Source organism: Rhinoderma darwinii, chromosome 4, assembly GCF_050947455.1.
Source record: "Rhinoderma darwinii isolate aRhiDar2 chromosome 4, aRhiDar2.hap1, whole genome shotgun sequence".
NCBI lineage: Eukaryota > Metazoa > Chordata > Amphibia > Anura > Rhinodermatidae > Rhinoderma > Rhinoderma darwinii.
Genome location: NC_134690.1, coordinates 18,088,113 through 18,147,764, shown reverse-complemented (window position 1 = coordinate 18,147,764; position 59,652 = coordinate 18,088,113). Strand labels below are relative to the sequence as shown.

General features: G+C 43.7%; 1 protein-coding gene across 1 annotated transcript; it reads right to left on the bottom strand.

Moving 5' to 3' along the window:
- Positions 1-5,305: 5,305 nt before the first annotated feature.
- MTMR9 (myotubularin related protein 9) lies at positions 5,306-33,378 on the bottom strand. The gene is made up of 10 exons (XM_075860874.1): positions 33,074-33,378; positions 32,494-32,602; positions 28,760-28,885; positions 18,963-19,136; positions 14,892-15,109; positions 13,298-13,459; positions 11,992-12,133; positions 10,417-10,637; positions 9,327-9,478; positions 5,306-6,582 (listed from the first exon to the last, which is right to left on the bottom strand). Exons 1-10 carry the CDS (start codon positions 33,253-33,255, stop codon positions 6,419-6,421), a joined length of 1,650 nt encoding a protein of 549 aa, XP_075716989.1. The 5' UTR covers positions 33,256-33,378; the 3' UTR covers positions 5,306-6,418.
- Between the last annotated feature and the right edge of the window lie 26,274 nt (positions 33,379-59,652).

The following is a 59,652-nucleotide window of genomic DNA, read 5'->3' as shown; positions in this document are numbered from 1 at the left end:
TTATACAGACCCCAGACCAGACTATCCCCTTATACAGACCCCAGACCACAGTGTCCCCTTATACAGACCCGACTGGAATATCCCCTTAATAGAGACCCCAGACCAGATTATCCCATTAATACAGACCCTAGACCAGACTATTCCCTCAATACAGACCCAAGACAAAACTGCCCCTTAATACAGACCGCATACTAAACCCCCCCCCCCCCCCCGCCCTTATACAGACCCCAGACTATACTATCCCCTTAAAGGGATTATCTGCGTTTTTAAAACTGATGGCCTATCCTTAGAAAAGGGTGGTCACCCAGCCAGGAAACTAATATATACTACAGAATACATTAAGGAAGAGCTACAAGAAGAAAGATAAACAGATTCTGCCAAATGTATATACTGCTACTACTTATACTGTGTGTATGCAGTTACTGCAGTGGGGTGAGGCTTTAATTTGGGGTGAAGAGAAACCGAGTGCTCTTATAAGCAACAAGACAACAACTATGTCATTATCCGGATATCAGGGACCAAATACCGGGAAGTCGGATGTCACACATTTAACATTGCACAGACGTTTGCCACATATCGACCTCTTGGACCCGGAGGACATTGAGGGAAATATATTTGTTGTTCTCAAGCCAAGTTGATTGCAAAAAGAAAAACGAATATTTCGTAAATAAAAAAAAAAACCCCAGGACATGTCACGACTGGGTGACGATAACAATGGCCGCTATTACAGCTCCCACAGGAGGTGGTCACCCAGTGATATGGGGAAGGGGATTTATCACTACATAACCGGGCGTCACATAACTAATGTCAGTGTGGACTGCGGCGCTGTCGTCCGTGTTTAGCCGTACACAATACTGTAACCCATGCTGATTATTGTATCAGGCACATAGCGCACAAAGCGCTGGCGGGACAGACCCCGATTTCACACTTCATGGAGCACTTTGAACGTTGTGCGTATGTTTGAGTCCGTGGATTAATGTATTAGAGCCGGTCTACTGCACAGCACTGAGTAGACAGGGAGCAAGATATAGGATAGCCATTAACGCATGTACCAAGTGGTGGCAATTATAGTATTAGGTATTTGTACATGGGACACAACCCATGACTAGTGATTCAAAGAACTGAAGTATTCAAGGCCGCCATCACGGCAGTATGCTTAGTACTGCCTTCAGGGGCTCGGCTGAAATTTAAAAAATAAATGGGATTAGGGGACTGTGACATTATGAGCAGAGTCATCTCATCATTTAAGGGCAGGGTCAGCAGAGTCATTTCATTATCATTCAAGGACAGGTTCAGCAGTCATCTTATTATCATTTAAGGGCAGGGTCAGCAGAGTCATCTCATTATCATTAAAGGCCAGGGTCAGCAGAGTCATCTCATTATCATTAGAGGACAGGATCAGTAGAGTCATCTTATTATCATTTAAGGGCAGGGTCAGCAGAGTCATCTCATTATCATTAAAGGCCAGGGTCAGCAGAGTCATCTCATTATCATTAGAGGACAGGGTCAGTAGAGTCATCTTATTATCATTTAAGGGCAGGGTCAGCAGAGTCATCTCATTATCATTAGAAGGTGGGAAAGTTAATGACAGCTCCCTTGTACTGCTGGAGGTCTAGATAAGGCAGGATAGTAACACTATATACACATATAAAAAATCTCTGTATGCAGCTCCCGTCACTCCTTGGTTTCTGTGGAGGGGCTGTACGCTATTACTCCTTGGAGACTGTAATAATCGATTGATATTCTTCAAGGGTAACTAAACATTCAACAAACTTCTGACATGTCATAGTGACATGTCAGAAGTTTTGATCAGTGGGGGTCCGAACACTCAGACCCCCACCAATCGCTAAAACGAAGTGGCAGAAACACTCGTGTGAGCGCCGAGCTGCTTAGTTTCTGTTTGGCTTTTTCCGGAAAGCCGTTGTAGCTTTGTACGGGCTCATTGACTTTCTATTGAGTCCGTACACCGCTACATCGATTTCCGTAAAAAGCCAAACAGAAACTAAGCGGCTGAGCGCTCACACAGGCATTTCTGCCGCTTCGTTTTAGCGATTGGTGGGGGTCTCAGTGCTCGGACCCCCACTGATCAAAACTTCTGACATGTCACTATGACATGTCAGAAGTTTGTTGAACGTTTAGTTACAATTTCAGCCCATTAACTCCCATACATTGCAGCAGTCATAAAGCACGCACACACCGTTGCAGCAGTTCAACCTTCATGATATTCATACTAATGGTGGAGCCTATGGGATTCCAGCCCTCGTAGCCCACACAACACCACACAGCTCTTGTCGATTTGAGGATGTTGGGTTCAACTAGAGCGCAATCCAGGAAACCACCGGCAGATTGTGTATTTGATGAGGTCCGAGCATGGACCCGCCAAGTAGAGTCACACCGGTCGATAGTGATGTCCGGAGATTGGCACTGGAGAAGAGCGATCAGGAAAGTGGCATTTTCTTCACGTCGCCAGTAGCCTGTAGATTAACCCCCTCAATCCAGCCATGAAAATGGATCCAAATTATACAGTCTAGACCCAACAACTACATCTTATACACATCTACTACTGCCCAAGCGGAACTGTGATTTTTCCATTGTAACAATGGGTATGATTTATAGGGGTTTTCCAGGTATACACATTGATGGGCTATCTATAGGATAGGCCATTAATGTATCACTGATGGTGGTCCGATCCCCAGGACCCCCACAATCAGCAGAGTGATGCGGCTCCTAGGGTATTGGACTTCCACCAGTCACACATTGATGACCCAACCTAGGATAGACCATCAATGTGTATTCCAAGAAAATGTGCCACCGCCGTGGATCCCACTCTTTGTATCACAAACCAGTGACATTTCTGCACAAGAACGAGTATGGCGCAGATACTCCACAGCATGCCCATTTTTACATGGATTTTTTGTTACGCTATGTGAGGACAGGGTTTTGAGATTATCCACATGAATTATACTTTACATCTGAACGTGCCCTTACTGCATGCGATGACTGCGGTTTCTGCGCTTGGTATATAAATATATACATATCCTGTAATGATGGAAGAGATCCAGGGGAGGCGACGTTATAGTGATCCCTCCAGGCGACGTTATAGTGATCCCTCCAGGCGACGTTATAGTGATCCCTCCAGGCGACGTTATAGTGATCCCTCCAGGCGACGTTATAGTGATCCCTCCAGGCGACGTTATAGTGATCCCTCCAGGCCATTATATGGTTTTCAAATTGTACTCATTGTATGGACCTGTCATAAAGTATCTATCTCTCATATCTACTGTAATCTATCTATCTATCTATCTATCTCATATCTATCTATCTATCTATCTATCTCTCATATCTACTGTAATCTATCTATCTATCTATCTATCTATCTGTCTATCTATCTATCTATCTCATATCTATCTATCTATCTTATATCTATCTATCTCATATCTACTGTAATCTATCTCCTATCTATCTATCTATCTATCTGATATCTATCTATCATATATCTATCTCTCATATCTACTGTAATCTATCTCCTATCTATCTCATATCTGTCTTTCTATCTATCTATCTATCTATCTCCTATCTATCTCCTATCTATCTATCTGATATCTATCTATCTATCTATCTCCTATCTATCTGATATCTATCTATCTATCTCATATCTGTCTTTCTATCTATCTATCTCCTATCTATCTATCTATCTCCTATCTATCTCCTATCTATCTATCTGATATCTATCTATCTATCTCCTATCTATCTGATATCTATCTATCTCCTATCTATCTATCTGATATCTATCTATCTATCATCTATATATCTCTCATATCTACTGTAATCTATCTCCTATCTATCTATCTGATATCTATCTATCTATCTATCTATCTATCTATCTATCTCATATTTGTCTTTCTATCTATCTCATATCTGTCTATCTATCTCCTATCTATCTATCTATCTATCTATCTATCTCATATCTGTCTATCTATCTGATATCTCCTATCTATCTATCTATCTATCTATCTCTCTCATATCTATCTATCTATCTCATATCTATCTATCTATCTATCTCATATCTATCTAATATCTTATATCCCATATCTAATCTATCTATCTCATATCTATCTATCTCTCATATCTATCTATCTAATATCTTATATCCCATATCTAATCTTTCTATCTATCTCATATCTATCTATCTATCTAATATCCCATATCTAATCTTTCTATCTATCTCATATCTATCTATCTCTCTCTCATATCTATCTATCTATCTATCTATCTATCTATCTATCATCCCATATCTAATCTATCTATTGCATATCTATCTAATCATTTCAATCGTGAGCTCTTATGGGTAAGGACCTCTCTACTTTTGGCTCATTGTTTGTTCAGGTTACTCATCGCTTCCGGTTCCTGCGGCTAGTCCCCGGTGGTTTCTGCGATGTCCTGAGCCGCGGTCCTGCTGGAGGTAACCGGCCTCTGAAGATGGCATCAGGCCCTGGCGTCCTATCTGAAGGGGACCTCAGCTGCAGCCCGACGCCTGATGATTAAGTTGCAATCCTTCCTGGCTCAGGTCCCGATTATTTGCTTCTGTACGTGGTCCTGACTGCGCACCGGCTTTCCCCCTTCTGCCTGGTACTTGTTGTACACCTGGATGTTCCTGACCAGGCTCCTGGTTCATCCTCTGGCCGGATGCATTACTATTGATCTCCTGGCTCTGTTCCTGACCACGCTTCTGCCTCTCCAGCGCTTGTTGACTGTAACAGTTCATTTGTTTCGCCTATTTTCATTTTACTTCCCCAATACGTCGGCGCTGTATAAATATTATTTCTTAATTTATCAGAAACGGAGCTGATTTCTCAGACAATAGAGTGCATCACCCTCGTGCTTCGTGACTAGAATTTCATGCATTCACAACCACAGCGCGCACCGTGTAAAAGCACCGAGGTCACGACCTGCCGCGACCTGCGGGGTGAAGTGCTCCGGAATAAGGCATTTCTTACCCGACGCTCAAAAAAAACGCTGTGTAAACGTGTCAAAAACGCTAGCGTTTTTTGTAAAGCGCTTTTTAAAGTACAGGCGTTTTTGTTGCGTTTGACGCGACTTGTGCACGTTTTGTCGTCGCGTAATTAGGATTCCCATTGACTATGGGAATGAGGCGCATTTTGGCACGTTTTACGTGCCATTGAATTGACCTGACGTTTTTATAAACACGTGCGTGTAAAAAAAACGCGTTTTGCTATTGGTGTCAATGGGAAGCTTAAATCAAGCGTTTTTGACGCGTTTTGGGACACAGAAGAACGCCTCCACCTTGGAATGTAGTAGTCTTTTAATGTCATCATATTCAGATCATACGTCTAATTTCAATTTCACTTTACACTGGAGATTCACTCACCGCGGGAGACGACAGCTTGACACTTGAAGGTCGGGAAGAACAGTCGTCTCCTGGGTGCGCACCACGGCTGTATACACACTTCACATTTCCACGTATAGAAAAACAAGAACCAGCGAGAAACTGAACGCAAACTTAGTGCAAAATAACAATTTTCGGCCAGGAGCGGGACAGAGAACTAAAGTGAATGAGCCATGTCATAGCGCCACCTGGTGGTAGATTCAATGCCAAGCAAGGGACACATTATAGAGGAGAGTTCAAGGGTTATTATATCGATAAAGCTTAATCATTGCGTTATAAAAAGTTCTGAAACTTTCCAATAAACTTTGTGCTTTCATTCCTTACCATTTCAAAGATCTCTGCTTGCTTTCCGTGAATGGAGGCATCCTCATTTACTTCTAGATGCTGAAAACATGTCCTGATCATGTACAACTGGCACGCAGCTGTTAGGCCCCATGCACACGACCGTGTTCGGTCCGTGATATACGGTCCGCATGTCAGCCTCTGCATGTAAATGAGAATGCATCCATTCACAGACAGCAAGCATACACATGGAAAATGTTCCATAATTAAAATACAAAGTATATTAGAAAGTTGTTGAACTTGTCAATTAAGATTTATTTACAGGAAATAAGGGACCCCTTTAAAAAGTACAGATCAGGAAGGTGGAGCCAAAATGCTCTGCAAATGTAACAAACCTGCAGCTGTGACGAGACCCTGGCAGCCGTCGTGTGGGGCCTGAAGCAGAACTGTAGCGAGCACAGATCATCAATCCACTGGGATGTACTAACATAACCAAGGCATAAAGTGCTTAGGCAGGGCGTACACATGAAGGGTTAACCCCGATAGAAAGTTTGGCTACCATGCCGCACGCTCATTGGTCCCTCGTCACCAGGCTTCTCAGAACCGAGTTATATACGGATTGCACCAGAGAAAATTGTAGTGCATGCATGACAGATAGTGTAAACGTGTAGCCCAGTCCGGGGGGGGCGGCGGAGGATGCACTACGGTGGGGGAGGGGGGATATCCACATTAAGGGGTCTCCAGCATCCCGTCTTCTGTCTCCAGTTCGGCAAGCTGCCTCCTTAACGCGTTGACTCGGACTTGCAGCTCCTTGTTGTATTCTATGATGTGGATCATCTCCTCGTAGGCGTCCTCCAGGTACTTAGAAGATCTATTCCAGCGCAGGAACACCCCTGAGGATTACACATTACAGCACCAGAGCCAGTCAGACGGCGGTGAAGATCACAACAACCACTACAGCTTCCATATTTATCATACGGGGGTCCTAAGATGATAATGGCAGCTCACACGGCGGATTCCGCCGCAAAATCCACCGCATTATTCCTTCTCCCATTGACTTCAATGGGACGTTCGAGCGAAGATCGGGCAGGATGCTTCTTTTTCCCGCTAGCTGAAAAAAATGACGTCCAATTCCCATGGAAATGAATTTTGCGGCGGAATGTAAAAATCTATGGGACCGTATTGTACCTCCGTCAGAATCCATAAGAAAAATTCTATCACATGACAAAAATATTTGGTATACAGCGCCTCACGGTGGCACGGACCTGTAGGGTGTCCATGCATGAAGGTGGTCCAATGAAGGATGGATGAGCGACGGGCACAGATGGTCAAATGCAGCACGAAAAGCCAACAGAGAAAGCTGGGACTCTGCTGGACAGATGAGTGGGAGAATGGGCATAGGGTGAAGAGCGTTTAACCCCTTCCCGATATCGGCCGTGTATATATACGGCAGAGGCCAGGAGGGAAAGTATAGAGCAGGCTCGCGGGCAAGGTTCAAGTCCCCTATAATATAGAGTTAAACAAAGTTTTTATGAAAATGTTAAAAAGAAAAAAAACTTTATCCATTTACCCCCAAAAGTAATGTCAAAAAATGTAAGTAAAAAAATAAAATAACTGAACTGGTATCGCCAGGTTTGTAAAAGTCCGAACTTTTAGAATATAACGTTATTGGTGAACGCAGTAAAAAAAATAAAAAAATAAAAATCAAAAAATTTACTTAATCCCCCACAAAAAAAATGAATAAACAGGGATTCAAAAAGTTTCATGTGTCCCAAAACGTTACCAATAAAACGACAGCAACCCCGCAAGAAATACGCGCTCGCACCGCTGAATCAACGGAAAAACTATAAAGTTACGGGCCTGAGAATTGGGCGACAAAAAACGAATTTTATTTTAACAATCAAGTTTTTTTCTTGTAAAAGTAGTAAAATATAAAACAAACGATATCAATTTGGTGTCGCCGTAATCGTGTTGACCGGCAGAATAAAGTTAACATGTCGTTTTTACTGCACGGTGAACGCTGTAAAAACTAAACCCCCCCCCCCCCCCCCAAAAAAAAATTGAGGTATTGTTATTTTTTTCCTATTCCACCCCCACAAAGATTTTTATTGTAGTTTCCCAGTACATTATATGGTACAATAAATGGCGCCGTAAGAAACTACAACTCGTCCCACAAAAAACAAGCCCTTCATAGGACTATTCCGACACAAAAAAAAAAAAAAAAGTTATGGCTTTTGGAAGGTAAGAAAAAAAAACAAAAAGGAAAAAACAAAAAAATGGCTGCAGTGGGAATGGGTTAAATAAATAGGGAATATGAAGGACAGATGAGGAGGCAGTGGAATATGGGCATATGAATCAGATGAGGTTTGATACATGTAGATAGCAGGTGAGGTAGCCCTGGCGCATGACATGTAGATCCCCGGTGAGGTAGCCCTGGCGCATAACATGTAGATACCCCGTGGGGTAGCCCTTGCCCAGGACATGTAGATCCCTGGTCAGATAGCTCTGGTGCAGGACATGTAGATACCCGGTGAGGTAGCTCTCGCCCAGGACATGTAGATCCCTGGTGAGGTAGCCCTGGTGCAGGACATGTAGATCCCTGGTGAGGTAGCCCTGGTGCAGGACATGTAGATACCCGGTGAGGTAGCCTTCGCCCAGGACATGTAGATGCCCGGTGACGTAGCCCTCGTCCAGGACATGTAGATGCCCGGTGACATAGCCCTCGTCCAGGACATGTAGATGCCCGGTGACATAGCCCTCGTCCAGGACATGTAGATCTCCGGTGAGGTAGTCCTCACCCAGGACATGTAGATCCCCGGTGAGGTAGCCCTTGCCCAGGACATGTAGATACCCGGTGAGGTAGCCCTTGCCCAGGACATGTAGATACCCGGTGAGGTAGCCCTTGCCCAGGACATGTAGATACCCGGTGAGGTAGCCCTTGCCCAGGACATGTAGATACCCGGTGAGGTAGCCCTTGCCCAGGACATGTAGATACCCGGTGAGGTAGCCCTGGCGCATAACATGTAGATACCCCGTGGGGTAGCCCTTGCCCAGGACATGTAGATCCCCGGTGAGGTAGCCCTGGCGCATAACATGTAGATACCCCGTGGGGTAGCCCTTGCCCAGGACATGTAGATCCCTGTGAGGTAGCCCTGGGGCAGGACATGTAGATACCCGGTGAGGTAGCCCTCGCCCAGGACATGTAGATCCCTGGTCAGATAGCTCTGGTGCAGGACATGTAGATACCCGGTGAGGTAGCTCTCGCCCAGGACATGTAGATCCCCGGTGAGGTAGCCCTGGGGCAGGACATGTAGATCCCTGGTGAGGTAGCCCTGGTGCAGGACATGTAGATCCCTGGTGAGGTAGCCCTTGCCCAGGACATGTAGATACCCGGTGAGGTAGCCCTTGCCCAGGACATGTAGATACGCGGTGAGGTAGCCCTTGCCCAGGACATGTAGATACCCGGTGAGGTAGCCCTTGCCCAGGACATGTAGATACCCGGTGAGGTAGCCCTTGCCCAGGACATGTAGATCCCCGGCAAGGAAGCCCTGGAGCACAACATGCATCAACGAACGTGTCTGGTGATTTTCCAGTCTGTCCATAATAATCACAGTACAGGAGCGAATGCTACAATTACCTTCCCACAGCAGCAGACTCTGGGGGGCCACCGAGGGCCAGATGACCAACCCATTGGCTTCATACAGAGGATTAGTGAATTTGTGGAGTTCGTTGGGTTGGTTCACCCAGGACCAGAGGGACAGCGTCTTCTGCTTCAGCTTCAGCTTATTCCTAGAAAGGGAAAAACAGAGGTAATTTGAACAATACAGCGAGGGATGGTGATACATGACAGACTCCTACACTGAACGCTGCTGGACTACACAATACTCACACAGAATCAATTACTGGATACACAGTCTGCTTATGTATGTAAATAAATGGAATAGAGCGCCCCCCCCCCAAAGACCAGGGAGTAGAAGGGGAGCTTCATACAGAGCACTGTCTGTGTGTATAATGAATGATGTTGCTATCCTGCCTGATCTAGGCCTCCAGCAGTACAGTAGAGCCGTCATATCACTTGCCCTCTAATGAGGAGGTGACTGCTGGCCCTGCCATTTAATAAAAATGAGATAACTCTGATCACTCTATCCCAGTCTACACAGCAAAGCGGAAAAGTTTGCTGCAGAAAACAGGAAATGTCAGTTTATTGTATGCACTCCACTGGCCAGTGTAAGAGATGGAATATTTCAGGATTTCTTCTAGTTACTTAGAATATTTTCCTTTTATATTTTACGTAATAATTATAATAAAAACCCGGTTTATAATCCGGCCAATTAATAATGGACTTCTAAGGGTGTATTCACACGGTATGGTTTTGCCGTGCGGTCGAAAAATCACTTTAAAGAAACGTAAGCTAATCGCTAATTGATAATCACAGTAAAAAAACGTGCCTTTTTCTGTGTGGTTTCCGGCTACACGGTAAAAACCGTGGAAAAACAGCACCGTGTGAATACACCCAAACAATTTCGGAGGAGTCCACTGATATTTTAGTGCGTTTGAGAACAGTCCGAGGATCGGACAGGTTGGATTTCAGTGTTTCCTGTCCATAATTCCCCCGGAGATAAGCGGCATCAGATGTTCATGGTCGTCCTGATCACCACTCCTTATTGAAATAAACATGTGGGATGCAAAATCCTCTGGTGGGCCACACAGTCTAATACTGCACCAACCTCTCAAACTCATTGTTGCCCAGGAAGGTGCCGAACTGCGAGGCGTAAGCGTGCTCAAACAGCGTAACCAGGAATCTCTCATTAAACTCAAACGAGCAGGGGAACTGGCGGAGGATCTGCCACACACAGTCCAGGAAGAGCAGGAATGTTGGGGCCTCCCATCTCTGCTTGCTGTTGGAGTAGGCAGACTGGGCGCAGCGCTGCTGAAACGGATGGCCAGCCTGAAAAGAGACCACAGATTAACAAAAAAATAAAAATGAACATATATCCCTTAAAATGCTTCTCTACTTTGGACAATTCCTCGTTAGAAGGGGTCTCTTGACTATATGCTGATCACAATTTGCCTCCCCTCCTGCTGGAACCCCCCACCGATCAGCTGTGATCTGTGGTGAAACCTGGCGGTAAGTGTTCAACTTCCCTGCAGCACCACCACAGGTGAAGTGAAGCATTACACGGTGCCCATTCATATCAATGCGTTGTCTGTGTAATACAGGACAGGACAGGTCCCTCAGAGACACAGACGCTCTATGTAACCGCTCTCCACTCTGACCATTAGATGAATGGAAATTGGTTTTCTAAACTAGACAACGCCTTTTAGACCAGTCTGCCATGGCTTGTGATGGCAAAGACAGAAGGTAGGAATCCTGATCCAAAAAAAAAAAAGGGTGTCTTTGTTTTCTAAGTATTCAAATTTAGCCGCCAAACGATGTTTTCTACCTTCAGCCTCCACTACGGGGAGTGTAGGTGTTCACTGCATTCAGTTATACACTGAACTCAATAATAATACGGTATACAGCTCCCATGCTCCCTCTAGTGGTCACTGTAGGAAGCCAGAATGTTACACCTTATAGTCAGCAGGGCACCAGGCTAAAAACAGAAAAAAATTGGGGGCCTTTGGCTTCTAAGTTTAAAACTTCAGGAGCCAAATTATATATTTTGGACCCTTAAAATTTGCCATCTGGAGTTCCACATGAGGACTGTCACCCAATGCTGTACAGATCAGCTGGATCGGAGAACAGTCATGTATACGGCCAACTAAAAGTCTACCAATAGAAATCGGTCCAAAATGATCTATTATATCTGTAAGAAAATTTGTTTTACTGATGGAGCTCCAGATCTCCTGCAAACAGCCATATCATACAGGATACAATTCTGGCTGGCTGCAGCTACCACTAGGGGGAGCTCACTGCACACAGACTTATACAGCTCCCATTCATCTCAATAAGAAATCCATCTTCACAAAGCCCCAAAGCTCCCCCAGTCTAAACAGTAACGTGACTTCTTAAAGGGGTTGTCCAGTTTTATATCAATAAAGCTTAAAGTTATCATACTAATTGAAATATTATTTCTCATATTCCCCATTACTGACCAGCAGAGGGCAGTAAAAGAGTATTCTGAAGAGACTGCCTCCAAAACTGGAAAGCTATTGCAAGTTAAGACCCGCCCGAGTCTTACACTTTCCTCTTTCCTAAAGTTTGGGGTTTCTGAGGTGTAGACATTTGGCCAGGTATGAACCACGGCGGCGGTGGAGAGGATACAATGGTGTGTGTAGGTATATACAGTACATATACTCACTTGTAGCCACTCCTTCTCAACCAGGGCCTCAAACCCACGGATGCTTCTGGACTTGGGTTCTAGAATGATTTGAGCCAATGAAGTCACTTGTAACGTGGAATCCATGCCCTCCGATCCGTGCACCAAGACAGACGCCCCCTCCCTATTTAAGAACCACCTGCATTAATACAGCGTAATGTCATACTGCCACATACCGGCCCTACTACCCAAATCGGGGTCTCCAAGTTTACATTTCACTCTGAAGAATCAGGACCGCAACATTATATCATTTTTCTTTCAAGAAACCCCAACTGCCCCCTGGTGGAAAGTCATATTTATCCTAGAGCAGCACCGGCTGGACTCTTTACCGCCCACTTCTGGTCAATCAGGGAGCTGCATTGTGGATACATGTGGCCTGCAATCTACAGGTTGGCACCACTGCAGTAAATGTTACATACTGGTGACTATCTTGACAATGCCTGTCTATCACAATAAATACTCAAGCTTAAATTTTGATTTGTGGCGCCCCCTGCTGGTAGACTGCTGCAATAATGTAGGTGCCAGTACAAGGATAGAACTGATAACCGGGCTCCTCGTGAGCGGACTGCAGACATTTACAGTTCACTATTCGGAGGACTGCAAATCTGCATAAATATGCGTTTTTTTTTAATGAATTTCCACTTTGCTGCTACTGTAAATGCTGCGGAATTTACGCACACAATTCCGTTGCGGAAATTCCGCAGTGTTTACGTTACGTGGGAACCCGCCCTTAACGAGTTGTATAGGACTTTTTGAAACCGGCAGCAGGTCAGGGGATGGTGTAAAGTAATAAACTATTCGATCCACACCCCCTGAGGCGTCCTCCGCTCCAACGCTGAGGTCCCGTTCTCCACGGCACTGGAAGCTCCTGCGGCGGTCCATTGCTGGTATCCGTGTAAATGCTGCCGTGAACAGCACGTGCAATAGTCTGCAGCAGCATGTGACCGATACGTGGCGGCTGCAGGAGCTCCCGAGACTAAAGCGGCAGAGAACGGGGTCTCAGCGCTGGAGCGGGAAGCACTTCAGGGGGTGAATATCTGCCGGTTTATAATTTTACACCACCCTCTGCACTCTTCCCCAAATTGACAGTCCCATTGGGCTCTGCTAAGCGTGCATGTCTTTTTTTTTTTAGTAAAGGAAGATAAGCGGCCAATACACAATCCTTGAGATGCTTATCTTGTGGGAAATAAAGGATCAGACAAGTTAATATTCCTGATGGGAGACATTGTGGATAAGCAGCCAGGCTACAGACGTCTAGTGGGTAGTTTCGGCCCCTCATGGTCCTCACCGGTCGATGCACTGGGCTGCGAGGCAGGCCGTGGTCATGATCTCCTTGATGTGACTCAACCAGTTGGAGGCCTCCAGTTTGCTGAGCCAGCGGTCCATGTTGTGGGACTGATCATTACAGGCCTCCACCAGTTTAATCACACTCTCCTGCAGAATGTGAAATCTGGAAAACAATGACTAAAATGTGAAGACGAAGGCCCAAATAAAATACTAATACAATGTACGGATCATCACTAGACATGGAAGGTCGGGCGCTAAAGGTTGGCATGCTGTGGTGATGTCATGTAGGTCACAAATCCAAACGCAAACCCATCACTTATCTGCCAATCAATCACAGTGAGATATGTTCGCTTGAAGTTACAGGCCCAAAGCCTGAGGCTGCACTACTGAGAGATTCTGATGACAACTGTGTTGTCAGGGAGACCTTATGTGGATTGGAATCACCAGTCACATCAATATGTACATCCAAACAGGAAAATACGGGCCTCGTTTATTAAAATGGTCCTTGTTGCTCATAGCAACCAATCAGAACTCTGCTTTCATTTCATAAACTGCTCTGGAAAAATGAAAGCTGAACTCTGATTGGTTGCTATGGGCAACAAGGAACGTTTTATTGTCAGACAGTATTGATCAATGAGGCCCTGTAGGTGTAGACATTGATGTGGATGGTGATTGGATTTCTATGATCCATATCACCTTCCACATCAATGTTCACATACATGTATTAGGGTGATTTATGAAAACCGGCCATGTTGCCCATAACAACCAATCAAAACCCAGCTTTTATTTCTCTAACTTGTCTGGTAAAAAGAAAGCTGTGGCATGATTGGTTGCTATGGGCAACATGGTTTTCAGAAATTAATCAAATTTTTCTGGTTTGGATGCGGATGGTGAGGAGGTTGGTGATGCGGATATCCCCGGGGACCGAATTTCACCACAATAAATAAGCGAAAATGCTAAAGGGTCTCATTTCCGAGGCATAAGATCTCTCAGGACCCCTCATATAAGAGATACGTATGTTACTAAAAAGTAGGGAACAGATGGAAGGCTATCGTCTAAGGATCTGACTACGCAGAGCTAGTTTGTAGTCTGTTACCATGGAAATGTATAATTCTGCATAGGAGCTATAGAGACAAATCTATAGACGATTTGCAAAATTACGGAACAATACAAAAACGGTTGCACAGGTGGCCCTGGTCTTCAAGAAAGGGCGCCGTTCTGATTGGACAACACCTTCAATAGTTTCGGACCAAGACCATAATTCATGGTTTGTCATAACAACTCCTTGGTCGGCTACGAGCTCTCCCTTCGTTTTCCACCCACCTACGGGGCAAAGGAAGTCACAACCTCATGGGGAACACGAGACAGGACCCCAATATGGCCGATACCTTATATTCCATTGAACTTGGCGACATGAAGGACAGGTAAAAGCTGCACTTCGAGGGACATAAACCTAAAGTTGTAGCGTTAAATGCATCCCATTATTCTCTGTTATCAGCCATTTCAGCGGACAGTAATATCCTCCAATGGGATAAGTGACAGAAGGTCCATATGGTTAATGAAGCGAATGAGACCCTATTACAGGGTTACGTTACCGTTCAATGGGCTTGTGAATCCTCCTCCACTGGGGGTAATACGCCTCCTGCTCAAAGCCGCCCCCCTTGGCCCTGGCCTGCTGGGCCACGTTCAGTGAGCGGGTGTCTATGATGTATCCCCGTTTTCCGGGTCTCAAGGTGGCGTTAATGAGCTTCTCATCCTCCTTACAACGTCGGCCATTGGTGCCGGTGAGCGGCTGACTGCTGCGCATCATCACCTACGAGGAGGAAGAAGCGACAGGTTGTTCTTACCACTTACCTGCGGAGCTTACAATCTAATATACCCGCCCCGGCAACAAGGGCCTATCTGTCAGACAACCCATCTACAGGGATGTTTCTGAGCTGTCCATACACTTTAGAGAGCCGCGGGAAATACAGCTATTCCTCCCGAATACCCCCTATACATGCATACGTGGCCCCTGCATGTATTGGGCAAGGGAATGAAGCCGCTACCAGACCATTAAGTGTTAAATTAATACCATTTTACTGTACATAGGTCCGCTGCAGAGCCCTCCTCTTTTCCGATTTCTTTTACAGTGGCCCTATACTAAGGCTGAGATCTCGTGTCCCAATTTAGATGCAATATTTGCCGCAAATCGCAGCATGTGTATGGGCACTCTTATACTCCGGTCACATCCGAAGCTGCATTTTATGGATTCAGCTACCACTCGGCTAAAAGACAAACAATTTACGGCTGAGATCCCATGGTGCACTTGTCCTGTACATTGTGGGTACAGTATTTTTTCTTCTATACAAGGCTTGCTATCAACACTACATCTCCAACAATGCAACACAGCAATGCACTGATCCCGTAGGGAAGCGACATAGAGATGTGAGATGCAGCTCAGGATGTGACTGGAGTAGAAGACATGATGATCATCAAGGTAAAACTATAAAAACCCTCCAAGTAAATCCTTGAGTCGTCCTTGATAAGTTGTTCGAAGTTCTATTTTCTTGTTTCCATGGTATCTGTTCCCAGGAAAGCTGGATAGCAACCAATATGCAGCCATTGCGGCTCCCACGGGGGTCGTCTGGCGCATCCTTCCTGGGGTCCGGATGGGTAAACGTGCCCTATACGGCTGTATAACTAGGCAAATCTGCCACTCAGGAGCCTGGAAAAGCTGGGTGAGTGTGAAATCTGTACAGTTGTTGCCTCAAAATGTCCCATATAATTCTGAAACAAATTAGTAATACAGAAATTCTCATGAATAGTGCGGCAGATGTGAGGTTTTAAGATCTCAATTATGGAAAAGACGCGTCCACCATGAACGGCCGTCAGCGCAGACGCGGCGAGTCCGGCCATTATCTCGCAGGTAGTGAAGAAGAAAGCAGAAAATGGCCGCGGTGGAGCAGAGCTGACAGAGCGCTGCGGCAGGAGCAATGATTGATGATCTGATTTGCTGTGCGGGGAGAGTTCAGTCCTCAATCAATTCACGTACAATGAGCCTGGCTGATAAATGCTGCGGGGGCGGCGATAGCGGTCAGGCGCCGTACAGAAATACTAAGGGGGGGGGGGTCACATATTTACATATACAGGCAATTATATATGTCGAGAAATGAATTAAACCACCTGACAAGAACATAATAGCGTTAATTATGCCCCATCAACCAAATCGAATAATAAAAAGAACGTTCATGACATCACGAGGGTCAGAACACTAGTCTCCTGAAATACTCTGCGTCGCTGGGGACTTTGCTCCTTCCACTACGTAATGCTCAGTCTGTGACCTCCCACAAGATCAGCACATTCCTCTCCTGAAATACTCTGTGCTGCTGGAGACTCTGCTCCCTCCGCCATGTAACGCTTCGTCTGTGATCTCCCACAAGATCTGCACACTCCTAAAACACCACTATATGACCCTCCAATAATACAGGATACGTTGTATTTATGTAGTAAAATTCCAAAACTCTGTCCATAAATCCCTCAATAATAAAGAACGCAAGAAGAAAAGAAAGATCAACACCAAACCAGCATCCGGGCCCAACGGGACATCCTAAACCATTACAAAACTTTATTATAACTGTGCCGGCCTCGTGTTCACACTACAGAGGAGCCAGTGCCAGACCAACAGGTAATTCCACTGCTAATCCCGTATGGGACGGTGTCAGATTATGATCATTTCCAAACTATCAATTGTTGAACTATGGGAATTTTACTGTACATAAATCTACTGTAGAGGAACTTCACCAGCAGAATAGTGAGTGCAGCTCTGGAATATAATACAGGATGTAACTCAGGATCAGTGCAGAATAAGTAATGTATGTACACAGTGACTCCACCAGCAGAATAGTGAGTGCAGCTCTGGAGTATAATACAGGATGTAACTCAGGATCAGTACAGGATAAGTAATGTAATGTATGTACACAGTGACTCCACCAACAGAATAGTGAGTGCAGCTCTGGAGTATAATACAGGCAGGAAACTCAGGATCAGTACAGGATAAGTAATGTAATGTATGTACACAGTGACTCCACCAGTAGAATAGTGAGTGCAGCTCTGGAGTATAATACAGGATGTAACTCAAGATCAGTACAGGATAAGTAATGTAATATATGTACACAGTCACTGCACCAGCAGAATAGTGAGTGCAGCTCTGGAGTATAATACAGGATGTAACTCAGGATCAGTACAGGATAAGTAATGTATGTACACAGTGACTCCACCAGCGGAATAGTGAGTGCAGCTCTGGAGTATAATACAGGATATAACTCAGGATCAGTACAGGATAAGTAATGTAATGTATGTACACAGTGACTCCACCAGCAGAATAGTGAGTGCAGCTCCGGAGTATAATACAGGATGTAACTCAGGATCAGTACAGGATAAGTAATGTAATGTATGTACACAGTGACTCCACCAGCAGAATAGTGAGTGCAGCTCTGGAGTATAATACAGGCAGGAAACTCAGGATCAGTACAGGATAAGTAATGTAATGTATGTACACAGTGACTCCACCAGCAGAATAGTGAGTGCAGCTCTGGAGTATAATACAGGATGTAACTCAGGATCAGTACAGGATAAGTAATGTATGTACACAGTGACTCCACCAGCGGAATAGTGAGTGCAGCTCTGGAGTATAATACAGCATATAACTCAGGATCAGTAATGTAAGTACACAGTGACTCCACCAGCAGAATAGTGAGTGCAGCTCTGGAATATAATACAGGATGTAACTCAGGATCAGTACAGGATAAGTAATGTAATGTATGTACACAGTGACTCCACCAGCAGAATAGTGAGTGCAGCTCTGGAATATAATACAGGATGTAACTCAGGATCAGTACAGGATAAGTAATGTAATGTATATACACAGTGACTCCACCAGCAGAATAGTGAGTGCAGCTCTGGAGTATAATACAGCATATAACTCAGGATCAGTAATGTAAGTACACAGTGACTCCACCAGCAGAATAGTGAGTGCAGCTCTGGAATATAATACAGGATGTAACTCAGGATCAGTACAGGATAAGTAATGTAATGTAAGTACACAGTGACCCCACCAGCAGAATAGTGAGTGCAGCTCTGGAGTATAATACAGGATGTAACTCAGAATCAGTACAGGATAAAGTAATGTATGTACACAGTGACTCCACCAGCAGAATAGTGAGTGCAGCTCTGGAGTATAATACAGGATGTAACTCAGGATCAGTACAGGATAAGTAATGTAATGTATGTACACAGTGACTCCACCAGCAGAATAGTGAGTGCAGCTCTGGAGTATAATACAGGATGTAACTCAGGACCAGTACAGGATAAGTAATGTAATATGACTCCACCCAGCTTATCTATCTCCATGCAATCGAGGTCTGCTACAGGGGAAAGGTATTACACAATGACATAGGAGCTCTGTGCTTGGCTCATAGAGGGGGGTTACAAGGAGCCCCCCTCTAGGACATTCATACGCCATAATAGGTGTTATCCATTAAGTCTTGGCTTCTATTTACTGGGTAATCATATTAGGAATATCCCATAGGTAAGGGTTACGTTGTATGAGTGGAGGGATAATCGATGCAGTAATTATATAAATGCTGGAGCAGACAGAAGTCAGTATTAACCCCTCATACACTTACCATACCGTTCTTCCTATGATAATAGCTCAGCACTGGGAATCTCCCCCCTTGACGGAACGCGGCCACCTTACGCAGAGACTCGTCATCAATGGACTTGGGCACGATTAGGACTGGGGGGTAGGACTGACAGACGGAGAAGTCTCGGTTCACTTCACTCAGTCTCCAATCTTCAGTCTGGTGGAAAAGGGTTACGTCAGAGCATAGGGAAAAAGAAATACAGGAGACCCACGCGTCCGACAATCACAGAGCACCCCCACCCCCTGGAAATAAATAGGAGCCGTCCTAAATTTAGACTTTTTTTTTTGTTCTATTTTTGGAAAAGCTGGATAAAAATAAAAAAAAAGCTTTCCTCGAGTCCTGAATGTCAAATCTTCCTCATTATGTAATGATCGACACCTGCTTATAAAGATTGTAAGCTCCTATGGTCAGGACTCTTACCCTCCCCCACCTCCTGTATCTCCTCTTATAGATTATAAGGTATATACAGTGCCTTGTAAAAGTATTCACCCCCTTGGTGTTTTCATGTTTTGTTGGATTGCAACCTGGAATTAAAATTGATTTTTTGGGGTTTGTACCATTTGATTTACACATCATGTCTGCGACCGCATTAAGGGCGCAGCATTTTTTACTGTGACACAAAAAGACTAAAAAAAACCTGAGAACTTTAATGTGAGAAGTATTCACCCCTGACAGTGGAGTGACCTTGTCTCTTGGTCTATGTCTCTATTATCTTATCACACGGGGATATGACCCATTCATCCGATTAAAATCGCTCTGACTCCTCCAGGTTAAGGACGGTGCAGCGAGCGCCGATCAACGAGACATCTGCGATCGTTTGCTCCTGTCACACGGAGCAATGGATGGGGACGAGCGGTCGCTACTCCGATCGCTCGTCCCCATCCATTATCATCATGTCGGCAGCGCAACTCCCTGTTTACACACCAAGACGTCCTGCCGACAACGATATTTTACTTTTTTAAAAACTACACGATCAGAAATGATCGAGCGATCTGATCGCTGCCCTGATTACACCGGACAATGATCGCCAACGAGGGTCCTATGAACTCTTGTCTGCCCGACAATCGCCCAGTGTAGAAGGGCCTTTAGATGTTTGTGTTGTGTGCGGCGTCTTCACCTCATGTCACAGATTCTCTATAGGGTTGAGGTCTGGACTGTGACCCCTCCAGTGCAGGTTTATCGGTAGGTTTAGGGTCATCGTCCTGCTGGAAGATGAACCTCCGTCCCATCCTCAAATCTCTGGCCGACTGAAACAGGTTCTCTGGGTTTACTGCCATCCATCTTTCCTTCATTCCTAAAAAAAAGTTTCCCAGTCCCTGCCCCCACAGTATAATGCTGCCCCCACCACGCTTCACTATGGGAATGATGTTCATGGGATGATGAGGTGTTGGGTTTGCGTCACACAGAGTTTCCACGATGGCCAAAAAGTTCCATTTAAGTCTCATCAGAAGCTTCTTCCATGTGTTTGGGGGTCTGCTGCGTGCGGTCTGATGTTTTTTTATGTTTTACTTTAAAGGGTTATTCCTAAGTTGAGTCATTTATTTATTTTTTTATAATGCATCCTAATCGGAAATTGAATTCTAAATCTATTCTTGGGAAGAAATTTTTTAAAAATTCCTTCCCTAGCTCCCTTTTTTTCTAACTTGATAACTCAGCTAGTGCTGGTTATCTTTTATAAAAGTGGGTGTGGAGCGGCTCGATGTCAATCTCTGCAGTGCGCGCGCTCCCGGCGTGGCTAGATAATGCAGTTCTAGCAGCATCGGGAGAACGATCGTCCCAACCAGGCATGGTTATGGTGGTTGAGAGGATTCCTTACATAGTTTTCTAATATACCTGGAGCCGACCACTGGTATATTCACACGAGCGGTGGCCGGGCCGGCATCTAATGCGCGTGCGCCGATATGCGCGTTCCCGATTACAATGTCATCCCCTCCTAAGGACGGAGAGGAGATCATTGCGCATGCGCGGCCACCGCTATCTGAAAACAGCGGTGGCCAGATCCCTAGACAACGAGCAATAAACTAAGAGGGACTGACAGCGACAAGAGGGACTGACAGCGACATGGAGCACGGAGAGCACGAAAGCGACATTGTTTTCATAAAGAAAGGTAATTGCAAAAATTATTAACTTTAACAGATTGAGCTTAATAGCTGCATTTATGAAGAAGGGAATAACATTGGCTTTGATCTGGCCACTTCCATAAAGTCTCTCTGGAGTGAACATCTTAGGCCTAATTCACATGAGCGTGTTCGGTCCGTGATATACAGACCGCATGTCGGCCGCATTTCCTGGACCGAACTCACTGCACGGAGCCGGGCTCCTAGCATCATAGTTATCTATGACGCTAGGTGTATCTGCCTAAACTGTCCCGTACTGTAATTATATGTTTTCAGCACGGAACAGTCGAGTTGGACATCTGTGCCAAGTGATATCACGCCAAGTGTCTGCCTATTTTCTACCCAGGTACTCTTGTCCTAAAGACTTTTCACTGACTGGCCAGCTGCTACTCCGCTACGGCGGAGTGGCCTAGTGGGTCCACATATCCCACAGCAGTGACCGTACACTCAGGCTATGGATCCCGACGGTCAACCCAAAACGGCGGTCCAGATGAGGCAAGCAGACATGCGTGCCCGACAGGATGAGCGATTACAGGCCGTAAACTCCATAATCACTTGTTTGAATCTTCCTACTGCACCTCCTCCGGCTGCTTCCGCTGTTCCACCACCCGCTATCTCTCCTGCCTGTCCTGGGTCTACAATTTCGTTGCCTCTACCTCCTCTATACGAGGGGGATCCTGAGACCTGTAGAGGCTTTATCAATCAATGTACGATCCATTTTAAGTTACGAGCCCCTCTGATGAGGCCATGGTCGCTTTTATTATTTCTCTCCTCGCTGGCAAAGCTCGGGCATGGGTGAACCCCATCTTGCAACGAGAGAGCCAAGAATTCTCTGATCTGCTACGGTTTCTTGAGACTTTCCGTACAGTGTTCGAGGAACCGGGTAGAACATCCTTTGCAGGTGCCTCACTGCTGACCCTCAACCAAGGGGAGTCAACTGTAGTGGAGGACGCCATCTCCTTCCGTACGCTGGCAGCGGAGCTGGCTTTGAATAATGAGGCCTTAATGACAACTTTCTGGCAGGGTCTTTCTCCTCATATAAAAAGGATGAACAGGCAGTTCGAGAGCTTCCTGCTACCTTGGATGCCCTAATACTTCTGGCAACCTGGATCGATATGAGGATACAAGAACGCACTCTGGAAGTCCGTCGGGAGAGGAGATCTTGTCGACTGGCACCATAATTTCAAAGGCCGCTACTGCACCTCCAGAGGAACATATCCAGGTAGACCGCTCCCGACTGTCCTACCAGGAGCGGCAATGCAGACAATTGACTGGTTATGTCTATACTGTGGCCACAAGGGACCTTTCGTGCCAATGCCCTCAAAAGCAGGGAAACTCCAGCACCTAGGCTTGATTGGAGAGACAGTCCTTGGTGAATCTCCCTGAACCACTAAATTCTCTCCCAGGCTTTTTATTCCTATGTCAATTGTCACCAGTGAAGGATCGCACAGTGTGCCTGGTTTCTTGGATCCCGGAGCAGCTTCAAATTTTATCCAGCAGGACCTGGTAGACCGTTTCCACTTGGCCACTGTACCTCTGGTGGTCACTTCAGTTGCTGGACAGCTCCTGACGGACCCTTGTCTGTCTGTCACTAAGCCACTACAGACAGGAGTTCACCATTCTGAGCTAATGGCCTTCTAAATCTTAACCAAAAGATACTAACGCCCTCCTGCAGGGATTGCCATAGCTTCGCCAGCACACCCCAGTCCTTGATTGTCATTCAGAAGAGGTCCTCCAATGGGGACCCCGATGTCTTCACCGCTGTCTGCCTCAGGTTCGCCCTGTTTATCCTCTGCCCCAATCTCTCTCCGGACTACGTCCACAATATGCTCATTGTGCAGAGGTTTTCAGCAAAAAGGAGGGAAAGGTCCTTCCTCCTCATTGTCCCTACAATAGTCCTATCGAGCTGCTTCCTAAAGCTTCTCCCCCTCGCATATGGGTTTATTCTCTCTCCTTGCCAGAAACCGGAGGCCATGTTGGAGTATGTCAAGGAGAACCTAGAGAGGGGGTTCATCAGGAAGTCTACTTCGCCAGCCGGAGCTGGATTCTTCTTTATGGAAAAGAAGGATGGATCTCTTCGACCATGCATTGACTACCTTGGGTTAAATCAAATCACAGTAAAAAAACAAGTACCCCTTGCCGCTTATCTCTGAGCTCTTTTTTGGATTAGTGGAGCCAAGGTTGTCACCAAGCTGGGTCTACGCGGGGCCTAAAACCTGATGCATATCCGCCAGGGTGACGAATGGAAAACCGCATTTAACACCCGGGACGGTCGTTACGAGTATCTTGTCGTGCCCTTTGGACTGTGCAACGCTCCTGCGGTGTTCCAAGAATTGGTAAACAACATCTTCCATGATATTCTGTATGTCTGCGTGGTGGTTTATCTGGATGACTGCTTGATCTAATCACCTGATCTGACGACGCATCGGAAGCATGTACGCCAAGCCATGTTGCGGTTAAGGGGAAATAGCCTACACGCGAAAATTGAGAAGCGCGTTTGAAAAAAAATCCTTGCCCTTCCTGGGGTATATTATCTTTGATCATGGTCTTCAAATGGATCCGAATAAGGTGTAGTCCAGAGATTTCTTGGATTTGCCCATTTTTAATCGGCAATTCATCCCAAATTTCTCGTCACTTACTGTTCCCATCTCCAACCAAGAAGGGAGTGATCGCTAAGGGCTGGTCGGCTTTCTCCAACCTCAAGAGCACCTTCACCTCTGCTTCTGTTCTTCATCATCCTGATGTGACTCGACAGTTTGCCTTGGAGGTTGATGCCTCTTCTATCGGTGCAGGAACACTGCAGTTTCAGAAGAATTCCAAAGGAAAAGCAGTAGTGTGTGGATACTTGTCCAGACTTTTCTCTCCTGCTGAGCGCAACTACTCCATTGGGGACCGAGAATTACTCGCCATCAAGTTGGCCTTGAAAGAGTGGAGACACCTGCTGTCTTTACGGATCACAAAAATCTCACATTTGCAGTCTGCACAGCGACCGAATCCTCGTCAAGCCAGGTGGTCGCTGTTCTTCGCCAGATTTCAGTTTGTTCTTCACTTCCGTCCTGTGGACAGAAACGTTAAGGCTGATGCCCTGTCCCGGTCATTCGAGGAAGACGACTCTGAAGAAAGTCCATAACACATAATTGACCCTTCCAGGATTATTGCTGTAAACCGTCTACTGATCAAGAATATTCCTCCTGGGAAAATCTTCGTTCATCCTGCTGACCGGAAAATAATTCTTCACTGGGGACAGAATTCCAAAATGGCTGGTCACTGTGGTCCCTGCAAGACTCGGGACTTTATTACTCGTCACTACTGGTGGCCCACGCTGCCTAGGGATGTTGTGGACTAGCTTTCCTCCTGTATAAACTGGGCCTTAAACAAAATCTACACAATCCAAACCTGCTGGTCTGCTTCAACCTCTGCCAATGCCTGATGCCCCTGGCTACACATCGCTATGGACTTTATTACGGACCTTCCCTCTTTAGCTGGATGTACTACGGTCTGGGTACTGGTGGACCGTTTCTCCAATATGGCACATTTTGTTTCTTGAACTGGTCTACCCTCTGCTCTTCGTCTGTCAAATCTGTTCATTCAGCACATCTTTCATCTACACGGACTATATTGCGTCTGACCGGGGTGTACAGTTCAGGGCCAAATTCTGGAGAGCCCGGTGTAATCTGCTAGATGTTAAGCTGGATTTTTCTTCTAATGGTCAAGTGGAAAGGACCAATCAAATATTAATTATTTCTGCCCAACATGACAATTGGGTACAGCTTCTGCCTTGGGCGGAATTATCATACAATAACCATACAAGTGAGTCTACTGCTTCTTCTCCAATCTACATTGTGTACAGCCAGTATCCACGAGTTCCTCTTCCTGGGCCAGCCATGACTCAAGTACCTGCCGCAAATTCTTCGTTTAGGACTTTCCTTCACATCCGGCGGCAAACCAAGTCTGCGATTCTTCAGTCAGTTGATCGTATAGAAAAGTTCCTCCTCCGTTTTCCCCCGGAGTCCAGGTCTGGATATTTTCCAAAAACGTTACTCTGAAGATCCCTTCTCACAAATTCACTCCCAGATTCATCGGTCCCTTCGCAATATTGCAACAGATAAACCCAGTGTCCTATAAGCCTTGGCTGCCTCCTACTCTCAAAATCCTCAACTCATTCCATGTGTCCCTCCTAAAGCCCGTGGTCCTGATTCGATTCAGCAAATCCCTTGGTTCTACAGTTGCTCCCTGCGGTTCTTCTGAAATATTTGAAGAGAGATCTTGGATTACAAAAAAGTAGGAGGGAGGACCTTCTACCTTGTGGACTGGAAAGGATTTGGTCCTGAGGAGAATTCATGGGAGCCTGAAGAAAAAGTGGGTGCTCCAGCTCTCAACAGAAAATTCCTCTTACGCTCTGGACATAAAAAGGGGGGGCATAAAGAGGGGGTACTGTAATGGTCGCGGTCCACTGGCATTGCTTACCCGCCAACGGCCAAGACAGCAGACCTGTGAGCTCTTGCCGGCGTCTCCCTCCTCTGAGATGCCGGCACACAATACTGCCTTATAAAAGGGCTCTGCCCTCTTCCTACTTGCCTGAGCGTTGTTGTTGTGTCTGCCCATGTTCGTTATTGCAAGTGGTCCCTTAGTTGTATCCCTGTATCCCGTAAATTGTGTTTCTGTTTTGTTCCAGTGTGAAGTATAGTGTCGAAGTCGAGCGTGTCATCTGTGCCAAGTGTCTGCCTATCTTCTACGCAGGTACTCTTGTCCTAAAGACTTTCATTGACGGTTTGGCCAGCTGCTACGGCGAAGCGGCCTAGTGGTCCACATATCCCATAGCCGTGACATGTAGGGGTGCCATATATTTTCCATTGTGTTACAATGGATTGAATGGTGCTCTGTGGGATGAGTAAAGCCTGGTCGATATTTGTCCACCACTTGGTCTCGGACCTGTTTGAAGGGCTTCTTGGTCTTCATGTTCTTAGTGGTGATGTAGACTCGGGGGGGGGGGGGTCTTTCAGAACAGGTGCATTTATAGTGACTAGTGACATGTGACACGGATTACACACAGGGGGACCTTATTACACGAAGGCCTCATGCACACGACCGTAAAAACACCAGTTATTGCGGGTCGTAATTACGTCCCGCAATAACGGGCTCATATACTTCTGTTAGCCACGGGTACCTTCCCGTTTTCTCACCGGAAGGTGCCCGTGCCGTTAAAAAAATATAACATGTTCTATTTTTCTATTTTACGGGCCGGGCTGCTATACTTTATAATGACAGCACGGCTCGCAAAAGCGTCCGGCTGCCCGCGGCCGGCCGTGCCCGCCCGTGCTCGTAATTACGAGCACGGTCGTGTGCATGAAGCCTAACTATGTGACTTCTGAAGATAATTGGGTTTGACTTTTAAGAGTTTCATAGCAAAGGGGGTGAATAAATACGCAATTACAACTTTTCCGTTTTTTCTAACAAGGTTCTTCATTCCACTGTAACAATTTGGACTACTTTGTCAGGACCATTACATAAAATCAAATGTAAAATCCATTTTAATGCCAGGTTGTAATGCAACAAAAGAGGAAAAACACCAAGGGGGTGAATACTTTCACAAAACATTGTATATTCTAAATACGAAGCGCCAATTCATTTCTTAATCTTTCTTCATAGCGGTCAGGGCTGACACTAATTCTCCAAATCCCCTGAATAGACAACTAAATGTCTTCTGCAGTTTGACGGTTTCCTTCTGATCTCTGGACTGCAGCACCGGAGCAGTGAGATAATGAAGAGTTTCCTACAAGTTCTACCAAATCAAGACTTAAAGGACTTGTCCACTTTAGAATAAGTTCACACGTAGAGTAAACACTGCAAATTTTCTCCCACGTATTTCATTGCGAAAAATTTGCAGCATATTCCAGTAGCAGCGGAGGGGATAAGATGTAAACAAATCTCATCCACACACAGCGGTAAAAAAACAGCGGACCCGCGGTGCGTTTTTTTTAAAAATTTGCAGCATGTCAATTTAGGATTTGGAATCGCTGCTCTTCCGGGTTTTTTGCGTCAGAAGAGCTGCGATTCCGCCGCGAAAATCTAAAATTTTGAGAGAAAAAAAAAACAAAACAAAAAAAAAAAACAGACCTTTTTTGGTTTCAAATTAATGATTTTTTTTTTTTTTATTAATTTGAAACCAAAAAAGGTGTGTTTTTTTTTTTGTTTTTTTTCTCTGTTCTCCTTCCATGCCGGCCTCCTGGGATGACATTTACTCCCATGTGACTGCTGCACTAGGAACATAAGAAAGCGGAGATTCTGCACGAAAATCATTACCAAAATGTGTTGCGGTTTTTCGGGCGGAATTCCCTGCGGGTTCCAGTGCGGATGCGCGGTGTACTTTTACACAGCATATCCGCCCTGTGTGAACATACCCTAATAGTATCATTTCAAAACTTGCGATGAACGGTTACGTTAGACTATAAATGCTTCAGTTGAAAGCCCCCTACTGTCCATGGATGGGATACCATGAGAGAGCGGATAGGATGTATGATGTTCCGCTTCTATGCAGGTGCCCCACACATCCAGCGCATAAGTAGATACAGGCAGCGGAATCACCTGTATCGGCACCTGTGCAGAATCAGACGAAGCCAAGTAAGTGGTCACATGACCGCCACCATCTTATAACCTATGGACACAAGAGACTGCCGCTCCGATGTTTACATATCCCATCCTTGGGCCGCAGGTAACCTTCAACTGAATGGAGCTGGGGTGGCATAAGAGCATTCACAGTCTTATGTGACACAACATAACAGTTTATGGCGTTTTAGGAAATTTTACTATAAAAAGTAGCCAACCACTTTAAGACTTAAAGGGCCAGTACACCATCCTCCTGTAATAATGCCCAGAGCATGGTCTTCGTAGGCGTTCAAGACCAGAGGTGGCATCTCAGAGTTTGTACGTTCTCCTTGAGCTTTTTTGAGTTCTAGAATTTCCTCCCACACTCCAATAACATAGGTCAAAGAGAGCTCTCGGTTTAATACAACCTTGTAATAGACTTTAAAAAGCAGAAACATTTTAACTCAAAGATCTCTGCTTGCTCTCAGTTAATGGAAACATTGTTTACATCCGAAGACTGAAAACCTCACAACTAAGTAGTCGCTACAATTGTATCCAGTCTAGACAATCCTCTGTAAGGGCCTGTTCACATTAGCGTTGGCTTTCCATTCCGGGGTTCCGTTGGGTGAACCCCGCAACAGAAAGTCAAACTGAAACCACAGCTTCCGTTTCCGTCACCGTTGATATCAATGGTGACGGAAACATTGCTGACGGTTTCCGTTCGTCACCATTCCGGCAGGTTTCAGTTTTAACGATGGACTCAATAGTGAAGTCGGCTTTTCTATTGATTCCGCCCAAAAAAAAAAAAAAAGAAACATGCCGGAACGGAGACCATCAGAAACCATTAGCAATGGAAGCGTTACCATTGATATCAATGGTAACGCGAAGAGAAAGCTATGGTTTCCGTTTAGTTTGCGTTCATGGGCTCCCATGATGGAAAGGTCTGATGGAAGCCATGAACAGAAACCCCGACTCAGAGTTGAACAAAGCCTTAAGAAACGTGCAAAACTTTTCATTACACAAGGATTAAGCTTCTATGGGCGACTCGTGACTGATCAGGAAAAATGGAGAACGCACCTCTGAGGTGAGAAGCTCGAATTCTTGTACTGGAAGGAAAGAACTCCAGCCGTCCTCCGTCACCTCGAACATTGGTCGGTAGAAGAAAGGATACATCAGTGTGATGGAGTCCAGCGTGGATAAGGCCTGCGGAGAGAAGGAGCGCAGTTACCACTTACCAGAACCATACACAGGAGTATAAAGCAGAAAAAGCTCGCCAGATCTAATACTTAGGCCTTATTCACATGAACGGGTTTTACGCGCGTGAAAATCACGCAGACACCTCTGATGACACACGGAAGTGCGACGCGCGCAAAACGCACACGTTCGTGTGAATAAGGCCTTAGGATGTGGAAACTCCAGATGGTAGGAGATTGATGATGAAAAAAATATTTTAGTTGAGGTTGGATATAAATGTATAATATTATAGATCAGGTAGAAAGTCCCTGGGATTACCAGGGTATAACTTCATGTACTGAGGGAATAAACCGCGCGACGACGCAGCGATGGAGATTGACGCTTAATGTGCTTATGTATCAAACACCTCGCGGTCACTCATGTATATACTGCCCTTCACTGAAAAGACAAGTTGTAGAACTGGTGATTGCAATAAAAGCAAAGTCTCTCCAGCGGGCTGTAAAATTGGAGCCCAGGAGTGTAGGGGGCCCGCTGTGACGCGCTGGGATGTAAGACTCCACCTCCCATTTAAAATCAATGGGAGTCAATTTCAGCCGTGTCATGTGACCCCTAACCTGTACAATGCCATTGAAAAACAAACTGAAATCATAGAGGGGGAAAAATAAAACTAATGTGGTTGCATAAGTGTGAACACCCTCTTATACCGTTTCTCTACATTATCCAAACACGTCGTTATATACATAGGCCAATAGAGTACAATTATTATTTTGTAAGATTTTTTTATAGGTCTTTGTATACTTGTCTCTGGATCTTTTGTGTTTGATTCACAGATCACGATGTGTTTGGACAGTGTAGAGAAGCGGTTTGGTATATCCTCCCTAGGTGATTATACATGTGACAATCTCCCGTATTCTTCATATGTCTGGGCTGTGGGGTCGGGTGACAAGACGCAAGCCTTTTCTAACAAAGAAAAACATCCAAGCCCGGCTATGTAAGACCAACATCAAAAGCGTTATGGTCTGATGAGATGAAGGTTGAACTTTTTTGGCCAGAATTCCACAAGGTATGTTTGTCGCAACGCCAACACTGCACATCACCAATAGAACACTATACCCACAGTGGAGCACGGCGGGGGCAGCGTTAAGGAGCGCGGCGGGGGCAGCGTTAAGGAGCGCGGCGGGGGCAGCGTTAAGGAGCGCGGCGGGGGCAGCGTTAAGGAGCGCGGCGGGGGCAGCGTTATACTTTGTGGCTGTTTTTCTGCAGCTGGAACTGGGGCTTAAAGAGGCTCTGTCACCAGATTTTGCAACCCCTATCTCCTATTGCAGCAGATAGGCGCTGCAATGTAGATTACAGTAACGTTTTTATTTTTAAAAAAACGAGCATTTTTGGCCAAGTTATGACCATTTTTGTACTTATGCAAATGAGGCTTGCAAAAGTCCAAGTGGGCGTGTATTATGTGTGTACATCGGGGCGTTTTTAATACTTTTACTAGCTGGGCGTTCTGATGAGAAGGATCATCCACTTCTCTTCAGAACGCCCAGCTTCTGGCAGTGCAGACACAGCCGTGTTCTCGAGAGATCACGCTGTGTCGTCACTCACAGGCCCTGCATCGTGTCGGACCAGCGAGGACACATCGGCACCACAGGCTACAGATGATTCTGCAGCAGCATCGGCGTTTGCAGGTAAGTAGCTACATGGACTTACCTGCAAACGCCGATGCTGCTGCAGAATCATCTGTAGCCTCTGGTGCCGATGTGTCCTCGCTCGTCTGACACGATGCAGGGCCTGTGAGTGACGTCACAGATCTGCACTGCCAGAAGCTGGGCGTTGTGAAGAGAAGTGGATGATACTTCTCGTCAGAACGCCCAGCTAGTAAAAGTAGTAAACACGCCCCGATGTACGCACATAATACACGCCCACTTGGACTTTTACTTTAAACACACCCACTTGGACTTGTGCAAGCCTCATTTGCATAACTACAAAAATGGTCATAACTTGGCCAAAAATGCTCGTTTTTTAAAAATAAAAACGTTACTGTAATCTACATTGCAGCGCCGATCTGCTGCAATAGCAGATAGGGGCTGCAAAATCTGGTGACAGAGCCTCTTTAAGTCAAGGTGGAGGGAATTATGAACAGTTCCAAATATCAGTCAGTATTGGCACAAAACCTGCAGCCTCTGCTAAAAAGCTGAAGATGAATTTCACCTTCCAGCACGACAACGACTCAAAGCAAAACCTCCAAAGCAATGTGGGGTGACCTGGAGGGGGCCGTACTCAGGAGATGCCCCTGCAATCAGACAGATTTGGAGATTTTGTAAGGAGGAGTGGGCAACAAATGCCAAGTCCAGATGTGCCACGCTGACAGACTTCTACCCAACAAGACTGAATGATGTCATAAGGTCAAAGGGGAATTCAACAAAGTATGAGCTTAAGGGTGTGCAGATTTATGCAACCACATTATTTTTGTTCTTTATTTTTCCCCTGTAAAAGATTTCAGTTTGTTTTTCAATACGATTGTACAGATTATGGGTGACATTAAAAAGGTGGAAAAAGTTCTGAAATGATTCGTCTTGGACTGATTTTGCAACATGACAAAAACCTGGCCTTTTACAGGGGCGTGTAGACTTTATATCCACTGGAAGGTATAAGGAGGATTCTGATAAAACTAAATCTGCACGGTGAACGAGGTAAAAACAAAAAACATTTTTAACGCCAGAATCGCTGCCGTTTGGTCACCTCGTCTACTACAAAAAGGGACTATAAAGTGATCAACAAGTCTCAGGTAAGAACGAACAATTCATCTCTTCCATGTAAAAGTGGGAAAAACATAAAAAAAACAACGAAAAAAAACCCATAAATTTGGTATCGCCCAAATCCTACCGACCCGCAGAATAAAGTAAACACGTTATTTGTACCGCACTGCGAACGCCGTAAATACAAAACCCCCAAAAACACATGGAGGAATCGATGTTTTTGATTTTCCACCCCACAAAGAAACGTTCCGCAGCACATTATCCGGTACAATGAACGGTGCGGTGACAAACGACAACTCATCCGGTAAAAAACGAGACCTCATACGGCAAGATGGATGGAAAAAGAAAAACTCCGGCTTTTGGAAGCAGAAAAAGCAAAAAATGAAAACCCCAAAAAAGGGGCTGCTCTGTAAATGGGGGACACGTGACCCTATTATCAGGATCAGTGGGGTCACCAGCAGTCACCCCCACCAGCCTATATACCATAAATGTTTGGGAGGGGGAGGGAACCCCTTTAATAATTTATAAGAAGCACATTATTACTTACAATACATAACTTAGCTGCTGCAGAACCTCTTTTAAAAAATTTACCGATTTATAAGATGAACCTCTTCATCTAAAAGAGGCTCTGCAGCAGCTGAGGTGTGCATTACCCACCCCCTCCGTGCAGTGATGTCCTCCTCCTCCATAACAGACGGCTTTTGTTGGGAGAGAGATAAGCGGCGCCTCATCGTGCCGCTTATCTCTGTATATTCAGGACCTGGTGACATCACAACCCGCTGATTATACATTATTTCCAGCCCTCTGACCCGGCACAGATATAACATGATATATCATCACACCAGGATGGAGGGAGCCGCTTACCTCTATGGAGCTGGCGACGTTCAGGCATTCGTCCATCCCCGTTATCTCCAGCTGCAATATACGCAGGTCCTTACATTTTATGGTGATGGTCCCGGACGAGCCAACGAACCTGAGGACAGGAAATTATTATTATTACCACCATACCGGACGACCATGGATCATCCGCAGAACGCATCATCATCTTCCCATATAACACTGGTCTCCATAGCAGCACGGAGATCCGGGGTAGTCACCTGCCGGCTGCATCACCTGTTGCTAGGCAACCACCTGAACTTATTCCAGTCCTGCACAGCAAGTGACACGCTACCAAAATCACCGCCATCGGCGACTGCCGAACGCCAATGTGAGCTCAATGCTGCACGGATATCCTCCTATAGAACATGGACGCCATTAAAAGAGGCTGTTTGATGAAGAAGACCCCCGTCTGGGTGTCTTATTATGGGATATGGACATCATAGAGGGTGGTCCGCAGTCAGGCAGACCCGGCCTGTCCACGTAACGCTGCATTTATTGCATACACCCTATACTGCAGAGTATATATATATATATATGTGTATCTGCAGAGTGCAGACTACTGTACCTTTTCTCAATGGAGTCGATATTGGAGTGCAGCAGCCACAGCTCCTCACTGTTGTCCTGTCTGGAGCTCAGGATCAGGTGGTGACCCGTCAGACACAGGGTACCGCCCACTGTCGGGTGGAAGGGTCGGTGAAGCAGCACTTTATCCACCCTGGGCGTCTTGATGAGCTCAGCGAACTCCATGCTGACGGCCGTCACCTCTTATACCCGGGTCATCCTCCTCATCACTATATACAGACAACCAGGCCACAGCCCGATGCGTGCGCGCTCACGACCCTGCCGCTACTGCGCCTGCGCAACCTTCTCCTGCGCAACCTTCTCCTGCGCGTCGCCGACCACTTCTATGGATACACTGTATCAATCTGCACTGCGCCTGCGTGCGGATGTTCATTTCGTATCGTTACAGTACTTCGCATTTCCTCGTGTACCAGCTGCTGCCGACAGGTGGCGCTGCTTCAGAAAACCAATAGAAAAACATACCGTATGAGTTGTATAGGGAGGGGGCTGGGGGCCGGGGGCCCTGATTCTTTATACTGTACGGACCGGCGTGCTACCAGGGTCTCTCCAGGATTTTTTATGGGGGCTTTCCATGTGCGTTGGTGCACACAAAGGCGACAGCAAAATGCCCCCCATTATACTGACCTTGCCAATTTTCTACATAACAGACTTCTTACACTTTTACATGAGGAGGTTTTGGGGTTAGTGATGATATTCCTCTCATACTCCTGGTGGTCTAGAGCAGGGGCCTAACAGTGCTGGGCCTCTAATCCCCATTTTTGAATGCCCGGTCCCTCTCCATGCAGCTTCCGCTCAGAGCTGACACCTCCCTGCACACAAAATCAGGAGTGGTTGCCCTCAGCGGCCAATCAGATGACTTCTTTCACTTTCTAATTCGCTTTAGAAAAATGAAGCTGCGATCTGATTGGCTCTGCCATTGGTTGTGGGACAGAGGTAATGGCAGGTCTACTTGTCGAATGCTCTATAGAAACTCTACTCCTAGGATAAAAGGACGGAAACCGGACAGAACCCATTAAGTCAATGGGTTTTGTTGGGTACCGTTGCTTTTCGTCATGCGACTGATCTGGCGCTTCCGTTATTCTGGAGAACAAGAACACAGATGTGAACGCAGCCTAAGACTAGGGCTACACAGCGACTTTGGCCGTAACACTGGTCGCCGCCTGAGGGAATGGCATCAAACACGTCTCCTCTTTTTGAGGGATTGGTTCCGAGTTTAGGATCCAAAATGCCACAAAAAAAAATCCAAAATATTTCAATGTTTCCTGTCTCACCATCCGGTCCCAATAAGTACTGCAGTGGAGGTAAATAAATATCCAGCATGGCTGCCCGCTCCCCGATACCACCCTAATAGTCCTATTTATCATAGCGCACGTCTGACTGGTAAGGCTAAAGTGGGGTGCAGAGTCTAAGGGATAATCTAGTTTTCATCCTTGCCACCTTGAACCTTGGACTTTGCTGCAGGAGAATCCCTAGGTTGCGATCCCCAGAATAGTCACCAACTGGCAGCAGCACAGATGGAGCAGGAACGTAGTTGGGTGGGGAAACGGTACAGTTACCAGTAGAGCAGGTACCAGTAGTATCCAGGGTTAAGGCAGGAGGGTAGTCAGGAATAGGACAAATGTCAGCAACGATGTAGCAGAGCTGAGTATTCAGTATAAAGAGAGAAATCCAGTAACATAGTCATACCGTCCAGGGTTCTGCAATGATGTAGTAGAGCTGAGTATGCAGTATATGGGGGATAATTCAGTAACGTAGACAGACAGTCCACTTCATAAACAATGTAGCAGAGCTGAGTATGCAGTAAAAAGAGGGTAATCCAGAAACATATTCAGACAGTTCAGGGATAGATAGGACAAAAACTATAAGAAGTCGCACGTAACTATAGGAGACAGCAAAAAGTTTAGGTGTAGAACATTAATAACTGGTACTGAGGTCATAGCACTGAAGATTCATATAGAGAGCTCTGATTGGACGGGCAGCCGTGCGCTCTGAAGAAAAATGTGCGTATTTTGCTGCGTTTTTCTCAATGTTGGGGGATGGACGCAGCGATTCAGTCCACTTTCCACACCAGGAATAGACATGCTGCGATCCAAAAAATACCCACCGCAGGCCAATTTCTGGTTGGAAATATTACGCACCGTGTGGATGAGGTTTGTTAAAACTTTGCCGCTACTGTATTCTGCTGCGTATATTCTGTCCGCAATTCCGGACGGAAAATACGCAGCAATTCCGTTACATGTGGAGAAGCCCTAATAGGATATGGCTCCTTCCTGCCATGACTAAGAACGCAGACCGTGTTCGAAACGCGTAGGCTTTGGGTATTCACCCACATATCTCCTACCTTTGCCTTGGGACTGCGTCTCCCTTCCAATTTTAATTTTTTCTACAATAAACATGGGACGTGTTTTTCCCTTTTAAAACCAACATTAGCGCTGGATCAATCTCTTCTCTTCTCTACTACTACACACCGCGGGCCGTCGCGGGGATCCGACTGACGCTATCTGAAGACGCAGACCGGTGAGCTGGAGGTTTCTCCCTGTTTCTATACTAGGATATAGATTGAATGTGCGTCGTGTAATACCACGAATCTCCAGCAGTGGCCACTGCAGCTTTTAAGGTGGCCCACATTCTTTTCAGCTTCCAGACCTAATTGGATCAACTGATCGCCAGAAGGTCCTCATTCAAGAGATGGAAAAACGGCGTTGCGTTCTCACGGGGCGTTTTTACGCGGCCATTTTTAAAAACAGCCGCGTAAAAAAACGTCTCGTAAAAAGAAGGAGCATGTCACTTCTTGAGCCGTTTTTGGAGCCGTTTTTCATTGACTCAGAAAAAAAAGCAAGTAGGAAACTGAAGGATCCTAATAAAATCAATGGCATGCTTTGGTTTTGCTCCGTTCTTAATGGAAACATTGACGCAGATGTTAACGGAGCGTAATACCCCCCCCCCCCCCCCCACTCATGACCAGCTCTAGAGGTAACAACATAAAGGAACAGGTAACTCCAGTATAGTCACATCGGCCCGCTGCTAGTCCGAAGCCTGAACTCACTCCCCAGCTCAGAACTTGTAGAGTATCCATTAGGCCGGGTTCCCATGTAGCATAAACGCAACGGAATTGTGTACTTACAGTAGCAGCAAAGTGGATGAGATTTAGAAAATCTCCTGGCCGCGCTGCGGGGAGGGAAAAAAACGCAGCGTAAACGTTAATAAATTGACCTGCGGTGCGGAATTTGAATCCTTGTCAATTTATGCTGCGTTTTACATGATTTTCCGTCGCGGGTTTTACCCATTGGGGATGCAAAACCCGTAACGGAAAGCCAAGTATTGCGACTTTTTCAGCGTATTCGCAGCGATGACGCCGCAAAAATCGCAACAATGGAAAAAGACAATGACAGGCTGTAGCGGTGGTCACATAGGATGAATCGTATTCCCGGGTGGTCGGCAAGGATGATGTCAGAGGGTCGGACTCCTGGGGTGTGATTTTTAAGCAGCGTATCTGACCCGTGAGAACACGGCCTTAGGGGAAATGTCTTCCAGTTTTTATGTAAATAAAGCGTAATTATGTTTAGTGCAAAACAAAAAATGCAACGTCCTAATATAACTTCACATTTTCAAGCTCTCTATTTGCTGTCAGTGATTGTTAACAATCATCTTTAAAGGGGTTTTCCAGTCCCTAAAAATTGTCCCTACATAATTATCCAATAGCAACCCTAAACAAACAAAGTCAAAATGACTAAACTAGGTGCCGTCCCAGCTACAAAATACTATGAAAAAATAAAAAGAATTCTTTCTGGGACATATACAGCACACGTCAGGGTAGAAAATAAACATGTCACATAGAAATATATATATACACGTACAAATATATTAATCTCGCAGCCTCAAAGGAGAGAGATATAAGTGATAGTATCTTGATGGAAAACAAGGTCTCCACAAAAGGCTCAGGATTGGGACTAAGGCCTCGTTCACATCTGCATCAGGCTCCGTTCATGGGTTCCGTCAGATCTCTCCGTCAGCGGAACCCTCGACCGGGACCCTGACTGAGACAAACGTGATGACGTCACTCACAGCCGTGCGATAGGCTAACACATTTCATCCCCATTGGGGCTTCCTCAGAGTCGCTGGATCATCTTCCCAGCATCGACATACTTTATAGCATTACAATTAAAGGCACAATACCTATTTAATACTCTTTGTATATACATGCATATTTTTGTTTTGCAGAATCACCAAAAACTCATTTATATCATCGATATATTATATGTCGTTATTTTACACGGCAGATTACCTAGACAGCAGCCTTTATCATACATCTGGATATATTCATCATTCAAGAAGTAAATATCTCTCAAGGGACCTAAATAGCGATCGGAGAGGGGGCGTCGCTAGCATCGGGCCTCCGGGGGCCCAAGCCAAGGATCTTTGGCCTGGTGCTCCGGATCACCCGGGCGACTGCCATTGCAGCAGTCACAATTGCGTCCGGGCCGCGGCCCCCCGCAGCGCGTCTACAATAATAGTAACTGGGGCCTATGTCATAAAATACACAGGCCCCTGTTACTATAGTAATAACATAACTATACTTACCCTCGGAGGTCCTGACGTCTTCTCGCGTCCTGACTTCATGACGCTGTGCGCCGCGCATGACGTCACGATGCCGGATGGTGTCAGGACATCCACTGCACCCGGAGCCGAAGAGGAAGGTAAGTGTAACATCGTTTCTGACTGCTGGGGTCCTGTATCTAATCCTGCCTTGTTGGTAGGCTTAGATACAGGGTATAAAAGACCGTATCACATATGGACCCTGTATCTAAGCTTACCATATGGTGGGCTTAGATACATGACTATGTATAATATGGTCTGATGGGCCCTGTATCTAAGCTTACCACAAGGCAGGCTTAGATACAGGACCCCAGCAGACAGTAATCCTATACTGTATAAGATTACTGTCTGCTGGGGCCCTGAATCTAAGCCTAACATGTGGTAGGCTTAGATACAGGGCCCATCAGACAGAATCACACATGGGCCCTGTATCTAAGCCTACCACCTGTGTTACTAATGTTTTTTTTGTGTTTTTTACAGGTTCGGTTGTTGGAGTACGTCGGATTCGATGACGGCTTTTTTTATTTTCAGTAAAATGGTTAATGAGGGTTGTGTGGGGGGAGGTTTATTTCAATTAAATATTTTTTCTATGTCTTTGTATTTTCTTTTGAACTTTATTATTACCGCCTTAGTAATGGCCGCCGGCTGATTGACAGCATCCGTTGCCAAGGCAGGGCTTAGTGTTAGCCGGTGCAGAGGCCAACGCTAACCCCCATTATTACCCCAGTGCCCACCGCCACCAGGGGTTCCGGGAAGAGCCGGGTACAAACCAGTAACCGGCCATCTGTAGTGTAGGTCGGGTACAGGGGCGACTGCAGGCTGGTATTATTAGGCTGGTAAAGGCCAGAAACCTTGGTCCTTCCCACCCTGGTAATGCCAGGCTGCTGCTGTGTTGTACGTGGCTGGGTATGAAAAATGTGCGGGTCCACCTTCAGATTTTTATAACCAGCCAGATACAAAACAGCAGCAGGCAGCATTACCAGGATGGGAAGGACCAAGGTTTCTGGCCTTTCCCAGCCTAATAATACCAGCCTGCAGTCGCCCCAGTACCCGACCTACACTACAGATGGCTGGGTACTGGTTCGTACCCAGCTCTTCCCGGTACTCCTGGTGGCGGTGGGTACCGGGATAATAATGGGGGTTAGTGTTAGCCTCTGCACCGGCTAACATTAAGCCTCCCCTTAGAAATGGATGTTGTCAATCAGCCGGCGGCCATTACTAAAGCGGTAATAATAAAGTTTAAAAAAATATTTTGTTAAAATACAAAATCCCCAAACAACCCCCATTAACCATTTTATTGGTAATAAAAAAAGCAGTTATCGAAGTATTCATCGAATCCGACAGAGTCCAACAACCGAACCTGCAAAAAAACACAAACACAAAAAAATTAGTAACACATAAAAAATAAAAGCAATTCTTATACTTACCTTTCCTGGGTCCAGTGCTGGAGCTGCAATGTCAGCGAGCTGGGCCCTGTATCTAATCCTAATCCTATCGTGTGATACTGTCTTCTGGGCCCTATATCTAATCCTATCATGTGTGATACTGTCTGCTGAGCCACTGTATCTAATCCATCGTGTGTAATACTGTCTGCTGAGCCACTGTATCTAATCCCATCATGTGTGATACAGTCTGCTGAGCGAGATTTCTCTTTTTAAATTGTATGATTTTTGTATTCATGTATAAATTAAATGTTGCCGGTATTATCTGGATTCATCGTGTAAAATACTGTATGCTTAGCCATTTTATTTAATCCCAAGAGTGCCTAGTTATACTTTCTGGATCATTTTTCTTTTTTTCTTTTTTCTATAATCTGTTATACAGGAATGGCACCGTGCTATATATATATTGCAATTTTGGGTTTGTTAGGTACTGTTTGGTTATGGGCCACATATTTTTCTATATATAATAATGGGGGTTAGTGTTTGCCTCTAGCTACCGGCTAACATTAAGCCTCGCCTTAGTAATGGAGATTGTCTGCTCAGCCAGCGGCCATCTACTCCAGGCGTGTGATAATAAAGTTTAAAAAGATACAAGCATCATAGAAAAAATCATTTTATTGAAATACAAAAAACACAACCCTGTATCTAACCATTTTATTGAGAATAAAAAAAACTGCCGTCATTGAAGTCCTCGTATCTGAAGTCCAACAACCGAATGTGTGATACTGTCTGATGGGCCCTGTATCTAATCCCATCGTGTGTGATACTGTTTGCTTAGCTACTGTATCTAATCCCATCATGTGTGATACTGTCTGCTGAGCCACTGTATCTAATCCTATGATGTGTGATACTGTCTGCTGAGCCACTGTATCTAATCCATCGTGTGTAATACTGTCTGCTGAGCCACTGTATCTAATCCCATCATGTGTGATACTGTCTGCTGAGCCACTGTATCTAATCCTATCATGTGTGATACAGTCTGCTGAGCTGTGTATCTAATCATATCATGTGTGATACTGTCTGATGGGCCCTGTATCTAATCCCATCGTGTGTGATACTGTTTGCTTAGCTACTGTATCTAATCCCATCATGTGTGATACTGTCTGCTGAGCCACTGTATCTAATCCTATGATGTGTGATACTGTCTGCTGGGCCTTATCTCTAATCCTATCATGTGTGATACTGTCTGTTGAGCCGCTGTATCTAATCCTATCATGTGTGGTACTGTTTGCTGAGCCACTGTATCTAAACCTATAAAGTGTGATACTGTCTGCTCGGCCACTGTATCTAATCCTATCATGTGTGATACTGTCTGCTGAGCCGCTGTATCTAATCCTATCATGTGTGGTACTGTTTGCTGAGCCACTGTATCTAAACCTATAATGTGTGATACTGTCTGCTCGGCCACTGTATCTAATCCTATCATGCGTGATACTGTCTGCTGAGCCACTGTATCTAATCCTATCATGTGTGGTACGGTCTGCTGTGCCCTGTATCTAATCCTATCATGCGTGATACTGTCTGCTGAGCCACTGTATCTAATCCTATCATGTGTGGTACTGTCTGCTGTGCCACTGTATCTAAACCTATAATGTGTGATACTGTCTGCTCGGCCACAGTATCTAATCCTATCATGTGTGATACTGTCTGTTGAGCCACTGTATCTAATCCTATCCATCGCTATAGGGTCAGAGTGCTACAGATATGCTGTCTCGTGTGTATATATATATATATATATATATATGTGGGGGTGAACATATGTTAGTACAAGGATACTTACTATTGGGGCCCTATATCTAAGCCTATCATGTGTGATACTGTCTGCTAGGGAAATATATCTAAGCCTATAATGTATCATACTGTCTGCTGGGGTCTAAGACTATAATGTGTGATACTGTCTGCTGGGGCCATGTATCTAAGCCTATAATGTATCATACTGTCTGCTGGGGCCATGTATCTAAGCCTATAATGTGTGATACTGTCTGCTGGGGCCATGTATCTAAGCCTATTGTGTGATACTGTCCCTGGGGCCATGTATCTAAGCCTATCATGTGTGAAACGATCTGCTGAGACAATGCATCCAATTCTATCCAGTGGTGCAGCTATAGGAGCCTTAGTCTTATAGATATCATATCTCCGATATGTATGTAAAAATGTATATTTTTTTCTTTTTTTTTGGGGGGGGGGTAAATATGGGGAGAAAATATTTCAATATATGTCAATATATTTAAAAAACAGACAAGATGTCTGGGACCAAAAAGGCCGCAGACCAGGTCACCACCATCCAAAACAGAGCCGAATTAAGTTCCATAGTGGAAATATGTTTTATTAGTATATCTGTCAGGGATGGTAGAGAATCCGTCCTGGACCTAAATAGGCCACAGACCCGGTCCCCACCATCTATAACAAAGCCCATTAGATTCCATAGTGGCAAGATATTAGTATATCTTCGATAGGAAGAGGACTCAGGCAGATCTGTCATGGAGGGCAGGGAGCCAGTCAGGCACTTCAATGGGAGGAGAAGGCTACAATACCTGTGAGTCGCCGCTAAGAGTGTGTCGAGGATTCACAGTGAGCAAGTAGAAAAGATGGGGATACAGCGCTCGTATGAGAGCTGCACCCCTTCAAAACAGCTGATCGGCGGGGGTCCCAGGAGTCGGACTCTGACCGATCAGCTATTGAATGGGCTATCCTGAGGATAGGCCATCAATTTTTAGGGACTGGAAAACATCCAGACACTGAAAACTTGTACAGACCTAATACTTATTACAGTCGAGTGTGTGCTAATCTAAATTTAATAGAATGGGGATGTAAAAAAAGAAAAATGAATGTACCTGCTTTTCACATTAATGGGTAGCGACCATTCAAATGCAGCCACTTCTGCATTTAATACTATTTGACAATAATCTGAATTTTTGGGGTCAGTAGGAGCCCCATTTGTTAGAACCCCACTAATTCTGTGCACTTTGGAACAGAAAAAAAACTACCACAATACTGCCCCTATGGATAAAAATATAACTACTATAATACTGCCCCCTATGTACAAGAATATAACTACTATAATACTGCCCCTATGGATAAAAATATAACTACTATAATGCTACCCCCCATATACAAGAATATAACTACTATAATACTGCCTCTATATACAAGAATATAACTACTATAATACTGCCACCTATGTATACGAATATAACTACTATAATACTGTCTCCTATATACAAGAATATAACAACTATAATACTGCTCCTATATACAAGAATATAACTACTATAATACTACCCCCTATATACAAGAATATAACTACTATAATACTGCCCCCTATATACAAGAATATAACTACTATAATACTGTCCCCTATGTACAATAATATAACTACTATAATACTGCTCCTATATACAAGAATATACCTACTATAATACTGCCTCCTATATACAAGAATATAACTACTATAATACTGCTCCTATATACAAGAATATAACTACTATAATACTGCCCCTATATACAAGAATATAACTACTATAAAACTGCTCCCATATACAAGAATATACCTACTATAATACTGCCTCCTATATACAAGAATATAACTACTATAATACTGCTCCTATATACAAGAATATAACTACTATAATACTGCCCCTATATACAAGAATATAACTACTATAAAACTGCTCCCATATACAAGAATATAACTACTATAATACTGCTCCCTATATACAAGAATATAACTACTATAATACTGCCTCCTATATACAAGAATATAACTACTATAATACTGCCCCTATATACAAGAATATAACTACTATAATACTGCTCCTATATACAAGAATATAACTACTATAATACTGCTCCTATATACAAGAATATAACTACTATAATACTGCCTCCTATATACAAGAATATAACTACTATAAGGCTGGGTTCACACGACCATGTTAAGTCCGTAATGTACGGAACTTATTTCGGCCGGAAGACCCGGACCGAACACACTGCAGGGGGCCGGGCTCCTAGCATCATAGTGATGTACGATGCTAGGAGTCCCTGCCTCTGCGTGGAACTACTGTCCCGTACTGTAATCATGATTACAGTACGGGACAGTAGTTCCACGCAGAAGCAGGGACTCCTAGCATCGTACATCACTATGATGCTAGGAGCCCGGCCCCCTGCAGTGTGTTCGGTCCGGGTCTTCCGGCCGAAATACGTTCCGTACATTACGGACTTAACATGGTCGTGTGAACCCAGCCTAATACTGCTCCTATATACAAGAATATAACTACTATATTACTAGCCCTATATACAAGAATATAACTACTATAATACTGCCCCCTATATACAAGAATATATCTACTATAATACTGCTCCCTATATACAAGAATATAACTACTATAATACTGCTCCTATATACAACAATATACCTACTATAATACTGCCCCTATATACAAGAATATACCTACTATAATACTGCCTCCTATATACAAGAATATAACTACTATAATACTGCCCCCTATGTACAAGAACATAACTACTATAATACTGCCCCTATATACAAGAATATAACTACTATAATACTGCTCCAATATACAAGAATATAACTACTATAATACTGCCCCTATATACATGAATATAACTACTATAATATTGCCTCCTATATACAAGAATATAACTACTATAATACTGCCCCTATATACAAGAATATAACTACTATAAAACTGCTCCCATATACAAGAATATAACTACTATAATACTGCTCCCTATATAAAAGAATATAACTACTATAATACTGCCTCCTATATACAAGAATATAACTACTATAATACTGCCCCTATATACAAGAATATAACTACTATAATACTGCTCCTATATACAAGAATATAACTACTATAATACTTCTCCTATATACAAGAATATAACTACTATAATACTGCTCTTATATACAAGAATATAACTACTATAATACTGCCTCCTATATAAAAGAATATAACTACTATAATACTGCTCCTATATACAAGAATATAACTACTATAATACTGCTCCTATATACAAGAATATAACTACTATATTACTGCTCCTATATACAAGAATATAACTACTATATTACTGCTCCTATATACAAGAATATAACTACTATAATACTGCCCCTATATACAAGAATATAACTACTATAATACTGCACCTATATACAAGAATATAACTACTATAATACTGCTCCTATATACAAGAATATAACTACTATAATACTGCCCCCTATATACAAGAATATAACTACTATAATACTGCCCCTATATACAAGAATATAACTACTATAATACTGCCCCTATATACAAGAATATAACTACTATAATACTGCCCCCTATATACAAGAATATAACTACTATAATACTGCTCCTATATACAAGAATATAACTACTATAATACTGACCCTATATACAAGAATATAACTACTATAATACTGCTCCTATATACAAGAATATAACTACTATAATACTGCTCTTATATACAAGAATATAACTACTATAATACTGACCCTATATACAAGAATATAACTACTATAATACTGCTCCTATATACAAGAATATAACTACTATAATACTGCTCTTATATACAAGAATATAACTACTATAATACTTCTCCTATATACAAGAATATAACTACTATAATACTGCTCTTATATACAAGAATATAACTACTATAATACTGCCTCCTATATAAAAGAATATAACTACTATAATACTGCTCCTATATACAAGAATATAACTACTATAATACTGCTCCTATATACAAGAATATAACTACTATATTACTGCTCCTATATACAAGAATATAACTACTATAATACTGCCCCTTTACACAAGAATATAACTACTATAATACTGCCCCCTATATACAAGAATATAACTACTATAATACTGCTCATATACACAAGAATATAACTACTATAATACTGCCCCCTATATACAAGAATATAACTACTATAATACTGCCCCCTATATACAAGAATATAACTACTATAATACTGCCCTTATATAGAAGAATATAATTACTATAATACTGCCCCCTATATACAAGAATATAACTACTATAATACTGCCCCCTATATACAAGAATATAACTACTATAATACTGCTCCCTATATACAAGAATATAACTACTATAATAATGCTCCTCTATACAAGAATATAATTACTATAATACTGCCCCTATATACAAGAATATAACTACTATAATACTGCCTCCTATATACAAGAATATAACTACTATAATACTGCTCCTATATACAAGAATATAACTACTATAACACTGCCCCTATATACAAGACTATAACTACTATAATACTGCCCCTATATACAAGAATATAACTACTATAATACTGCCCCCTATATACAAGAATGTAACTACTATAATACTGCCCCCTATATACAAGAATATAACTACTATAATTATCTTTTTTTATTTGAAAACTTGCAACAAAATATTACAATACCTTTGCAATACACTCATAACAGATAAAGAAAATAAACATTTGTCTCTTAATAACATCACAATCATTAAAAAACCATAATATATGAATATTGCTCCAGTATAGATGGTTTCAACTATTTTTCATGATATTATTCTAGACAGTATTACAGGAGAGTTCTTTATTGGTGACCGGGCAGCATCGCGCACACCACAGAGGGTACACGGTCACCACATTTATGACATATAGTGAACCTCTATGATATAAACGGAGTTCGGGGTAGAAGTCTCCATACAGCAGCTGAGAGTTTCACTGTCCCACTAGATGTGGTGACTGCAGGGACACAGCAGGGACATTACTCTGTAGATAAGTCTCTTGTATAAAGAGGACATTGGTTTTGTCGTCAGACGGACGCTGGAATATCGCCCGCCGCCTGCTCCTATTCTTCACGCTGTTCACATTAATAGAGGTGATTTTCAGCCTCATCCTGGTTACATGTCTTTCCTACTTTTTTTCCTTCTTCCACTTCTATGTCCCGTTACACCCCATCTTTTGGTGGACATTGGGGGGTCAGCGTCTTCATCCTGAGGTTCGTCATCTGGGTTGTGTGAGGCGACTTGCTCCATCTCTGCTTCTTCTCCCTGGTCATCTTCCCCCAGCGCACAATAACGTCCCCCAGTTATCGCCAGCACTGGAGACTCCGGTGATTTCTTTGCAGCAGTGATTTTTTTCCTAGAAGAATCATCTGTTTTACTTCTCCTTTTAACCGTCTGAAATCCCTCCTCATCGATACTGGTCGCTGCGGTTGGATCAGCTGGTTTTTTACTGGTCGCTGCGGCTGGCCCAGCTGGTTTTTTACTGGCCGCTGCGGCTGGATCAGCTGGTTCCTTACTGGTCGCTGCGGCTGGATCAGCTGGTTCCTTACTGGTGTTGGGCAGATGTTTAGATGTTTTGGTGACAGAGTAACTAGATATTTTACTTTTAGCATGACCTCTATTTTCAGTGGCTGGTGACACTTGTGCAGCATCCACAGATGGGACATTCGTCTCTGGAGCAGGGTCTCTGGTACTTTGGCTCACATCCTCGCTGGGACTTCCAGGCTCTGGGGTCGTATCTACACATATGGATAAATCCTCCTGCTCTTCCTCCATGGCTTCTTTAAAGGTCTCCTCCTTATTATGTTCTGCATGCGGACACTCCCGGAATGTATGTCCAGGTCCCAAGCACAGGTTACATATGACAGGTCCTGTACAATCGTCCTTCACATGCCCAAACTGACCACATAGTGAGCACTTAATACGGGAACAGTTGAATGCCAGGTGTCTGCCCCCACATCTATGGCACAGTCGCGGTTGACCAGGGTAGTAACATACGCCTCTCTCCGAGCCCAGGTAGAAGGAGTGCGGCAGATGTCTGGTCACTCCATTCTCCTGAACCAGCTGGATCTTGACAGAATATCCTCCATTCCAGATCTCCTCCTCATCATAGATCTTTTTTGGCAGTCTCTTCACCTCACAATATCTGCTCAACCAGTGCTGCAAATCTGCCAGAGCCACCACCTCAGACTGGAACAGGACGGTGGCGGTGACTACCTGGGGTTTAGTCAGCTGGATGACATGTAGATGCACCCACATCGCGTGCTCCTTTGTATCGTTATAAATACTCCAGAACAAGTCTAGACTATATTGCAGCTTGAAACTGATGTCATAATTCCTGCTGGAAGGAACGTGGATCAGAGCGAACACCTCAGAAGCTTTAAACTTCATAAACTCCTTCAACAAAACTTTCCCAATGTAGAGTCTGGAGGGGAGGTTTTCCTCTGGTCCTGAGTACCTGATTCTGACCGCGTTCCTCCTCTGAGGTGTGGGGTCTTGTGACGCTGGAGAACAGTCTCCTGTACTGAGGTCTGTCAGCAGGTGGGTCAGGACTGGACCTCTCCTCAGCTGATTGTACTGCAGATCCTCCTGTGTCTGCTCCTGATCGCTGTGTAACCTGCACTCCATTCACTGACACTGCGGACGGCTGAACCTCCAGAACAGGGTCTGCAATGTCCGCCTCAGCCTGTGCCGCTGGTTCATCCGATATCAGACTGTCAATCACCGCGCTGAGCGAGGTCTCACTTATAATATCAGGACATGAGGCACTTTCTTGCTCACTCCCAGGAGTGCCACTCGCATTCACTTCATCAGTACTGCACATAGAGTCTACTGCAGTTAACCCCTCGTCAGCTGCCACACATTTCTCTGCAGCTTTAGCAGCATTTGTGTTGGCTGATTGCACAGAACCCACACTGGATGAGAGATGTGATCCTCCAGCCACTGCACACTCATATCTTCCAGGGTTTCCCTGTGCCACAATATTATAGTCAGTGTCTTTTTTTGCAATGATATTTTTTCTCTTCACAGTTTGGGCTCTGGTCTCCCTTTTGTTCTCAATTGCCCAGTTCTTTATTTTGGGTACTGTGCATGATTCTTTCTGCAATCTCTCCTTCAATATAACCAGCTCACGTGTGCAAACATCCAGACACTCACATTTCATCAGCTTTGCCTTTGGATCAGTCTCTTGGTTAATTTCAGTTCTCAACTTGCGAACTTGCATTTCCATTTTAAAGATATTTTTCTTTGTCATTTTTGTGCACAATTCACCAACATCATGAGATTCAGTTGACTCACCAGCCACCATTTCCAGATCATCACCTCCACCATCTCCATGCTGCAGGCCAAACTCCAGACTCTGGGCTTTCCCAGGATCATCAGCCCAGGACCCCTCCCCTCCCCTCCACCTGGGTCAGAAGCCATGCATAGTCCTAACAGGGAGCTCACAAGCACACGTCTATCCTCTCCTATGGACAAGAATAGAACTACTATAATACTGCCCCCTATGTACAAGAACATAGCTACTATAATGCTGCTCCTATGTACAAGAATATAAATACTATAATACTGCCCCTATGTACAAGAATATAACTACTATAATACTGCTCCTATGTACAAGAATATAACTACTATAATGCTGCACCCTATATACAAGAATATAACTACTATAATGCTGCCCCCTATGTACAAGCATATAACTACTATAACACTGCCCCCTATGTACAAGAATATAACTACTATAATACTCCCCTATATACAAGAATATAACTCCTATAATACTGCCCCCTATGTACAAGAATATAACTACTATAATACTGCCCCTATATAGAAGAATATAACTACTATAACACTGCCCCCTATGTACAAGAATATAACTACTATAATACTGCCCCTATATACAAGAATATAACTACTATAATACTGCCTCCTATATACAAGAATATAACTACTATAATACTGCCCCTATGTACAAGAATATAACTACTATAATACTGCCCCTATATACAAGAATATAACTACTATAATACTGCTCCCTATATACAAGAATATAACTACTATAATACTGCCCCTATATACAAGAATATAACTACTATAATACTGCCACTATATACAAGAATATAACTACTATAATACTGCCCCCTATGTACAAGAATATAACTACTATAATACTGCTCCTATATACAAGAATATAACTACTATAATACTTCCCTATATACAAGAATATAACTACTATAATACTGCCCCCTATATACAAGAATATAACTACTATAATACTGCCCCCTATATACAAGAATATAACTACCATAATACTGCCTCCCATATACAAGAATATAACTACTATAATACTGCCCCTATATACAAGAATATAACTACTATAATACTGCCCCCTATACACAAGAATATAACTACTATAATACTGCCCCTATATACAAGAATATAACTACTATAATACTGCCCCCTATATACAAGAATATAACTACAATAATATTGTCCCTATGTACAAGAATATAACTACTATAATACTGCCCCTATATAGAAGAATATAACTACTATAATACTGCTCCTATATACAAGAATATAACTACTATAATACTGTCCCTATGTACAAGAATATAACTACTATAATACTGCCCCTATATAGAAGAATATAACTACTATAATACTGCTCCTATATACAAGAATATAACTACTATAATACTGTCCCTATGTAGAAGAATATAACTACTATAATACTGCCCCCTATGTACAAGAATATAACTACTATAACACTGCCCCTATATACAAGAATGTAACTACTATAATACTGCCCCCTATATACAAGAATATAACTACTATAATACTGCCCCCTATGTACAAGAACATAGCTACTATAATGCTGCTCCTATGTACAAGAATATAACTACTATAATACTGCCCCTATGTACAAGAATATAACTACTATAATACTGCTCCTATGTACAAGAATATAACTACTATAATGCTGCCCCCTATATACAAGAATATAACTACTATAATGCTGCCCCCTATGTACAAGCATATAACTACTATAACACTGCCCCCTATGTACAAGAATATAACTCCTATAATACTGCCCCCTACATAAAAGAATATAACTACTATAATACTGCCCCTATATACAAGAATATAACTACTATAATACTGCCCCCTATATACAAGAATGTAACTACTATAATACTGCTCCCTATATACAAGAATATAACTACTATAATACTGCCCCTATATACAAGAATATAACTACTATAATACTGCCCCTATATACAAGAATATAACTACTATAATAATGCCCCAAATATTCAAGAATATAACTATTATAATACTGCCACCTTTATTCAAGAATATAACTATTATAATACTGCCCCCTATATATAAGAATATAATTACTATAATACTGCCCCCTATATACAAGAATATAACTACTATAATACTCCTCCTATATACAAGAATATAACTACTATAATACTGGCTCCTATATACACAAGAATATAACTACTATAATACTGCTCCTATATACAAGAATATATCTACTATAATACTGCCCCCTATGTACAAGAACATAACTACTATAATACTGCCCCTATATACAAGAATATAACTACTATAATACTGCTCCTATATACAAGAATATAACTACTATAATACTGCTCCTATATACAAGAATATAACTACTATAATACTGCCCCCTATTTACAAGAATATAACTACTATAATACTGCTCCTATATACAAGAATATAACTACTATAATACTGCTCCTATATACAAGAATATAACTACTATAATACTGCTCCTATATACAAGAATATAACTACTATAATACTGCCCCTTTACACAAGAATATAACTACTATAATACTGCCCCCTATATACAAGAATATAACTACTATAATACTGCTCATATACACAAGAATATAACTACTATAATACTGCCCCCTATATACAAGAATATAACTACTATAATACTGCCCCCTATATACAAGAATATAACTACTATAATACTGCCCTTATATAGAAGAATATAATTACTATAATACTGCCCCCTATATACAAGAATATAACTACTATAATACTGCCCCCTATATACAAGAATATAACTACTATAATACTGCTCCCTATATACAAGAATATAACTACTATAATACTGCCCCCTATATACAAGAATATAACTACTATAATAATGCTCCTCTATACAAGAATATAATTACTATAATACTGCCCCCTATATACAAGAATATAACTACTATAATACTGCCCCTATATACAAGAATATAACTACTATAATACTGCCCCTATATACAAGAATATAACTACTATAATACTGCCCCCTATATACAAGAATATAACTACTATAATACTGCACCTATATACAAGAATATAACTACTATAATACTGCTCCTATATACAAGAATATAACTACTATAATACTGCCCCCTATTTACAAGAATATAACTACTATAATACTGCTCCTATATACAAGAATATAACTACTATAATACTGCTCCTATATACAAGAATATAACTACTATATTACTGCTCCTATATACAAGAATATAACTACTATAATACTGCCCCTTTACACAAGAATATAACTACTATAATACTGCCCCCTATATACAAGAATATAACTACTATAATACTGCTCATATACACAAGAATATAACTACTATAATACTGCCCCCTATATACAAGAATATAACTACTATAATACTGCCCCCTATATACAAGAATATAACTACTATAATACTGCCCTTATATAGAAGAATATAATTACTATAATACTGCCCCCTATATACAAGAATATAACTACTATAATACTGCCCCCTATATACAAGAATATAACTACTATAATACTGCTCCCTATATACAAGAATATAACTACTATAATAATGCTCCTCTATACAAGAATATAATTACTATAATACTGCCCCCTATATACAAGAATATAATTACTATAATACTGCCCCCTATATACAAGAATATAATTACTATAATACTGCCCCCTATATACAAGAATATAACTACTATAATACTGCTCCCTATATACAAGAATATAACTACTATAATACTGCCCCCTATATACAAGAATATAACTACTATAATAATGCTCCTCTATACAAGAATATAATTACTATAATACTGCCCCCTATATACAAGAATATAACTACTATAATACTGCCCCTATATACAAGAATATAACTACTATAATACTGCCCCTATATACAAGAATATAACTACTATAATACTGCCCCTATATACAAGAATATAACTACTATAATACTGCACCTATATACAAGAATATAACTACTATAATACTGCTCCTATATACAAGAATATAACTACTATAATACTGCCCCCTATATACAAGAATATAACTACTATAATACTGCCCCTATATACAAGAATATAACTACTATAATACTGCCCCTATATACAAGAATATAACTACTATAATACTGCCCCCTATATACAAGAATATAACTACTATAATACTGCACCTATATACAAGAATATAACTACTATAATACTGCCCCCTATATACAAGAATATAACCACTATAATACTGCCTTCTTGCTGTGAGGTTGTGTGTCTGTAGCTCTCCTCATGTCTGGAGATAGCCCAGGGCGGGGCCACCCCGGGCGGGGACTCTCCCCACGCAAGGCCCAGGCTTCTACTGGGAGAAAACTCCCAGGCTCTTGTGGATACAAGTCCCAAAGTGAATGTTGAGCATTGTAACACTCAGAATGGAAGCACCAGCAGCACAAGGAAGGAAGATGGAGAATGTAAAGTGAGTAAAGCAAATGTTGCAGCAGTAAGAAGTACTTGTGAGAGTGAAGCACTGGGGGGGGCAGAGCACATTGCAGGCACCTGGGGTGCAGCTCACCCCTCCAGCATCCAGACAGCGGAGAACATCCCTGGAGAGACTGACATTGCAGCAGAGTGAATGGGTGACCAGCATGGCGTGCTCAGGCCGCACAAGGTCTAGCAGCAGTAAAAACATTGAAAGTCTGTGGAGGCAAAACCTTCAAGGAATACTCAAGGTGTTTCTACAACTGTTACAAGCCTTGGAGAGTGATCCAGCAGGGGGTGAGACCAGAGGAGCTGGGACGGCTAATCTGGAGGGGTCAGCGGCATTCAGACAGCCTGAGATCCTGCACCAGCAGAGCCCACAGTCTAAAGAGACAGAGCGTGCGCCTGAGCTGCAGCTGGCGGAGGAAATCCCTGATCTGGTGAGGAGGATGGGAGAGTTACAGAGCCAAAAACAAATGCTGCAAATACAAATTGACTGTGTATATAAACTGAAGAACGCCAATCCTAAGAATGAAGCCGTATATGCTGCTCAGCTTTACTCACTCGGGATGCAACTCGCACAAGTGGTGGGGGAGATGGACGGTGTCCTGGAGAGGATGGGGCCACTCGCAGAGTCCTATAAAAACAAGGAACGGTTTTCTACTATGACCGACAGATAGAACTTTGATCCAGAGTTCAGATTCTCTGACACGGACTCGGGGTCAGATATTTTCCCAGACGATCCCCAGCCAGGGACCAGACCAGTGCTGCAACCTGCAAGGTTCTCATTTCTAGAAGCGGACGCACAGAAAGAGGAGAAAGAAAAACAGCAAAAATCTGCAGCTGTGTCTGAACAGGGGCATGGAAGTCAGATATCAGCACAGGCACCACAAGTCCCAGGATGCTCAGCACAACAGCAGGACAGTGGACGTTCATCCATGGGTCAGGGTGATGCGCTGACACAGCAGAGCTGTACTGCTGGGGCACAGACTGGGGAGAGTGGGAATGTACCTGAAGGGTTGGTGGTTGGAGGGAACGCACGGCTTGTGTATGATGTAGGTTTATCTGATGATGACATAGAGGTTGATGGGTCAGAAGATGTTCAGAATAAAGTGCTTGATTTCCCCCCTCTAATTGTAAGTACACAAGGTGTGACAGACCCCTCTAGAGCAGACACTCGCCCTATAAGTCAGGACAGTGAGACCCGCCAGCCTCCTCACAGAAATGCCTGGAGCCGCGGTGCTCCATCTTTTACCTCTGGCGCTAGCTATACAGGCCAGCCCTTTAAAAGGAGGAATGTGGTGAGGTTCAAGCACAAGGGCGCCAAGGAGGACCTTCCAGATAGGAGGTTTGTGGTCCGAGAACTTCTATGTCACCAGATGGGTTTTGTGCCAGCAAATATCTTGGCAGTAATAAATCTACCAGACTGACAGGGCTACGATGTCAGCTTTAAGCTTACACCTGACTTGGATAGGTTCTGGGCACATTTTTCCAAGTTTAGCGACAAAACCGGTTGGGATAAATTTAGTTTTATTCCAGTGTCCAAGCCAGATACCGTTGGTGTCAACATCATCTTTTGGAATGAAGCTGCTCCTCCCCAGGATATTGTGGTCTGGCTGAGGCGGCATTGTGTCCTGGTGTCTGACCTGACCAAGAACAGAGACGCTGATGGTATCTGGACTGGAGGGTGGAGGGTTCTGGTAAAACTGCGCCAGCATAACAACGTCACTTTACATTTACCCAATTCCTTCTTCATTGTGAGAGAAAAGGGTGTTTGCTTTTATCCTGGTCAACCCAGAAAGTGCTTCAAGTGTGGTAAGACCGGTCACCTGGCAAACATCTGCACCGTGGTAAAGTGTAACCTGTGCGGTGAAGTTGGCCATCTAAGTGCCAACTGTCAGAATGTCCGATGTAATCTGTGTGGGAGGGTAGGTCACCCGCACAGGGACTGTCCTGACGCCTGGCACAATATCTGTAAACAGATTCCTGTTGAGGAGTTTATGACTGAGACGGACGCTGTAGAGGAGGAGGCTCTAATGTCAGGGTCAATAATGACCAGACAGGAGGTCCAGCAGGAGTCAGGTCATCCAGGTCCAGAACATCAGCAGTCGGACAGTACACAGGAGACCATGGAAGTTGTCCCTCGGGACCAGCAACCGGGAGCCTCTTCTTCTGCATTACCATCTGAGGAAAGGAGGGGTATGCAGAATAAAAGGAGGAAAAAAGACCCGTCCTCTCGTAAGCCTGAGGGAGAGGAGAAAGAGACAGAAAGAAAGGGAACAGAGCAGAAGTAATGGTCGTATCTAATAGATTCAGTGTCCTGTCAGATGGGGATTTTGAACGAGAATTATTAAAAATAGATGGTGAATACGAAGAAGACGCAAGGGACCATCCCCCAATAAAAAAAAAACCTTGCACTGTAGAAACCCCAGGACCGTTAGATATGGAAACAGGTGGTCGGCAGAGTGACCCCAATTCTTAGCCATTATGATGGGGGTCATTTATTTGCTTTTCTTTTTGTGTTGTGCTCTGATGGCCGGGTTTTCCTTAAATGTAAACAGTATTAAAGTGAGGAAGACGAGGTTTACGGTCTATGATCATCTCCGATATCTGGATGCAGATGTCATCTTCTTGCAAGAGACTCGTTTAACCACAATTGGTCTTATACGTGAGGCGGAGAGAGAGTGGAGGTCCGGTCCTTCTTTCTGGTCACTGGCTGTGGAGCCTTATGCCGGGGTCACTATACTGTTTAACACCAATGATGTGACTGTACATAGGTTAACGGAGGTGTGTATGGGACGGTGTCTGGTTCTGGAAGTTACAATCCACGGTAGAAGGCTCCGACTCATTAATATCTATGGCCCACAGACAGTGACTGACAGGGACCAGCTTTATAATGATGTGAAACCATATGTCTTTACCTCTGTTCCTGTGGTGATGGCTGGGGATTTCAATGTCACGAGGACATCAGGTGACAGATCCTCTGGCAGAGCAGTGACCAGGGACTCGAATGTCCTAAATAAAATGATCTTACAGGCAGGCTTGAGTGATGTCTTCACACAGGGTGGTAGGAAGCCAAAATTCACATATTGTTGTGCTGACAGGAACAGTAGGATCGATTTGGCTTTTGTCAACGCTACAGAGATGGTTACTGGGATGAGTGAAAAAGTGGTCCCTTATTCAGACCATATGGCGCTGTGTTTCTGCTTAGGAGCCACTAAACGGCCAGATATTGGTAGGGGGCTATGGAAACTTAATTCTAGTCTCTTGGACGATAGTCATGTGCAGAGTTGTGTTGTCTCCCTCTTGCAAAGTCAATTGGAGAGAGTAGATTTTTATGATGGTGCTGCTGACTGGTGGGAGGATGTCAAGAATGACATTGCATCGCTCCTAAAGAGACTGTCCATTAATAGAGGCAGGAGTAAGTACAGCCAGTATCTGAAGCTGCGTAGAGAACTAGAGTCACTTTGTTCAGAGGATAAGGGTGACAGAGCGAAGATCGATCGGCTGAGATCAGGCAGTATCAGTATAGTAGATACACGTCCCTGCTTCTGAGAGGGATTATGGGCGTTTAGGGAAGCCTGATCCATTTGAAAGTTGCCAAGACCAGGTAAAAAACAGAGTGGTCACAGGTTTGGTGGATTCCCAGGGTGTTCTTCAGGAATCTCGGGAGGGCATTCTGGGTGTGGTGAAATCCTACTATTCTGTCTTGTTTCAGAAAAAGATAGTGGATAAAGAGAAAATGACTACATTTTTGAGGGCAACTCCAAGCCCTGATACTGCTAATGTGGATTTTTCACCCTTGACAGCAGAATTGACAGTGGAGGAAGTTATTAAGGCCATCAACAACTTGCATCAAAAGAAGGCACCAGGTCCGGACGGTATAACAGCCGAATTTTATAAGAAATTTAAAGACCTTTTAGCACCAATTCTGGTGAATGTGTACAAAAGCTGCCTAGAAAACCACCTGATGCCTTCCTCCATGAGAGTGTCTTCGTTGATTTTGCTGTCTAAGGGTAAAGACCCTGGTGACATCAAGAACTGGAGGCCAATTGCCCTCTTGAATGTTGACAGAAAGATTTTGGCAAAAATTCTGTTTTCTAGATTGGTCTGTTTGTCCCCAGCACTGTTGGCAGGCTCCCAGTTCGGCACAGTAAAAGGGCGGAACATCTCTGGGGCCGTTATCTCCATCAGGGAAATGTTTGAGAGATGTAAAGCTCTTGGGTGTGGGAGATATGTTGTTGCTCTAGACCAGGCTAAAGCCTTCGACAGAGTAGATCATGATTATCTATGGGCCACTTTGTTAAAGTACGGTGTTCCGGGACAATTTATTGATTGGCTGAAAACTTTGTATTGTGAGGCAGAGAGCTTTCCTTTGATCAATGGCTGGCAGAGCGACACTTTCGGGGTTGAGGCGGGGGTGAGACAGGGTTGCCCGTTGAGCCCACTTCTGTATGTTTTTGCCATAGACCCATTTCTGCGGTTACTGCAGCAGTGTGATTTTCGAGGTGTACCGATCCCGCGTTGCTCACCTCTGAGTGTTGTCGCCTACGCGGATGATGTGACGGTAGTGATATCTGAGCCTAGTGAGGTGCAGATGTTGTCTGCAGCCAACAGAAGCTACTCTGAGGCCTCTGGGTCTCTGGTCAACCTTGAGAAGAGTGAAGCTTTCTGGGTATTACACAGTGATCCAGACTTTGATCTGCCACAATTTGCGAAAGCCTCCACCGATATTAAATTTGGGGAGGGATGATAATGAAAACTAAATTAGGAGCAGAAATTGGAAGCCGGAAATGCAAAGGTTCAGCGATGGAGAAATTGGAGGCTGACCTATAGTGAGAGGGTTAAAATGTTGAAGACTTACCTGGTCCCCGTCTTCTTGTATGTTTCTGTCATTTTTCCTTTGCCAGAATTTTTCTCCGCTAGGCTCTTTAGCCTGTTCTTCCAACTTTTTTGGGGGAACAGGTTGAACCCAGTAAAAAGAGGGATTACTTACCTACAGAGGAGAGAGGGTGGGTTGGGTATGTTGAATCCAAGGGTTTTCTTTGACTCCTTGTTTCTTAAAACAAATTTTGGCAACCTGGACGTAAATAACAGTGCCCTGTGGGTAAACAGTATCAGGGATTGGATATTGCCTTTTGCAGAGTCTTGGATACGGGGCGGCAGTCTCAAAAGGGGGCGATTGACACGAGACTTCCTTCCCCAGTATCTGGATTATGGTCTTAGATGTCTGAGGAGATGGGGAATAGACAAGTCCTATATTGAGAGTAAGACCAGGAGAGATCTATATTTCACCGTATGTAGAACTTTCTTTTCTTTACAGCCGGCACTTAAAGATTGCACAACTGCAACCTTACAGGAGAGTCAAAGGTTTCTCAATGGAGCGAGACTCCCGGGTAAACTCTTTGACATTGCATGGCTGTCACTGCATGGGAAACTTTATGTTAACCCCTTCCCGCTCCTTGACGTACTATTACGTCATGGTAGCTGTATCGTTCGCGCTCCATGACGTAATAGTACGTCACGGGAGTAACGGCCGTTTCGGCCGTCCTCGCGACACATACAAGAGCTGTGACGCTGCTGTCTTGTTCAGCAGCAGTCACAGCTCCTACAGCGGGGACCGATCGCTGTGTCCCCGCTGATTAACCCCTTAAAAGCCGCGTTCTATAGAGATCGCGGCTTTTTAGGGGTTAAGCTGCCATCGCCGGCCTGCTACGCGATAGCGGCCGGCGATGGTGACTATGGCAACCGGACACCAAACAATGGCGTCCGGCTATGCCATAGACGGAAGCCTAGTGGGTCCTGACAACGTCAGGACCCACTATGCTTGCTCTCAGTGAGTAGCTGACAGTTCTAATACACTGCACTACGCATGTAGTGCAGTGTATTAGAATAGCGATCAGGGCCTCCTGCCCTCAAGTCCCCTAGTGGGACAAAGTAATAAAGTAAAAAAAAAGTTAAAAAAAGATGTGTAAAAATAAGAAAATAAAAGATTTAAAAGTAATAAAAGTAAAAATCCCCCCTTTTCCCTTATCAGTCCTTTATTATTAATAAAAATATATAAACAAACAAATAAACTATACATAATTGGTATCGCCGCGTCCGTAACGGCCTGAACTACAAAATTATTTCATTATTTATCCCGCACGGTGAACGCCGTAAAATAAAATAATAATAAACCGAACCACAATCACAATTCTTTGGTCACTTCACCTCCCAAAAAATGGAATAAAAAGAGATCAAAAAGTCGCAATTACCTAAAAATGGTGCTGATCGAAACTACAGTTCGTTACGCAAAAAATAAGTCCTCGCACGGCTTTATTGATTGAAAAATAAAAAAGTTCTGGCTCTTAGAATAAGGTAACACCAAAAGTGAATGATTGTTTACAAAACTTATTTTATTGTGCAAACGCCATAAGACATAAAAAAAACTATAAACATCTGGTATCGCCGTAATCGTATCGCCACGCAGAATAAAGTGAATAAGTCATTTATAGCGCACGGTGAATGCTGTAAAAAAAAACGAAAAAAAAAACAATAGTAGAATTGCTGTTTTTTAGTCACCACGCCACCTAAAAATAGAATAAAAACTGATCAAAAAGCCGCATGCACCCCAAGAAAACTACAATGAATTCCTCAAGGGGTCTAGTTTCCAAATTGGGGTCACTTTTCCCAATGTTTTGGCACCACAAGACCTCTTCAAACCGGACATGGTGCCTAATAAAAAAGAGGCTTCAAAATCCACTGGGTGCTCCTTTGCTTCTGAGGCCGGTGCTTCAGTCCATTACCGCACGAGGGCCACATGTGGGATATTTCTCAAAACTGCAGAATCTGGGCAATACGTATTAAGTTGCGTTTCTCTGATAAATCCTTTTGTGTTATAAAAAAA

Bases quoted from the DNA above. Each gene is read 5' to 3' on its own strand.
- MTMR9 (XM_075860874.1), bottom strand. From the start codon at position 33,255: ATGGAGTTCGCTGAGCTCATCAAGACGCCCAGGGTGGATAAAGTGCTG. The intron at 15,110-18,962 runs GTAAGTGTATGA...TCCTCCTCGTAG, and splicing joins ATCATAGGAAGAACGGTATG to GTGATGATGCGCAGCAGTCA. The intron at 13,460-14,891 runs GTAACGTAACCC...ATTGTTTTCCAG, and splicing joins ATTCACAAGCCCATTGAACG to ATTTCACATTCTGCAGGAGA.